The following is a 72,089-nucleotide window of genomic DNA, read 5'->3' as shown; positions in this document are numbered from 1 at the left end:
CAGGACGTTCTTGGATCATCAGGGCCAGGATGTCAAACGAACTATCAAGTGATCTCAGCAGCGTCTTAACGACTTCGTGTTTGGTAATCTCAGTGGCGCCGAGGGCTTGAAGATCATTTGTGATGTCAGTGAGTCGGTCAAATGTGTGCTGGACATTCTCATTGTCATTTCGCTTGAAGCGGTTGAAGAGATTGCGCAGGACACTGATTCTTTGATCTCTCTGGGTTGAGATGCCTTCATTGACCTTGGAGAGCCAGTCCCAGACCAGCTTGGATGTCTTCAAAGCACTCACACAGCCATACTGTCCTTTGGTCAGATGACCACAGATGATGTTCTTGGCAGTAGAGTCCAGTTGAGCAAATTTCTTGACATCAGCAGCAGTGACACCTTCTCCAGCCTTGGGAACGCCGTTCTCGACGACATACCATAGGTCGACGTCAATGGCTTCAAGATGCATACGCATCTTATTCTTCCAGTAGGGATATTCAGTTCCATCAAAGACGGGGCACGCAGCGGAGACTTTAATTATCCCTGCAGTCGACATAGCTAAAACTCCAGGTGGTTAAACTGAATCACACAGAACAAGGGAGCACCTTGCTCTGATACCAATTGAAAGTGCGTTATATCGACTAGAGGGGGGGTGAATAGGCGATTTTTATGGAAGTCTTCAAAACGTGGAAGTTATGAAGACAAACAGTAGAGATATGCCTATTACTATGCAGCGGAAGTTATACTACACTAGGCAAGCCATGGTCAAGTATCAACAGAGTGAAAGCACAGTGACAAATAACTGTAGTGTAATTAGGATCAGGTAGGAAGATACTTATGAAGCCAAACAGATCATACACTCACGTTGTGAAGACAAAAGATAGAACAGACACGCAATGACTTCACAATGAGTGATCAGTAAGTAAAAGGAAGTGAAGATGAAACCAGTGACTCGTTGAAGACAATGATGTGTTGGACCAGTTCCAGTTGCTGTGACAACTGTACGTCTGGTTGGAGCGGCTAGGTATTTAAACCTTAGGACACACATCCCGGACACCCAGTCCTGAACACGCAGCTCAGGACACCAAGTCCTCACCGTATTCTCCTTGAGCTAAGGTCACATAGTCCTCGCCCAATCACTCTGGTAAGTCTTCAAGGTAGACTCCCAAACCTTCACAGACTTCGTTCACTGGCAATCCACAATGTCTCTTGGATGCTTTGAACGCGACGCCTAACCGTCTGGGGATGCACAGTCCTCAAGTGTAATAAGTCTTCAGATCACACAGACAAGAAGACTTAAGTGATGCTCAATGTTCTCTGGCTCTGGGTGGTTAGGGCTTTATCCTCGCAAGGAATTCTCTCTCAAAGGCTTCGAGGTGGGTTGCTCTCAAACGACAAAAGTCGTACTCTCAATCTGAGCAGCCAACCGTTTATGGTTGTAGGGGGTGGGCTATTTATAGCCACTTGGCAACCCGACCTGATTTGTCCGAAATGACCCTGGGTCACTAAGGAACTGACACGTGTCTCAACGGTCAGATTTCAAACTCTCATGGCAACTTTACTTGGGCTACAAGCAAAGCTGACTTGTCCGGCTCTGGACAAGATTCGCTCTCATTGTCTTCACTCGAAGACATAGGTTTTTGGTTTAGGCATCACTTCAGTCATTCTGACTGGTTCTCCTGGACCCCACTTAATAGTACGGTGGTTCCTATGACTCGACACAAAAGAAAAAGAACTACGAAAGATCTAAGTCTTCGAGCTCCATAGGCTTCATAACATGTCTTCTTTTGTCATAGTCTTCAATGTGAATATCTTCATATACCACCTTTGACTTCAATGTCTTCATACATTTTTAGGGGTCATCTCTGGTAGTAAAACCGAATCAATGAGGGACTTCTACCTGTGTTATCCTGCAATTCTCACAAACACATTAGTCCCTCAACTAGGTTTGTCGTCAATACTCCAAAACCAACTAGGGGTGGCACTAGATGCACTTACAGCATCCATCATATCAATAATTGCACCAATCGTTCTAAGGAAAGGTCTACCAAGATTAATAGGACATGAAGGATTGCAATCTATATCAAGAACAATAAAATCTACGGGCACATAATTCCTATTTGCAACAATAAGAACATCATTAATTCTTCCCATAGGTTACTTAATGGTGGAATCCGCAAGGTGCAAGTTTAAAGAGCAATAATAAAAATCACGGAAACCTAACAAATCACACAAAGTCTTTGGAATCGTGGAAACACTAGCACCCAAATCACACAAAGCATAGCATTCATGATCTTTAATTTTAATTTTAATAGTAGGTTCCCGCTCATCATAAAGTTTTCTAGGGATAGAAACTTCCAACTCAAGTTTTTCTTCATAAGATTGCATCAAAGCATCAACGATATGTTTAGTAAAAGCTTTATTTTGACTATAAGCATCTGGAGAATTTAGCACGGATTGTAACAAGGAAATACAATCTATCAAAGAGCAATTATCATAATTAAATTCCATGAAATCCAAAATAGTGGGTTCATTGATATTTAAAGTTTTGACCTCTTCAATCCCACTTAACAATTTTAGCATCAAGATCTAAAGACTCCAAATTTTTGGAACGCCTTCTAGGTAAAGGTGGATCATATTCAGTCCCATCATTATCAAGATTCATATTGCAAAACAAATATTTAATAGGGGACACATCAATAACTTTTAGATCTTCATCTTTATTTTCCAAAAAAAATCTGGCTTAGCGGCCATCTTATTAACTAAGGTGGCATGCTTATCTGAAACTTTAGCTATTGACTTCTCAAGATGAGCAATCTGAGATTTCAAACCATCAAATTCTTTAGACATATCATCGAGCTCTTTATTCATATAACCCATAAAGTTTTTTTGTTCCTTAAGCTTGTTTCTAAAGAAATTATTATGCTCAAATTGTAAGACCATAAAACTCCTGACGCTGCTTTCGATCTCTTCTATCCTTTTAAGGTGAATATCACCAAATCTAGGTAGAGCCATCGTGACAGGCAAGCAATCCAACACAGAAGCAAACAAGAAACGGGCAAAAAGAGGCAAATAGGGAAAGAGAAGGAGGACGGAGAGAGAGAGGGGGCAAATAAAACGGCAAGGGTGAAGTGGGGGAGAGGAAAACGAGAGGCAAATGGCAAATAATGTAGTGTTGGAGATAAGGGTTTGTGATGGCTACTTGGTATTTTGACTTTTGCGTAGACTCCCCGGCAACGGCGCCAGAAATCCTTCTTGCTACCTCTTGAGCACTGCGTTGGTTTTCCCTTGAAGAGGAAAGGGTGATGCAGCAAAGTAGCGTAAGTATTTCCCTCAGTTTTTGAGAACCAAGGTATCAATCCAGTAGGACACCACACACGAGTCCCTCGCACCTACACAAACAAATAAAATCCTCGCACCCAACACAATAAAGGGGTTGTCAATCCCTTCACGGTCACTTACGAAAGTGAGATCTGATAGGTATGATAAGATAATATTTTTGGTACTTTTATGATAAAGTAAATAAAGCGAAATAAAAACGGTGCAAGAAATAGCTTGTTGATGAAAGATTAATATGATAGAAAATAGACCCGGGGGCCATAGGTTTCACTAGTAGCTTCTCTCGAGAGCATAAGTATTACGATGGGTAAACAAATTGTTGGGGAACGTAGCATAAATTCAAAATTTTCCTACGTGTCACCAAGATCTATCTATGGATTCATCTAGCAATGAGGGAGGAGTGGATCTACATACCCTTGTAGATCGCGCGCGGAAGCATTCAAGAGAACGGGGTTGATGGAGTCGTACTCGTCGTGATTCAAATCACCGATGATCCTAGCGCCGAACGGACGGCACCTCCGCGTTCAACACACGTACGGAGCAGCGATGTATCCTCCTTCTTGATACAGCAAGGGGGGAGGAGAGGTTGATGGAGATCCAGCAGCACGACGGCGTGGTGGTGGAAGTAGCGGGATTCCAACAGGGCTTCGCTAAGCGCTGCGGGAGGAGGGAGATGTGTCATGGGAGGGAGAGGGAGGCGCCAGGGCTCTGGTGTTGCTGCCCTCCCTTCCCCCACTATATATAGGGCCAAGGGAGAGGGGGGGCGCAGCCTTGGCCCTTCCTCCAAGGAAGGGTGCGGCCAAGGAGGAGTCTCTCCTCCCCAAGGCACCTCAGAGGTGCCTTCTCCCTTTAGGACTCTTCCTTTTCCTCTTCTCTTGGCGCATGTGCCTCTTGGGGCTGGTGCCCTTGGCCCATATAGGCCAAGGCACACCCCCTACAGCCCATGTGGCCCCCCGGGGCAGGTGGCCCCACCCGGTGGACCCCCAGGACCCTTCCGGTGGTCTCGGTACAATACCGGTGACCCCGAAACTTGTCCCGATGGCCGAAATAGCACTTCCTATATATAATTCTTTACCTCTGGACCATTCCGGAACTCCTCGTGACGTCCGGGATCTCATCCGGGACTCCGAACAACTTTCGGGTTACCGCATACTAATATCTCTATAACCCTAGCGTCACTGAACCTTAAGTGTGTAGACCCTACGGGTTCGGGAGACATGCAGACATGACCGAGATGACTCTCCGGTCAATAACCAACAGCGGGATCTGGATACCCATGTTGGCTCCCACATGTTCCACGATGATCTCATTGGATGAACCACGATGTCAAGGACTTAATCAATCCCGTATACAATTCCCTTTGTCTAGCGGTACGATACTTGCCCGAGATTCGATCGTCGGTATCCCGATACCTTGTTCAATCTCGTTACCGGCAAGTCTCTTTACTCGTTTCGTAACACATCATCCCGTGATCAACTCCTTGATCACATTGTGCACATTATGATGATGTCCTACCGAGTGGGCCCAGAGATACCTCTCCGTTTACACGGAGTGACAAATCCCAGTCTCGATTCGTGCCAACCCAACAGACACTTTCGGAGATACCCGTAGTGTACCTTTATAGCCACCCAGTTACGTTGTGATGTTTGGCACACCCAAAGCACTCCTACGGTATCCGGGAGTTGCACAATCTCATGGTCTAAGGAAATGATACTTGACATTAGAAAAGCTTTAGCATACGAACTACATGATCTTGTGCTAGGCTTAGGATTGGGTCTTTGTCCATCACATCATTCTCCTAATGATGTGATCCCGTTATCAATGACATCCAATGTCCATGGTCAGGAAACCGTAACCATCTATTGATCAACGAGCTAGTCAACTAGAGGCTTACTGGGGACATGGTGTTGTCTATGTATCCACACATGTATCTGAGTTTCCTATCAATACAATTCTAGCATGGATAATAAACGATTATCATGAACAAGGAAATATAATAATAACTAATTTATTATTGCCTCTAGGGCATATTTCCAACAGTCTCCCACTTGCACTAGAGTCAATAATCCAGTTCACATCGATATGTGATTAACACTCAAGGTCACATCCCCAAGTGACTAACACCCAAAGAGTTTACTAGAGTCAATAATCCAGTTCACATTACCATGTGATTAACACTCGATGAGTTCTGGGTTTGAACATGTTATGCTTGTGAGAGATGTTATAGTCAACGGGTCTGAATCTTTCAGATCCGTATGTACTTCGCAAATCTCTATGTCATCTTGTAGATGCAGCTACTACGCTATATTTGGAGCCATTTCAAATAACTATTCTACTTGGAGCTATTCTAAATTGTTGCTCCATTATACGTATCCGGTATCTCTACTCAGAGCTATCCGGATAGGTGTTAAGCTTGCATCGACGTAACTCTTTACGTTGAACTCTTTATCACCTCCATAACCGAGAAACATATCCTTATTCCTCTAAGGATAATTTAGACCGCTATCTGGTGATCTACTCCTAGATTACCTTTGTACCCTCTTGCCAGATATGTGGCAAGGCACACATCAGGTGCGGTACTCAGCATGGCATACCGTATAGAGCCTATGACAAAAGCATAGGGGACGACCTTCGTCCTTCCTCTTTCTTCTGTCGTGGTCAAGCTTTAAGTCTTAACTTCATACCTTACAACTCAGGCAAGAACTCCTTCTTTGACTGATCCATCTTGAACACCTTTAAGATCATGTCAAGGTATGTGCTCATTTGAAAGTACCATTAAGCGTTTTGATCTATCCTTATAGATCTTGATGCTCAATGTTCAAGTAGCTTAATCCAGGCTTTCCATTGAAAAATACTTTCCAAATAACCCTATATGCTTTCCAGAAATTCTACGTCATTTCCGATCAACAATATGTCAACAACATATATTCATCAGAAATTCTATAGTGCTCCCACTCACTTCTTTGGAAATACAAGTTTCTCATAAACTTTGTATAAACCCAAAATCTTTGATCATCATCAAAGCATACATTCCAACTCCGAGATGCTTACTCCAGTCCCTAGAAGGATTGCTGGAGCTTTGCATACTTATTAGCATCTTTCAGGATTGACAAAACCTTCCGGTGTGTATCACATACAACCTTTCCTAAAAAACGTCGAGGAAACAATGTTTTGACATCCTATCTGCAAGATTTCATAAATAATGCAGTAATCGCTAATATAATTCCAACAGACTCTTAGCATCGCTATGAGTGAGAAAGTCTCATCGTAGTCAACTCCTTGAACTTGTCAGAAAACATTTTAACGACAAGTCGAGCTTTCTTAATGGTGACATTTACCATCATTGTCCGTCTTCCTTTTAAAATCCATCTGCACTCAACAGCCTTACGACCATCGAGTTATTCTGCCAAAGTCTACACTTTGTTTTCATACATGGATCCTTTCTCAGATTTTATGGCCTCGAGCCATTTATCGGAATCCGGGCCCACCATCGCTTCTCCATAGCTCGTAGGTTCATTGTTGTCTAGCAACATGACTTCCAAGACAGGATTACGTACCACTCTGAAGTAGTACGCATCCTTGTCATCCTACGAGGTTTGGTAGTGACTTGATCTGAAGTTTCATGATCACTATCATAAGCTTCCACTTCAATTGGTGTAGGTGCCACAGGAACAACTTCCTGTGCCCTGCCACACACTAGTTGAAGAGACGGTTCAATAACCTCATCAAGTCTCCACCGTCCTTTCTTTCGAGAGAAACTTTTCCTCGAGAAAGGACCCGATTCTAGAAACAATCCCTTATTGCTTTCGAATCTGAGACAGGAGGTATACCCAACTGTTTTGGGTGTCCTATGAAGATGCATTTATCCGCTTTGGGTTCGAGCTTATCAGCCTGAAACCTTTTCACATAAGCGTCGCAGCCCCAAACTTTTAAGAAATGACAGCTTAGGTTTCTCTAAACCATACTTCATACGGTGTCATCTCATCGGAATTACGTGGTGCCCTATTTAAAGTGAATGTGGTTGTCTTTAATGCCTAACCCATAAACTATTGTGGTAATTCGATAAGAGACATCATGGTATGCATCATATCCAATAGGGTGCAGTTATGATGTTCGGACACACCATCACACTATGGTGTTCCAGGCTGTATTAGTTGTGAAACAATTTCCACAATGTCTTAATTCTGTGCCAAACTCGTAATTCAGATATTCATCTCTATGATCATATCATAGATCTTTTATCCTCTTGTCACGATGATCTTTCAACTTCACCCTGAAATTACTTGAACCTTTCAATAATTCAGACTCGTGATTTATCAAGTAAATATACTCAACATCTACTCAAATCATCTGTGAAGTAAGAACATAACGATATCCACTACATGCCTCAGCACTCATTGGATTGCACACATAAAAATGTATTACTTCCAACAAGTTGCTTTCTAGTTCCATTTTACTGAAAACGAGGCTTTCAGTCATCTTGCCCATGTGGTATGATTTGCATGTCTCAAGTGATTCAAAATCAAGTGAGTCCAAACGGTCCATTTGCATGGAGTTTCTTCATGCATATACACCAATAGACATGGTTCGCATGTCTCAAACCTTTCAAAACAAGTGAGCCCAAAGATCCATCAACATGGAGCTTCTTCATGCGTTTTATACCGATATGACTTACGTGGCAGTGCCACAAGTAGGTGGTACTATCATTACTATCTTTTGGCATGAACATGTGTATCACTACGATTGAGATTCAATAAACCATTCATTTCAGGTGTAAGACCATTGAAGGTATTATTCAAATAAACAGAGTAACCATTATTCTCTTTAAATGAATAACCATATTGCGATAGACATAATCCAATCATGTCTATGCTCAACGCAAACACCAATCTCGATGGTAGAGGGAGCGTGCGATGCTTGATCATATCAACATTGGAAACACTTCCAACACATATCGTCAGCTCACCTTTAGCTAGTCTCCATTTATTCCGTAGCTTTTATTTCGAGTTACTAACACTTAGCAACCGAACCGGTATCTAATACCCTGGTGCTACTAGGAGTACTAGTAAAGTACACATTAACACAATGTATATCCAATATACTCCTATCGACCTTGCCAGCCTTCTCATCTACCAAGTATCTAGGGTAATTCTACTCAAGTGGCTGTTCCCCTTATTACAGAAGCACTTAGTCTCGGGTTTGGGTTCAACCTTGGGTTTCTTCACTAGAGCAGCAGCTGATTTGTCGTTTCATGAAGGATCCCTTCTTGCCCTTGCCCTTCTTGAAACTAGTGGTTTCACGAACCATCAACAATTGATGCTCCTTCTTGATTTCTACTTTTGTGGTGTCAAACATCGCGAATATCTCAAGGATCATCATATATGTCCCTGATATATTATAGTTCATCACGAAGCTCTAGCAGCTTGGTGGTAATGACTTCGGAGAAACATCACTATCTCATCCGGAAGATCAACTCCCACTCGATTCAAATGATTGTTGTACTCAGACAATCTGAGCACAAGCTCAACAATTGAGCTTTTCTCCCTTAGTTTGTGGGCAAAGAAAATCATTGGAGGTCTTATACCTCTTGACGTGGGAACGAGCCTGAAATCCCAATTTCAGCCCTCGAAACATCTCATATGTTTCGCGACGTTTCAAAAACGTTTTCGGTGCCTCAATTCTAAACCGTTTAACTGAACTATCACGTAGTTATCAAAATGTGTATGTCAGATGTTCGCAACATCCATAGACAACGTTCGAGGTTCAGCACACTGAGCGGTGCATTAAGGACATAAGCCTTCTATGAAGCAATGAGGACAAACCTCAGTTTACGGACCTAGTCCGCATAATTACTACTATCAACTTTCAACTAAATTTTCTCTAGGAACATATCTAAACAGTAGAACTGAAGCGCGAGCTACGACATAATTTGCGAAGACCTTTTGACTATGTTCAGGATAATTAAGTTCATCTTATGAACTCCCACTCAGATAGACATCCCTCTAGTCATCTAAGTGATTACATGATCCGAATCAACTAGGCCGTGTCCGATCATCACGTGAGATGGACTAGTCATCATCGGTGAACATCTTCATGTTGATCGTATCTACCATACGACTCATGCTCGACCTTTCGGTCTCTTGTGTTCCGAGGCCATGTCTGTACATGCTAGGCTCGTCAAGTCAACCTAAGTGTTTCGCGTGTGTAAATCTGTCTTACACCCGTTGTATGTGAACGTTAGAATCTATCACACCCGATCATCACGTGGTGCTTCGAAACAACGAACTGTCGCAACGGTGCACAGTTAGGGGGGACACTTTCTTGAAATTATTATGAGGGATCATCTTATTTACTACCATCGTTCTAAGTAAACAAGATGCAAAAACATGATAAACATCACATGCAATCAAATAGTGACATGATATGGCCATCATCACTTTGCTCCTCTTGATCTCCATCTTCGGGGCTCCATGATCATCATCGTCACCGGCATGACACCATGATCTCCATCATCATGATCTCCGTCATCGTGTCTCCATGAAGTTGCCTCGCCAACTATTACTTCTACTACTACAACTAACGGTTAGCAATAAAGTAAAGTAATTACATGACGTTTATGTTGACACGCAGGTCATAAATAAATTAAGACAACTCCTATGGCTCCTGCCGGTTGTCATACTCATCGACATGCAAGTCGTGATTCCTATTACAAGAACATGATCAATCTCATACATCACATATATCATTCATCACATCCTTTTGGCCATATCACATCACATAGCATACCCTGCAAAAACAAGTTAGACGTCCTCTAATTGTTGTTTGCATGTTTTACGTGGCTGCTATGGGTTTCTAGCAAGAACGTTTCTTACCTACGCAAAAACCACAACGTTATATGCCAATTGCTATTTACCCTTCATAAGGACCCTTTTCATCGAATCCGATCCGACTAAAGTGGGAGAGACAGACACCCGCTAGCCACCTTATGCAACTAGTGCATGTCAGTCGGTGGAACCAGTCTCACGTAAGAGTACGTGTAAGGTCGGTCTGGGCCGCTTCATCCCACAATGCCACCGAATCAAGATTGGACTAGTAACGGTAAGCATATTGAACAAAATCAACGCCCACAACTACTTTGTGTTCTACTCGTGCATAGAAACTACGCATAGACCTAGCTCATGATGCCACTGTTGGGGAACGTAGCATAAATTCAAAATTTTCCTACGTGTCACCAAGATCTATCTATGGAGTCATCTAGCAACGAGGGAGGAGTGGATCTACATACCCTTGTAGATCGCGCGCGGAAGCGTTCAAGAGAACGGGGTTGATGGAGTCGTACTCGTCGTGATTCAAATCACCGATGATCCTAGCGCCGAACGGACGGCACCTTCGCGTTCAACACACGTACGGAGCAGCGACGTCTCCTCCTTCTTGATCCAGCAAGGGGGGAGGAGAGGTTGATGGAGATCCAGCAGCACGACGGCGTGGTGGTGGAAGTAGCGGGATTCCAACAGGGCTTCACTAAGCGCTGCGGGAGGAGGGAGATGTGTCATGGGAGGGAGAGGGAGGCGCCAGGGCTCTGGTGTTGCTGCCCTCCCTTCCCCCACTATATATAGGGCCAAGGGAGAGGGGGGGCGCAGCCTTGGCCCTTCCTCCAAGGAAGGGTGCGGCCAAGGAGGAGTCTCTCCTCCCCAAGGCACCTCAGAGGTGCCTTCCCCCTTTAGGACTCTTCCTTTTCCTCTTCTCTTGGCGCATGGGCCTCTTGAGGCTGGTGCCCTTGGCCCATATAGGCCAAGGCGCACCCCCTACAGCCCATGTGGCCCCCCGGGGCAGGTGGCCCCACCCGGTGGACCCCCGGGACCTTTCCGGTGGTCCCGGTACAGTACCGGTGACCCCGAAACTTGTCCCGATGGCCGAAATAGCACTTCCTATATATAATTCTTTACCTCCGGACCATTATGGAACTCCTCGTGATGTCCGGGATCTCATCCGGGACTCCGAACAACTTTCGGGTTACCGCATACTAATATCTCTATAACCCTAGCGTCACCGAACCTTAAGTGTGTAGACCCTACGGGTTCGGGAGACATGCAGACATGACTGAGATGACTCTCCGGTCAATAACCAACAGCGGGATCTAGATACCCATGTTGGCTCCCACATGTTCCACGATGATCTCATCGGATGAACCACGATGTCAAGGACTTAATCAATCCCGTATACAATTCCCTTTGTCTAGCGGTACGATACTTGCCCGAGATTCGATCGTCGGTATCCCGATACCTTGTTCAATCTTGTTACCGGGAAGTCTCTTTACTCATTTCGTAACACATCATCCCGTGATCAACTCCTTGATCACATTGTGCACATTATGATGATGTCCTACCGAGTGGACCCAGAGATACCTCTCCGTTTACAGGGAGTGACAAATCCCAGTCTCGATTCGTGCCAACCCAACAGACACTTTCGGAGATACCCGTAGTGTACCTTTATAGCCACCCAGTTACGTTGTGACGTTTGGCACACCCAAAGCACTCCTACGGTATCCGGGAGTTGCACAATCTCATGGTCTAAGGAAATGATACTTGACATTAGAAAAGCTTTAGCATACGAACTACATGATCTTGTGCTAGGCTTAGGATTGGGTCTTTGTCCATCACATCATTCTCCTAATGATGTGATCCCATTATCAATGACATCCAATGTCCATGGTCAGTAAACCGTAACCATCTATTGATCAATGAGCTAGTCAACTAGAGGCTTACTAGGGACATGGTGTTGTCTATGTATCCACACATGTATCTGAGTTTCCTATCAATACAATTCTAGCATGGATAATAAACGATTATCATGAACAAGGAAATATAATAATAACTAATTTATTATTGCCTCTAGGGCATATTTCCAACACAAATTACTGTTGAGCAATTGACAAATTTGAGCGTAGTTATGAGAATATCTAGGTATGATCATGTATATAGGCATCATGTCCGAGACAAGTAGACTGACTCCTGCCTGCATCTACTACTATTACTCCACACATCGACCGCTATCCAGCATGCATCTAGAGTATTATGTTCAAAAGAACAGAGTAACGCTTTAAGCAAGATGACATGATGTAGAGGGATAAACTCATGCAATATGATATAAACCCCATCTTGTTATCCTCGATGGCAACAATACATACGTGCCTTGCTACCCCTACTGTCACTGGAAAAGGACAGCGCAAGGTTGAACCCAAATATAAGCACTTCTCCCATTGCAAGAAAGATCAATCTAGTAGGCCAAACCAAACTGATAATTCGAAGAGACTTGCAAAGATAACCAATCATACATAAAAGAATTCAAAGAAGATTCAAAGATTGTTCATAGATAAACTTGATCATAAACCCACAATTCATCGGTCTCAACAAACACACCGCAAAAAGAAGATTACATCGAATAGATCTCCACAAGAGAGGGGGAGAACATTGTATTGAGATCCAAAAAGAGAGAAGAAGCCATCTAGCTAATAACTATGGACCCGAAGGTCTGAGGTAAACTACTCACACATCATCGGAGAGGCTATGGTGTTGATGTAGAAGCCCTTCATGATCGATGCCCCCTCCGGCGGAGCTCCGGAAAAGGCCCCAAGATGGGATCTCACGGGTACAGAAGGTTGCGGCGGATGAAGGGTTTTGGCTCCATATGTGATAGTTTGGGGGTACGTAGGTATATATAGGAGGAAGAAGTACGTCGGTGGAGCAACATGGGCCCCACGAGGGTGGAGGGCGCGCCGGGATCGGGGGTAGGCGCGCCCCCCTACCTCGTGCCTTCCTGGTTGCTTTCTTGACATAGGGTCCAAGTCCTCTGGATCACGTTCGTTCCAAAAATCACGTTCCCGAAGGTTTCATTCCGTTTGGACTCCGTTTGATGTTCTTTTTCTGCGAAACTCTGAAATAGGCAAAAAAACAGCAATTCTGGGTTGGGCCTCCGGTGAATAGGTTAGTTCCAAAAATAATATAAAAGTGTATAATAAAGCCCAATAATGTCGAAAACAGAATATAATATAGCATGGAACAATCAAAAATTATAGATACGTTGGAGACGTATCAAGCATCCCCAAACTTAATTCCTGGTCGTCCTCGAGTAGGTATTTTTGATGTGGAATGCTACTTGGCATAATTTCAATGTAATTCTCTTAATTGTGGTATGAATATTCAGATCCGAAAGATTGAAGACGAAAGTTTAATATTGACATAGAAGTAATAATACTTCAAGCATACTAACTAAGTAATTATGTCTTCTCAAAATAACATGGCCAAAGAAAGTTATCCCTACAAAATCATATAGTCTGGCTATGCTCCATCTTCACCACATAAAGTATTTAAATCATGCACAACCCCGATGACAAGCCAAGCAATTGTTTCATACTTTTGGTGTTCTCAAACTTTTTCAATCTTCACGTAATACATGAGCGTGAGCCATGGACATAGCACTATATGTGGAATAGAATGGTGGTTGTGGAGAAGGCAAAAAGGGAGAAGATAGTCTCACATCAACTAGGCATATCAACGGGCTATGGAGATGCCCATTAATAGATATCAATGTGAGTGAGTAGGGATTGCCATGCAACGAATGCACTAGATCTATGAGTATATGAAAGCTCAACAAAAGGAACTAAGTGGGTGTGCATCCAACTCGCTTGCTCACGAAGACCTAGGGCATTTTAAGGAAGCCCATCATTGGAATATACAAGCCAAGTTCTATAATGGAAAATTCTCACTAGTATATGAAAGTGATATCATAGGAGACTCTCTATCATGAAGATCATGGAGCTACTTTGAAGCACAAGTGTGGTAATAGGATAGTAGCATTGTCCCTTCTCTCTTTTTCTCTTATTTTTTTATTTGGGCATTTTCTCCTTTTTTTATGGCCTCTTTTTTATTATTATTCTGGAGTCTCATCCCGATTTGTGGGGGAATCATAGTCTCCATCATCCTTTCCTCACTTGGGACAATGCTCTAAAAATGATGATGATCACACTTTTATTTACTTACAACTCAACAATTACAACTCAATACTTAGAACAAAATATGACTCTATGTGAATCTCACGGGTACAGAAGGTTGCGGCGATGGAATTAGGGTTTTGGCTCCGTATCTGGTAGATTGGGGGTACGTAGGTATATATAGGAGGAAGAATTACGTCGGTGGAGCAACGTGGGCCCCACGAGGGTGGAGGGCGTGCCCTGGGGGGTAGGTGCGCCCCTACCTCGTGCCTTCCTGGTTGCTTTCTTGACGTAGGGTCAAGTCCTCTGGATCACGTTCGTTCCAAAAATCACGTTCCCGAAGGTTTCATTCCATTTGGACTCCGTTTGATATTCTTTTTCTGCGAAACTCTGAAATAGGCAAAAAAACAACAATTCTGGGCTGGGCCTCCGGTTAATAGGTTAGCACCAAAAATAATATAAAAGTGTATAATAAAGCCCAATAATGTCCAAAACAGAATATAATATAGCATAAAACAATAAAAAATTATAGACACGTTGGAGACGTATCAATATGGGACGGCCCGGGCACGCCCAGGCGCGTCCACCTAACAGGCCCGACCCACCACTGACCCATAGTTGTCCCATAAAATTCTTAATTCGGCTTCCAGCTACGAACCCTAGCTCACTCCACTCGCTCTGTCCTATCCTCTCCCCTCCCACATTCCGATCCAATCTGGTGCAATGTTGAGCTCCGGCAACAACTCCGGGTCCGACGAGGAGCTGGCCCTCCGCATTGCCTTGGAGCGGTCCAAGGTGGAGAACAGGGCCAGCTTCGGATCTACAGTGTCGCCGCAGTTCCCGCGCCAGCGCAGCGCGGACACCGGAGCTGGACCCTCCTGGCGCCCGCTCAGCTCGGATAGGACAGCGCAGTCTGCACTGTCCCCGCGGTGTCCCCTTCCCCCGCCGGCCACTCCTCTGCGAGGGCAGCGGTGGGTGCTAGTCCCCGCGCCGTCGGACCGTACGCACACTCTGGAATCGGAGACGTGCACTGCTCGCCGCGAGAGGCAGCGGGCAAGGAAGAGGGAAGTGCCGTTGCCGCGGGGTGTTGGCGGAGCCCAATGAGGATGAGCGGCTCCTCGCATGGGTCTGCTGTCATACGCTCACGGCGCCGGAGACGGACGCTCGCCGCCTCCGGCGAAAGAATGCGAAGGCGCTCCGGCTAGCCATAGAGCAGTCGGAGCGCGAGGCGAAGGAGGCAGTGGCGGAGGCGGCTCGGCCCGCCAAGCTGAAGCGGCAGCAGGACAAGGCCGTGCGCCGGATGAAAGGGCTGATCGTCCTGTCCTCCTCCGACTCCGATGACGGCGATGACGACAGCCCCACCTCCGACGACGACGACCAAGATCCTCGAGCAGCCGCGGACGCGTACAGCGGCGCCGGCGACCGGAAGGGCAAAGGCCTGGCGCGGAAGTGGTGATCCGGTCCTCCTCATGTTTATAATATTTTTTTTAATTCTTGATGTTTAAGAACTTGTCCGACCACGAACTCAGATGATCTTTTGGATGACGGCAAGCTCGTTTAATGTGCGTTTGCAGGCGATTTTATTGTTCGCTTGCAGCCGATTTTGTTGCCCGTTGTTTGATCACGTAGAGTAGCTCACGTTGCATGTGTAGTATGGATGCTGGATAAAAAATACGCGGATGGGAAAAACGAAATATGAGGTGTGTCCAGTCAGTGCTCGCGGACGCGTCTGCGGGCGTTTGAGGGGCCGAATTAGCCCATGCGGCTGTAGATGCTTTAAGGTGGTGTTTGGTTCTCTAGTCCTAGGAATTTTTCTAGTCCCTAGGACTTTTTGAAAAAGACTCTTAAGAAGGTGTTTCTAAGGATTTTTAGCAAAAAGTTCTAAAAAAATCTCACCCTGTTTGGGTTGCTAGGGACTTTTTCTAGTCCCAACACAAAAAAAGTCCTGAAACCAAACACCCCCTAAGGTGACACTGGTTTGTGATTTGTGCTACTGAAACTGTGACTTGTGATATTGACATCAAAAAATTCTTCATGCTTTATCATTTGTGATACTAAAAATTATGATCCGTTGTATTGAAATTGTAGATTGTGGTACTGAAATCGTGAACTGCGACATTGAAAATTACGATTTATGACACTGAAAATTCTGATATTAAAATTTGTGATCCGTGGTGTTGAAAATGTTTATGTGTGATACTAAAACTATGACTTGCGGCGGACCTGTTTTTTTTTTCCGATGAGCGGAACAGTTTTTGTAGGCGAACACGAGATGCCTCTCTCTGGACCAGTTTCTCCTCTTCCTCTTGAGAGACCGATGCTGGTCCGCGTGACTCATTTTCAAGACCTCATGGCCCAAACTTTTCCGTGCAAGCATGCACCAGCAGTCTACGTACGACGGCGCGGCCCCTTGTTCCCGTAGGAAGCATCAACTGCGTGCAGGGAAAGTCACAAACCTGTACGCCCCCGCTCGATAAATACGGCAACGTAAACAGATCTAATACGTTCCTGTTCCAACGCGTGTGTGTCTTTCTCACACATCCCAAACTCCCGCAGCCAACATACCTCGCGGTCTCGGCGCACGATCCACCAGCATCTTCGCTAAAAAGCACCGATCGGTCGATCAATCGTCCATGGCGTCGCCTCCTGCTTGGTCCGAGCTCCGAGGGGAGCTCCTGGGGCTCGTCATCGCCGGCCTCCCGTTCCCCAACGACCGCGCTCGCTTCCGGGCGGTGTGCCGCTCGTGGCGCTCGGCGCTGCGCCACCACGGCCACCATGCACGGCAGCTAATTGTTCGACCACAAGGCAGCTTCATGACTCCGTCCGACGGCCGCTCATATCCCCTGCCTTCCTTCCCAGACAACACAATCTGCATCGGCTCCACCGACGAATGGATTGCCCTTCGCCACCTCGACAACCCTGACGGATGCAACTTCCTCTTACACAATCCTTTCACGAACACAAGCGTTCCGCTTGAACTTGACGCCGTCATCGCCAAGGCTACCAAAGTCCGCAAGGTGCTCGTGCAGTCTACCGCGGCTGGTGACCTGACCGTGGCCATCCTCACGAACAATACAAGACGTTCGTTCATCTTAAGTCATGGAGGGAAGGGCGTCTGGTTGCCCGGGTCGTGGGACCTTCTTTATAACTTCATCGTCGACATCGCCTTCGTGGGAGACAAACTCTATGCGATCACCCAAGACGAGAACCTCTTTCCGATTGATATAGGCATGGATGATGACGGTAAGCGCAAGGTTGCCGATGGCAGGCGCGTCGTGAGGCAACCAATAAGTCATTATGGCTATAATGCATGGAGCGAGTCCGAGCCCGAGTTCGAGGAGGAGGAGGAGGCAGCAGGAGCATCAGACGAGGAGGCAACTGAGACATTCAATGTTGGGGTAGCTGGAACTTCAGACGAGGAGGCGGTGCGAGCATCAAAGGAGAAGACAGCGGGGGCATTCGATGAGTGTGATGGTGAAACACTAGATGAAGAGGCATCAGGGACATCAGACAAAGATGCAATCGTGCCATTAGATGAGTTCGATAATCAGGAGGTAGTCGAAACATCAGACGAGGAGGCAACAAAGACATCAAATGAGGATGAAAAGGTGGTAGGGGGGACATCAAATGTGGAGCTAACATGGCCATTAAACGATGATCTTGACGAAGAATGGGACGTGACATCATCAGAAACCATGAATGTCGCATACGAGGAGGAGGGTGAGGAGGATATCAAACCATGGGTAAGGGATGAGAATTCTTTAAACGATGGTTTTGCCTATGCGTACGATGATGCGCCCTCCAAGGCTCTTACCAGCATTTTCCGCTACCTTGTGGAGTCTTGCGGAAAGTTGCTCATGGTGAAACACTATATGCAATTAACCGCACCTAATGGTTTGCCAACACGTTTCACTTGCTAAGTAGAGGTTTTCAAGGCGAGTGCAGGCGCATGGGTTCCGATGACCGGTGGACTCGGTGGTGACCAGGCGCTCTTTGTCAGCATGTGTTTCTCGAAGTCGGTTCCCGCATCTTGTGGTGATGTCGAGAAGGATAGCATTTATTCTGTCAACACCGGCGAAGTGTTCAATATGAAGTCCAACACTTGTAGCCCGGTAAGATGGAAAGCCAGTATTACATTTGAAACCTAGGTCTTTCCTCCAAAGTTGGTGGTTTAACATGTAGGCTTGTACACGACAACAAAGACCTTTTATTGTAATAGGGATGCACATTGAGCTAGTTGAATTTTTCTTTCGGGATGACATTGAGCTAATTGATGAATACACCTCACTTTTTTTTTTGTTATTGAGTTACTTTGAGGCACTCTATTTATTTTCATTTCATAATATGGTTATTTTCGTAATCACGGGAATTAAACACATGTATTGGTTTATTATGTGCCAAAATTTTCTTTCTTTTGACGGGAATTGGCGTGAATCAGAGCGTACGTCATGCGGCCACGGACGGTGAACAGCAGGAGGCGTATTTCCGGAACGAAAACGTAAACCTTGGAATACGTATTACGGAAGAGTAGACGTCTTCGGCCGTCCAGGAGGTGGACCTCCTCAGCCTTCTTCCGCACCCTTTCTTCCCTTCTTCCGCTCGCAACCCCACGCGACCTTCCTTCCTCTCCGATCATTCCTTCCCAGTCGCCGCCGCCGCCGCCGCCGTCCTCCCCGTCCGTGGCCGCCGCTGGTCGGGGGACAGCATGGCTCTCTCCGCCGGCGACGTGCCGACCATGTACGCGGTCCTCGCCAACTCGCTCAGCGCCGACGAGGCGACGCGGCACCCCGCCGAGTCGGCCCTCGCGCAGTGCGAGCCCCGCCCCGGCTTCTGCTCCTGCCTCCTGGTAAGCCGCCCCATTCCCGCGCCTCCCGCCCCTCCGCTCATTCGCCTCGCGGGGGGACGGGCCCTAGGGCTTTTCCTCCTCCGGGGCGCGCCCCGATCTGCGGGCGATTGGGGAGCGGTGCCATGGGGTCCGAGCGTGCTGACTTGCTGATCTGGTGCTTCTGCAGGAGATCATCTCCGCCAGGGGCTCGTCCTGCCGCGAGGACGTGCGCCTGCTCGCCACGGTTTATTTCAAGAACAGCATCAACCGCTACTGGCGGACTCGCCGGGATTCCTAGTGAGCCTCTCTGTTCAGCTCCGCTGGTTAATTATGATTCATTCAGTGTTTTCTCCAAGTGTTTTTGCTGACAGTAGTGACAATGTGCGCTAGAATCTCATCATGCTGTGAATTTAGGCTCTCTGCCTAAGCTTCCTACTGTCAACACGGCGGTGCTAGAATACTTGTATATATACTTGGTGTTGCTTTAATGTTTGATGCTGTTTTCTTTGAGTCGTCGTCTCGTTGATAGTTCTGACATAATACTCTGGAGCAAAATAGCTGATGGTTTCCAGCAGGAAGGAACAATAGCTGATCCACTGTAAATCAAATGTGTTCTAGATAACCTCTCTATGGAGTAAATTTGTTAAGAGTAGCATCAGGCCATCAACCACTATGGTGGGCCTGCCGGGATTCCTAGTGAGCCTATGTTTAGTTCCATTGGTTAATTGTGAATCCTTGAGTGTTTTTGCTGCCAGAAATGGCAATGTGTGTCAGAGCATCATACTGTGATCGAGACCCTGTGGCTCTGCCTATGCTTCTTATTGTCTATACGGCGGTGTTAGAATAATTGTATTGCTTTATTGTCAAATGTCCTTGTCTTAGTCTGATAATCCTGAGTCCTAACTTAAACCATCGAATTGTGGCTGATGGTGTCCAACAGGAAAGAGCAGTAGCTGATCCACTACCATATTAATTTTGTTATAGATCACCTCTCCATGGAGTAATACAACTGGAGATTTTTTGTATAAGCCTAACTCTGCACATCCGAAGTAGAATTTATGCTGTTACTTTTATTTCGATAACACTTGGTACCTTGTTAACGAACTCTGACATGTCACTACCAATTTGCATTATCTGTTGTAGTGGAATTAGCAATGAGGAGAAGGACCACCTTCGTAAAAATCTTTTGCTAAACATACGAGAGGAGAATAACCAGGTGCAGACTAGATAACATGTATTATACGTGATCTTATGATATCAAACGGACATCATGTTTATTAATGCGAGTATGTTATCTTAATGTTGTAATGTAGATTGCACTTCAGCTAGCTGTACTAATCTCGAAGATTGCACGCTTGGATTACCCAAGAGAATGGTAAGCGTTTTTAGCACAATTCTTGTCAACTATCTTCCACATGAATTGAGGTGTTGCTCACGGTCATATCATTCAGGCGGGACCTTTTCTCTATATTGGCACAACAACTGCAATCTGCTGATGTTCTTGCTTCACATCGTGTGTTTATGGTCTTATTTCGAACTTTAAAGGAGCTGTCAACTAAACGGCTTGCTGTTGATCAGAGGAATTATGCTGAGGTATTTGATTTTGCAAAAATCACATATCCATCTATAAGTAGTATCACTCTTGATTTTCCGGGTTTCAAATTATTAGTTTGGCATAGTACCAGCTAGTTGGCCCGTAATGTCCATCGTCGCACACAGGCACACAACATTAGCAGATGTGTATTAGCTCCACTATTTCTTTTGAATTCAAGCATGCTAAGTCATCTTAAGTGCTAAGACAGAGGATTATTATAAGTTGAACCTTTCTTTGCTATCAAATACTCCTTCCGCCCCAAAATAAGTGACTCAACTTTACACTAACTTCAAAGTTAGTCTAAAGTTGAGTCACTTATTTTGGGACGGAGGGAGTAGTTCCTGAATTGATCAAGAGACATGCTATCCACATCATCTATGTTACTGTTTTCTCAAAGCATGGCAAGAGACATGCCATCCATAGCATTTGTGTTACTGTTTTCTCAAAGCATGAATTCATGCAGCTTGCTTTTGATTTTTTTTTTTTTTGCAAATTTTGTTGAGCATAAAACAGTAATGACCTAAAATTCTGACCATGATGTCGGTCTTATGTTCTAATTCATATTTTTTTCGTATGCAGATTACTAGCCACTTGTTCGAGTATACCTGGAACCTTTGGAAGAGTGACGTGCAGACTATATTGCAAAATCTTTCTATGCTCTCTCAGAGGAATGACTTAGATTCCATTTTGGAGCAATCAAACGATCTAATCTTGATATGCGACCGTTGGTTGCTTTGTTTAAAGATCATCCGGCAACTAATTTTTTCAGGTTATGCAAGTGATTCAACAACAGCGCAGGTAGTCATATTTGCTGTTATTTTGTTGCTCATACTTAGACGGACTGTTATATGATCTTCATCAGCTGGTTGAGGAAACAAAAGTCGTAAATAGTTATTTTAATTTGCAGGAAGTCTGGCAGGTCAGGGAAGTATGTCCAACAGTTTTGAGTGCCATTCAATCCCTTCTTCCTTATTGTAAGTTATGTTTTTCTCTTGTAATTTTAAGTGAATTATTCTCTCTTCTTTTGTAGTCTTGATCTAATAGACAGAAACTGCTCTGGCTTCACCAAATAATAATCCATCATAATCTATATCTAGCATTTCAAGTATTAACTGTTACGGTTCTAGTATCTTGTTGTCATGCATTTTTATTTGACCTGGTCATTAAATCTCACAGCAAGAAACTGATACTTTTTTTGAGAACATTCAAGAAACGAAAACTGTTTTTTGTTTGCGGAACATGCAAGAAACTGAATCTGTGATTGAATCATTCCTTTTGCTCTCCAGAAAACTTGAAGAACATAACAGTCTTATTTATATAAATGGCCCTTGTTTATATCTGCTCATGAAGTTAAACCTTTGTTTGGACGTTCCTCTCCGATGTTAGTTTGTCTGACATGTCAAGTGTGGCGTGCTGATTGATTTCAGTTCAGTTCTCACGAGTAAATTGTTCCTTATTGTATTTTACTTGACAGACTCGTCCTTTAAAGATAAGCAAGCTAAACTATGGGAATTTGCAAAAAGGGCATGCACTAAGTTGATGAAAGTCCTTGTCACCTTACAAGGCAGACATCCATATTCTTTCGTACACCAAACTGTGCTTCCTGCTACAGTTGACTTCTGTTTGAATATAATCACAAATCCCGAACAGGCTGGCGCATCCTTTGAGGAGTTTCTTATACAATGCATGGTTTTGGTTAAAACCATATCAGAATGCAAAGAGTACAAACCAAGTGCCACAGGTCGCGTCATCAATGAAAGTGCACAACCTTTAAGCCTGGAGCAAAAGAAAAAAAACTTTGCAGCAGTGGCTAGTGACATGCTGAAGGTTGTTTTGCCTGGTGATCGAGTTGTGTTGCTTTGCAACATTTTAATAAGGAGGTAATGTTCTGAGTAAAAATAGCATGTTTATATTATTTTTTATGGGAAGATTATTGCAATACTACTAGTTTGCATGTTTTTTTATCTTTGGCAAGCATCAACATAAACAGCTCAAGTTTGTGTAAGTTAGTATATGACTAGACCTCCTTTTAACTAAACAGATGCATTAATGCTGGACGAGGACATCTTTTAGCCTGCCATTTTATATTCCACAGAAGAAAATAATTCAAAATCCTTATGAACCTTAAAAAAAAGGGCAGCCCGGTGCATGTAGCTCCCGCTTTTGCAGGGTCCGGGGAAGGGTCCGATCACTTTGGGTCTTTTTGTACACAACCACCAACCATTTTGTATTCCGCAGAAGAAAATAGTAAAAATCCTTATGATGAACCTTAAAAAAAAGGGCAGCCCGGTGCACTTAGCTCGGTCCGACCACTTTGGGTCTTTGTACGCACCCTTTCCCTGCATTTCTGCAAGAGGCTGTTTCTAGGACTCGAACCCATGACCACCTCATGGTCACAAGGCAACAGCTTTACCGCTGCGTCAAGGCTCCCCTTCCTTATGATGAACCTTGAATGGAAGAATTGCAAAAATAGATTAGCCAGGAGCTGTTGGTCTTTTGTGATGCATTAATGCTGGACGAGGACATCCTTTGGCCAACCGTGTTATATTCTGCAGGAGTGAAATGATTTAAAGTCCTTATGATGAAACCTTGAATTTAAGAATTGCAAAAATAGATTAGCTAGGAGCTGTTGCTCTTTTGTGATTATTAAAGCATATTAAGCTATGACCTGCTGAAGTAAACTTCCTTATGACAGTTCCATATATGGCAAATAACATGTAAGTGCATTTTTTATGCTAGTTAGTCTTTAGAAATGCTATAAACATTAAAACATATAATGGTACACAAAAACGCTGCTGTGAGCTACAGAGCACACTTTATTTCTGCACCAAAAGCATATAATGTAACATTCTTGATGAATCGCCTTAAGGATTGTGGACTACTGCAGTATATAAAACAATAGAATATATTATTATTGGTTTTTTTGTAAATTTTTTTGCATGCACGCTACATGTATACACAAATTTCTGAGATTAGGGGATTGTTTTCTAGTATTTGTGCCTTCACGTTTTTGCTTGGGATTTTGACAGCCTTCTTGGATTCAGGAACTTACCAATTCTTGTGCAGATACTTTATTTATACAGCAAAAGATCTGGAGGAATGGTCAGAGAATCCTGAATCCTTTCATCATGAGCAGAATTTGGTCCAGTGGACTGAGAAACAACGGCCATGTGCTGAAGCCCTCTTCATTGTCATCTTTGAGAACTACCGAGAGGCATGCACATTATAACATTCTTTTTAACTGTCCTGCGAGTCTGCTGAATGTTGCGATGCTTACATAATCATTTGTTTCCAGCTACTAGCTCCAGTTGTTGTTTCAATTCTTCAAGAAGCCATGTCTGTTTCTCCACCACTAGAAACAGATGTTACATCTGGAATGCTTCTGAAGGATGCTGCTTATACAGCTGCCGGGCATGTGTATTATGAACTTTCAAATTACCTCAGTTTTAATGAATGGTAAGTTAAATAGCAACAATGTATCTGTATTTACTTGCAAAAAGGTTGGATGTATGGTGCTCATTTAATCCATGCTGATCTTTGTAATTGTTTAAATTATTTAGTAAAATTTGATCAGGCTTTATACAGCTGTTTGCATATGCTTCTGGATGTTGCATTTGTATGTTCATATGCATTAAGGACTATGCATTGATTTCCTTTTGATGGGACAGCTAAGTTTGTTGCAAGATCAATAGCTAGAGCGAATCCTGCTTCACTGCCTTTCCTTAGTTTTTATTTTATTTTATTTCTACAGGTTCCATGGATCTCTATCCATAGAAATTTCAAATGGTCATCCCAATATGCGTATCATTCGTCGAAAAGTTGCATTGCTACTTGGGCAATGGATTTCTGAGGTTCACTCTTCTATCATTGTATTAGAAAAGCTAAACATTACTAATGTCAGAGTTTTAGTTGACGGTCTGTAGGTTCCTCGCATCTTCAGCTTCTGATAATTGTAGTTTTGCAGATCAAGGGTGACACACGGAAATTGGTCTACCGTGCTTTGGTTGCATTGCTGCAGGATAATGACATAGCTGTCAGGGTATGCTTTGCGTTTACGATTCCTTGAATACGAGTCATTTCCATATATTCATCTACTTTGTTTAATAACTTGGTTCACGCTGTTCTACTTTCAGCTAGCAGCATGCTCTTCTCTGTGTTATCTTTTCCAAGAATCTAGCTTTTCAGAACTTGATTTGTTTGAATGTCTTCCAACATGTTGGACAATGTGTTTCAAGTTGACAGAAGATGTCCAAGAATTTGATTCTAAGGTTTGGATTCCCATAGTACATCTTTTGTTTCCTTCACCTGTCGTTTATGCAAGGGTTCTAAGTGGATCATTGACCCACTGTACCATTTTGAACGTCATCTTTATGTTACTTGTCAACCCATGCCTGGCAAACATTATCTTACCTAAATATTTTCCTTTTATTTTTATGTAGGTGCAAGTGTTGAATTTCATCTCAGTTCTTCTTGAACATGTTGGAGACAAGGTTATTCCATTTGCAAGTCAGTTATCACAATTTTTCCAGAAGGTATAGCTCAGGCATTTTGTTCTGAATATGTGCTAGAAAGACAATTATCATTTTGGCTGTACTCTATTCATGGACTGATGACAAAGCATACTTATTTTGAGCTCAGCTGTTTATGCATTTTATGATTCAAATTGTACCATTTGTTGAATTCGGAAATTCAGAAGAGAGAAGAGAGAAATTAGCCTTTTCAAGCAATGAGATTTCTTCAGTTTACCTTCACAATTTCAACTGGCTATCAACTTTTAAAAGTAATAGTATCAGCTTTTAACTAACTTATTGAAAGAGTTTATCAGTTGTTAAATGACAATGCAGATTTTGTTCCTGCTGTACGAATTAATTAGTTATTCTAATTTGAGTGTGTTTTTCCAGATCTGGGATGAATCTGCTGGTGAAAGCTTGTTACAGATTCAACTGCTAACAGCACTTCGAACTTTTGTTTCTTCTCTTGGATACCAGTCGCCTCTTTCTTATCACATGCTTATGCCTATACTGCAAAGTGGTGTAAATGTTGATAGCCCTGATGCTCTTAATCTTCTCGAGGACAGTGTTCTGGTAAGTAGTTCTTAACCAAGTCCATACCGATGAGCTTGCATGCACTTGCGCAAATTATCTAACATTGAGATTAATAATGCAGTTGTGGGAAGCAACCCTTTCGAATGCCCCATCTATTGTACCTCAACTGATGGATTTATTCCCTTATCTTGTGGGCATTGTGAATAGAAGCTTCGACCATCTGGAGGTTAGAATACACACCTGCCCACCCCAAAAAACAGAAGAGGCAAACATCCTTGGTCACATAAAATTTTAGGCACTGATGCACTCCGAAACATACATGTTCAAAACATGCAGAATATTAATACTACTCCCTCCGTCCCAAAATTCTTGTCTTAGATTAGTCTAGATACGGATGTATCCAATACTAAAACGTGACTTGATACATCTGTATTTAGACAAATCTAAGACAAGAATTTTGGGACGGAGGGAGTATTATGGAAATATTCTGAGACAAAACTACTGTATTTCAATATAATTATATAGTTATTTCATAATGAATTCATTGTTCAAAATATTGGTCAATAAATTAGTTAACCGGATGGTTAATCCCTACTCCGTGGGTCACTGAGTAGCCGATTATCTGATTTATAGGACGGTTAACTGATTTATCGGCCGATTAACTGATTTATCAGCCGATTAACTGATTTATCAGACGGTTAACTGATTTATCGGCTGATTAAATCAGCCGATTATTCCCTTATCGCCAGCTAACCGAGCAGTTACCAGCTAAAGATTTCCTGAACATTAATAATACTTGCTACTTAAAGCTGAAATAGTTTGGCCTTCTAGGATGGCACTTACTTTTTTACTGGAAAAATTTGTTCGTAAGTACAGTTTGATTTTTGTCATAGGTAGCAGTACAGTCTGAAATCTTATGGGTTTCAGCTCTAGCCTACCCCAACTTGTTTGGGACTAAAGGCTTAGTTGTTGTTGTAGCAGCACAAAGTAAACCTACTCCGTGTCATTTGGATTGTTTCCTTATATTGCATGCCACGATTAATGATTTGGAGGGTTTTGTTTTCTTGACCTTTTGAATGATGCAGGTCGCGGTCAACATAATTGAGGATTACACAATTTTTGGTGGATCAGAATTTTTAAAAAGCCACGGTACAAGTTTGGCGAATGTTCTTGATACTATTGTTGGAAATGTAAATGACAAGGGACTTCTCACCACACTTCCAGTCATTGATCTTCTTATTCAGGTTATTATTTATTTTCCATTTTGAAGCAACCTGACTTTCTGCAGAACTTTACCTATCTATGATTCATTTAATGCTGAGTCAAGGATAGCAAACAACATGAGCTAGGTCTAAGAAAAGGAAAACCTGTCAAACGTATAGCTTCTCTTCATGGGACCCATTAGATAGATAAAGAAGCTCAAATTTTGTCTACTTTAACTGGGATATGAAAGAGCAATGATATGTGAGAGAGCACAGTGTGCTGGAAGGAAAGATTATTTCAATCCCTGGACTCGGCTGTAGTTCAGGATTCAACAACTCCAAGGAAACTCTCTTAGCATCGGAATGATGCAACAGCTGAGCTTGGGTCTAAGGCTGTTCTTAGCACCAAGTTTTTTGAAACATTACACATGGTCTTATAGCAATCTTGACCATCATCTTAGCAGAATGCCGGCGAACCTAAGTTTCTTACTACCATGAACACTGTTCTCCCTGTTTGCATCAGGGTTAAGGAATAAATGCTCTGGGAACTAATTAATGGCCATTTTATTTGTGGAAGTTAGGTCGTAATACCATGTGATGAAACTGCAGGTGCCTGTTTCTTTTTACGTCAACACATTACAATTAGGAGTTATCTTCCTTTTTTCCTCACTTTTTTTGTATCTATCTAATTGGAGCTTTTGGGTGCAGCTCTTTCCTCAGGAAGCTCCACCTTTGATATCCAGTGCTCTTCAGGTACTTATGTGGTTGGTTACTTGGTCTCAAGTCTGGAATGTTCAAATGATACTTCATCATTCTGACTTGTTTATTCATGCCAACCTCTTAGAAACTTATCTTCATATCTTTGAGTCGAGATGATGAGCATAACCCTTCTAGGACAACTGTACGTGCATCCTCTGGAGCAATTCTTGCTAGGCTTTTGGTGATGAATACAAACTTTTCGGCACAGCTATTATCAGAGCCTACCCTTTTGGCAAACATTCAACAGTCAGGGATATCTCTAAAGGATAATCTGCTACTCTCTTTGGTTGATATGTGGATTGATAAGGTACATGTTGCAGCATTTCCCTGTTTATTGGACTGAGATTGATGTGTCAATTAATGCTTTCTCTCCAAGTGGGTAATGAAGCAGGTTCTTTTACTGCCACCATTTGATTTACGCATGTGTTTACGAAAATATTATGTGTATGATCAAACTCGCTAAACCAGTAAATATGTTCGTTGCTTCAGTGCTAAACCTTACCAGGTGATACTGACTTGGACATGTTTTTTTACAAAAATATGCTGTGCATATGATCAAACTCATGAAATCAGTAAATCTGTTGGTCCAATGCTTAAACATTGGCAAGCAGATATTGTCAACATGCTTGCATTGTCAACGAAACGTTGCGTCTACTGTTCAGATAATGTGCGCAGTTTGTGTTTACTGACAGGATTAGCATGTCCAATTAGATAAGTCTTAATATGTCTTTGTGTTTACTGACAGGATTAGCATGTCCAATTAGATAAGTCTTAATATGTTTTAGACGTTGGAATGCACTTTTAAATTCTTGAAGTCCCACTTGTTTATGCGTTGCTGTTTAACAAGCGCTATATCATTGGACAGGTGGACAATGCATCTGCTATACAGCAGAAGGAATACGCAATGGCTCTCTCTGTAGTTTTGACCTTGCAGATACCTCAAGTCATCGACAAACTTGATGATATATTAAGGTAGGACATTTCTGGTGATCATAATTGAAATTAAGACTCTGTTGTTGGCTGGTAGTTTGTTGCTCATAAGTTATATGATTTTATGCAGTGTTTGCACGACTGTTATTATTGGGGGCCGTGAAGTAAAGACCGAGGATGATTCTAGGTGTAGTATTGTACTGATATATTACTATGACTTTAGCTTGTCTATTTCAATTATAAATATTTAAGGCCTCTCTCAATTCTATGCGTAATTAATTATTGGTACAATATTTGCAGTGGCGATATTACAAGCTCTTCTTGGCTTGGAAATGATAATTCAGGTTACTCCAGCAAATTCTTGAAAAAGCGACAAGTGAGCTGTGTTTCTTTGAACATCTCTTTTCTGAATAATTAGATTATTAGGCACATATTCTGACAATTCCCTTGATCAGGCAAAGGATTTAGATCCGATCAAACAAGCTTCGCTAGAGAACATACTAAGGGAGAACTTGAAGGCATGTGCAGCTCACCACGGGGATTCGACTTTCAATGCTGCCATCAGCAGGATCCATCCATCATCATTTGCTCAGTTGCAGCAGGCCCTGAATAGTGCATGAGATGCGCATACTTCCTAACTGATTCTTTGATGTTCTTTTGAATACATTGAAGAACATCCGGCGCATCACGAGCCACCATTTCTTGGAGCGCATGGTGATCCCCATGCACCATGTAACTCACCATATCACCCGACACTCGTTCAATAAGCTGTAAGCTTCAATGGATTTAACGCTCCCTTTTCTTTTCAGGTGCTGCCATTTGATGCGCTGCCTTTTTCGGTCCTGTGATGTACTGTCGAAGATGAGGGCAGTTCATCGTGTAGGTGTAGAGTGCCGACTAACGTGTGAATAGCGAGAGTTGTGATCGAGCAGCTTTTTCATCCCCCACCCTGGGTTATTGGTTGACGGTCATATTCTTCTACGTGTTAGGTCTTTCGTGTGGGTTTGACCACTCTAAAGAGGCGGTTGGAGTTTTCATGGACATTATTGCGGGCTATTTTTCTGCAAATCTTTTTGTTATCTGCTGGGGGTTGATTGGGCTAGTCTTCTGGTTGGCAGAGGTTTTACTTCCCAGGCGGCTGACTTTACATGAGAAGAGGTTGTCAGAGTTGGTGAATGTAATTGTTTGTGCGAGAACAATATTATTGTGATAATGAGTTGTTCCGAGACTCGTTTTTCATCAGGGCACTGGTAGGCGCATTTTGGGCCGGTCGCCGTGCATCCGTCAGATTGGAGCCCTTTGCACCGTTGATTCCCCCTGATTCCATCTTCCTCGCCCTTTGCTGGGTAGCATCTTTTCCTTCCCTTCACGCTTAGCCGGTGGGTAGTCACCTCGCGCTGCCGCGTTAGTTGTCCCTGTCGGTGGGTTGCAGCATCGGCGGCGGAGCATGTCGCTCTTAGCCGGTTGCTGCATGCACCATCTCTGATTGCAGCTTCTTTTTTTGCGTCGCCGGTGGTAGCTCGCCATGCGTCTGTCCCATTACCTCCGAAACCTGGTTCGAGCAAAATTAATCGCCGCTTCCAGCAAAACTCACTGCCCGTTGCAGCAAAAAAGACCATCGTCCCAGCAAAAAATCAAGGCAAATTTTGCTAGGACGGTGGGCCATACATGGGGGGTTCGTCTATGAGAAGGTGTTGCTATCGTTGTGCCATTGTGTTTTGCGCGAGGGGTGTTTTGTGGACGCTGGGGCCATCATGGTGCGCAAGCCGGCCGAAAGTTCGGCTGGTCATTCGGCTCGAAACTTTTACCTTTTTGTTTTGCTTCTCATTTACGCACAACACCTCATGATTGGTATCTTCGATGCTTATCATTTGATCACCTAGTTCTTTTTTTTTGTGGGGATTTGATCACCTAGTTCAACGGTACTATTACCATTCACTTAAAGACTAAAAGTAGAGGACTATGCGTAGCATCTTTTCCTTCCCTTCACGCTTAGGCAGCGAGGGCAAAGTTCTCCACTCCAAGCTCCATCAGCCAGCCTATGGATTCACCTTCACTCTGCTCGCAGCTCCAGTGGCGAATGGTGGTGAGGTGTGGAATCTTGGTGCCTTTACTTGGCTAATTGTTTAGATTAGGGGGTTTTAGTGTAGGGGCGACACTTGGGTGGATGGTGACGCTTCATCTTTGAATTGGTCTTTTGAGTTTTAATCCTTCTCGAATTTGTCCACCGGGATGGAGCCAACGGTGCTCTAGCGTAGATTCTTGTTGTCTCCTTGAAGAGGCGAGGTTAGTGTTTTTGCCGTACATGCTCGATGAGAAGATGTGATACTGGGAACTTCATATCGATTCAAAGGTTCAATGGCCACAAGTGCGGCTCTAGGAGGCTCCTTATGGTAAGTGCACAAAGACCTCTCGGTTGTTATCGACAAGGCTAGGTTGGCTCTAATAGGTGAGCGCGACAGCCATGAGTCGATAGTTCGTTCTAGTAGCGATAGTGATCGTTTGTTGGTCTGTAAGTCTTGATGCAATATTTGTTACTCCCTCCGTTCCGAAATAATTGTCGCTGGGGGGTCTTTTCCGACCAGGTGAAAAGTAGTGAAATTACAAAACTGCCCCCGATTTGAAATCGCGCTCAGGTCGTCGTCTTTCTCCGTCGCTCCTTCCCTCCGCCAGGACTCCTTCGCTCCTCCCCTTCGCTAGGCGGAGGAGGACTCCGTCCCTCCTCCCCTTCGCCAGGCTCCTCCGTCGTCCGCATCTCCGGCGTCCTTCCCCGCCGTCTGTCTGCGCCGCTCCAATCGAGAGCCAGATCCCCTCTTTGGTCGCCCTTCCCCGCCGTGATCGGAAGCTCCCTCGCCGCGGTCCAGAGCTCCCTCGCCAACGCTCCACCCCAGAGCTCCAGGCGCCACAGCTCCACCTCCATCCAGACCAACGCAGGCGCCCAGGCGCTCCTCCTCTCCACGCCCAGGGACTCATCTCAATCTCCAGGGACTCCTCCTCTCCAAGTCCGCCCAGGTTGAGGTGAGCTGGAGGCTGGAGCTGGGCTCGGCTGCTGCCCAGGCTCTCCTCATCCCAGGCTGTCCTCACCCCAGACACAGGTTCATCTCCTCTCCCCAGGCTCCACTGCTGTCGCTGGAAACAGCTTGATGATCATACTGCAAACACAAACACACATTTCTCTGTTGAGGATATCATCTCCAGGAGTACATAGATATGTTGTCATTAGAACCATACTATCTTGATTACTGCAAACATACTGTCATCAGAAACACACTGGGGACAGTATTTGAGTCCCTAGTATACTGAAGATCTACTCCTGACGATAGATATGTTAAAGTAGTCATCAGGACTAGGAGTGATTTTTTTGATATGCTCAAGTTGATCAAGATATGCAGACAAAGAGAGTACTGCAAGAGAATAGTGCCTAATTCTCAAATACTCTTGGAGATCAGATTGTCTAGAAATAATTAAATGATCATTTGAGTACTGACAAAGATATGCTATACCACTGACTTGGAGTACACTGAAGATGATTGAAATAATTAAATGTACTGAAATTCTAATTCTCAAATACTCTTGGAGATCAGATTGTCTAGAAATAATTAAATGATCATTTGGGTACTGACAAAGATATGCTGTACCACTGACTTGGAGTACACTGAAGATGACTGAAATAATTAAATGTACTGAAATTGCAGTACCATTTTGCTTTTTTACTCCAACAATTTGCATCATGCTGATATGTATATCTACGAGTGGAGTAATGGAGTACTTACTCTGCTTAAGAGGAAAGCAGACCCATGTCTTGTTTAGACTCGTGTGTATTTGGCCACCTGAAAATCAGACTCGTGTGTATCATTAAGCAGTTCTACCCTGCATCGACTGTTCACTGCAAAAAGCCAAAAACAGCAGCATTAATAATCTGCATCCATACATCATGTTAGTTCATCAGTAACTGATCTAAGCCATCATGTTAGTTCCTTCCCTCCTCTTTGCCAAAAACGCAAATCTCCCCTGCTACTGTTGCGTCACAAAAGCAGTGTGTTAGTTTCCGCCGAAGGAGCATGACAAACTTGTGTAAATTCTACCATTATGCTTCAGGATGTAACTTGTGCAATTCTTCAGGATGTAACTTGTGCAATTCTACTCTTCTTCTAAACAAAACAGAGCAGCTTTCTTGCAATAAGGTGATCTTATGCTCCGAAGAAATTGAACATAGTTGACGCTTCTTGACAATTTTTTAAAACTGAACATAAACTGATTACAGTTAATATAGAGCAAAACAGTAGCACCGATAAACAGAAGAAGAAGAAGAAATAGTGCAATGAAAATTAACTACTTTCAAAACTCTCCAATATATATCTACTCAAGTAAGGGGCCAACTGACTAACTTTTTGAACTGAGATACAAGTATACATACAGGGACTTTTGTTAGAATCATAGATGCCTATCCTCAAAAATTAATACCTAGCGAAGGGAATACATGGCCGGAGGTCACAAACATGATATTTAATCTGAAAACATCAAGCTCGGTAGACAGATGGAACAACAGACTAACCATATTGGTCTCCACTGAAGTCAAATCAACTGTGAACTGTTGGATTTTCTTCAGTCCATCTGAACATTTGGACAAAGAAAACCAAATTCAGGGTTATATTGATGCCGCTAAGGGCCTGTAAATAGGATGGAGAAGATAGATCAATATGAAACCTGCTAAAACTTTGGCCTTCCGATGGTCATCGGCAAGCTTGCCTAAGGTGTAGCGAACACCGACTTCAGCAGCAGCACAAAGGACTCCTACCTGCCTCATTCCACCACCCAGTGTCTTCCTAAGACAAATTGTGAAAGATGTTCATCTAAAGCTCCTTTGAGATATCTGTAACAATATAAGGATGACATTTATACAATGATGTTCAATTATTTCTTTAATATAGTCATGTACGGTTTACATTTCGGCGCAAGTTAACTAACTCAAGATAGATTACCTTGTGCTTCTACTTGTACTTCTACTTCATCTTACATATTCATATCTTCAGGAGAAAATGGATCTCCCAGACCTCAACTTCACTCCACCTGCAGAAGATGCGGATGAAATGGATGAAGATGCAGAAAATGAAATGGAAGGACATGTAGGAGAAGAAATGGAAGGAGATACAGAAGAGGGGATGGAAGGAGATGAAATAGTTCAAAATCCAGGTACAGTTACAGGTTATCATTCCATCGCTTCATCACTTGATCATTTCATTTAATCATTTCTCTATTGTATGTCTTGGTACAGGTGTTGGTCAAGTTGCTAGGAAATATAAAACCCTCAATAACCAGAAAAAAAATTGCTGCTTATGTAGCAATGCATACACTGTGTATGAGTAGAGGAGGCACTTTTTTGGAAACTGATAAGCAAGACATTGCACATTTTTTTTGGAGTGGGTGTTTGGAATATACAAAGAATTTGGAGGAAAGCAATGAAGCAAATTAGCGAAGGTAAAGAGGTGGATGTTTCTAATAAAAAAAAGGAAATTCTAGAAGAAAGCCTAAGGACATTAACCTAGAAAAAATCCTAAGGATCCCATTAAACAAAAGGTCTACCATTAGGTCACTTGCCTGGCAACTGGGATGTAGCCCTACCACACTTCATAGAAAGTTCATGTTAAACTTGATAAGGAGGCATACAAACTGTGTGAAGCCAGCTCTAAAGGACCAGAATAAGAAGGATAGGATGAAATTTTGTTTGTCGATGCTTGATGAGGCAACAACAACAACTGCAAGGCCTAAGTTCAAGACTATGCATAATGTTGTCCATATCGACGAAAAGTGGTTTAACATGACAAAGAAGAATAAAACATATTATCTGCTGGATGGGGAGGAAGAGCCTACGAGGCCTATACATGGCAACTGTATTGGCAAGGTGATGTTCTTGACGGCCGTTGCTAGGCCGAGGTGGGACAGTGAAGGAAACATGACCTTCTCTAGGAAAATCGGTATCTGGCCATTCGTGAAGGAAGTTCCTGCTCAAAGGAGAAGCGACAACATGCACAAAGGTACAATAGAGACATAATCAATAAAGGTCGACAAAAAAGTGATGAGGGAGTTCCTGATAGAGAAGGTTTTGCCATCAATACAAGCTGTTTGGCCTGAAGGTGATGCTGGACAGACCATCTACATTCAACAGGATAATGCTAAGCCCCATATCTCGCCAGATGACTCAGAATTTCTAGAAGTTGTCGCAAAAACTGGACTTGACATCAGAATAATACAACAACCTCCCAACAGTCCTGATTTGAATGTGATTGACCTTGGGTTTTTCAACTCGCTTCAATCCCTGAAAGATTGTCTGAGTCCTAAAACACTACAAGACCTTATTAAGGGTGTTTTGGAGGAATTTGAAGGCTATGACGTTTACAAGCTCAACAGAATTTTCCTAACTCTGCAGACGTGCATGGTTGAGATCCTAAACCATGGACGGGGCAATGGGTATAAAATACCCCATGTAAACAAGGAAAGGCTTGAGGGGCTTGGGCAACTACCTCCAAGATTATCATGCCCTCCAAAGGTGTATGCAAATGCCCTGCACAACTTAGGGCTAATGGAGAGGGTTCATTAATGGAATATGAGCTTGTGATGATGCTTGCAGTGAGGTTGTGATGCTAGTGATGATGCTTGTGATGCTAGTGATGATGCTTGCAATGAAGCTTTGATGCTAGTGATGAGGCTGTGATGCTTGTGATGCTATTGATGAGGTTGTGGTGCTAGTGATGATGCTTGTGATGCTTGCGATGAGGCTCTGATGCTACTGATGATGCTTGTTATGCTTGCGATGGGGCTGTGATGCTAGTGATGATGCTTGTGATGCTTACGATGAGGCTGTGATGCTAGTGATGATGCTTGTGATGCTTGCGATGATGCTTGTGATGCTAGTGATGAGGCTAGTGATGCTTGCGATGAGGCTGTGATGCTAGTGATGATGCTTGTGATGCTTGCGATGAGGCTCTGATGCTAGTGATGAGGCTAGTTGCTGGCGATGAGGCTGTGATGCTAGTGATGCTTGTCATGTCTGTAATAATCCATATTTGAGTATGTTGGAGTACGCTGTTTGTGTGGAGTATGTTGGAGTATGTCTAACTCCACTTGTAGGTGTAACTCCATTTAAAATTTTACTCCATTTGATTTTGCACTTTTACTCCAAGTATTTTTACTCCATGTATTTTTTTACTCCATACTCCATTTGTATGTGTATATTTCTACTACTCCATTTGTATGATCATTCTCTGATAGGAGAGTAGTGAATTAGAGAAGAGTATGTGTCATAATCCATAGTCCTTTAGTTTTAATTAATTAAAGAAAAGGACTTGTTGTTGTTGCTGCTATTAAAGAGAGGAATATGAGAGGAAAGGAGTGGAATAGAAGAGAGAGGAGTGGAGTGGAATAGGAGAGGAGAGGAAAAAGGTTAATTTAATTTTAACACAAAAGGTTTAATTTAGTAACAGAAAAGGTTGAATTTAAGTTTAATTAATAGAAAGGTTGAATTTGAGTTTAATTAACTAAAAATGTTTAATTTAGATTTAACTAAAAGAAAAGGTTTAATTTCCAATTAATTAAAATTATCTAAGAAGAGGAGAGGATAAGATAAGAGAAGAGAGGAGAGACAAGAAGAGATAAGAAGAGAGAAGAGAGCAAGAAGATGCTCCTACAGAAGAGGAGTAGAAAGTTTCAGTTAATTAACTAAAACTACTCCTACAGAGAAGATACTGAGATTTTCAGAACACATTGGTAACAACCTGAACATTGCTAACACTGATTTTCATTGACAGAAGCAAAGAATGGTCATGTAGACATTCAGAAGTTAGGAAATTCGACCCCACGGTGTATACAAACAACAAGGAAGTGTTCATATGGCACATTCAGGTGGAAAGATTATTGTTCAGACAAGAGCAAGCAGGAGTACACTTGCTACACTTGATATTGATGCTGCTGTGCAAAAGTAACTGCTACTGTAAATACAGATGTTAACAAATGGAGTAATTCGGTTAACAAGCAAGAGTAGTGTTAACAAACGTGCTCACTAAATGGAGCATAAAATCTTTGAAAGCAGCCATTAACTAAATGTGCTCACTAAACTGTCTTCTTCTTCTTTCACATCATAATTTTTGTGCATTTCAATTAAACCAAATGGGCGTACTCCAAACTGTTGTTGTCACAGTGTCATCCTGACTGGTTGTTGTCAGTAGACAAGATAAGAGAAGAGAGCAAGAAGAGAAAAGAAAATGCACAGTTCTTTGATTTTACCAGTAGTTCAACTACACAGTAGTTTTACCAACAGTTCTTTGAATTTGATTTCACTGGAAGTACTGTTGGAAATATGCCTTAGAGGCAATAATAAAATGGTTATTATTGTATTTCCTGGTTCATGATAATTGTCTATTATTCATGCTATAATTGTATTATCCGGAAACCGTAATACATGTGTGAATACATAGACCACAACATGTCCCTAGTAAGCCTCTAGTTGACTAGCTCGTTGATCAATAGATGGTCATGGTTTCCTGACCATGGACATTGGATGTCATTGATAACGGGATCACATCATTAGGAGAATGATGTGATGGACAAGACCCAATCCTAAGCATAGCGCAAGATTGTGTAGTTCGTCTGCTAAAGATTTTCTAATGTCAAGTATCATTTCCTTAGACCATGAGATTGTGCAACTCCCGGATACCGTAGGAATGCTTTGGGTGTACCAAACGTCACAAAGTAACTGGGTGGCTATAAAGGTGCACTGCGGGTATCTCCGAAAGTGTTTGTTGAGTTGGCACGAATCGAGACTGGGATTTGTCACTCCGTGTGACAGAGAGGTATCTCTGGGCCCACTCGGTAGGACATCATCATAATGAGCTCAATGTGACCAAAGAGTTGATCACGGGATGATGTGTTTACGGAACGAGTAAAAGTGACTTGCCGGGAGGTATCTCTGGGCCCACTCGGTAGGACATCATCATAATGAGCTTAATGTGACCAAAGATTGAACGAGGTATTGAAATACCGACGATCGAATCTTGGGCAAGTAACGTACCGATTGACAAAGGGAATTGTATACGGGATATATTGAATCCCCGACATCGTGGTTCATCCGATGAGATCATCGTGGAACATGTGGGAGCCAACATGGGTATCTAGATCGCGCTGTTGGTTATTGGCCGGAGAGTTGTCTTGGTCATGTCTGCATGGTTCCCGAGCCCGTAGGGTCTACACACTTAAGGTTCGATGACGCTAGGGTTATAGGGAAAGTATGTACGCGGCTACTGAATGTTGTTCAGAGTCCCGGATGAGATCCCGGACGTCACGAGGAGTTCCAGAATGGTCCAAAGGTAAAGATTTATATATGGGAAGTCCTGTTTTGGTGACCGAAAAGGTTTCGGGTGCTATCGATAACATACCGGGACCACTAGGAGGGTCCCGGGGGTCCATCAGGTGGGGCCACCAGCCCCAGAAGGCTGCGTGGGCCAAGTGTGGGAGGGGACCAGCCCCAGGTAGGCTGGTGCGCCCCCCACCAAGGCCCAAGGCGTGTGGAGAGTGGGAAGGGGGCAAACCCTAGGTCCAGATGGGCCTTAAGGCCCACCCTAGGGCGCCCCCCTCTCTTCCCCCCGTGGCCGCACCCTAGATGGGTTTTGGGGGCTGCCGCCACCCCTAGGGATGGAACCCTAGATGGAGGCACAGCCCCTCCCCTTCCCCTATATATATTGGGGTTTTTTGGGGTTGCCAGACATAGGGGATCATCTCCCTCTTGGCGCAGCCCTACCTCTCTCCCTTCTCGTCTCTCGTAGTGCTTGGCGAAGCCCTGCTAGAGTCCCACGCTCCTCCACCACCACCACGCCGTCGTGCTGCTGCTGGACGGAGTCTTCCCCAACCTCTCCCTCTCTCCTTGCTGGATCAAGGCATGGGAGACGTCATCGGGCTGCACGTGTGTTGAACGCGGAGGCGCCGTTGTTCGGCGCTTAGATCGGAATCGACCGCGATCTGAATCGCCACGAGTACGACTACCTCATCCGCGTTCTTGCAACGCTTCCGTTTAGCGATCTACAAGGGTATGTAGATGCACTCCCCTTCCCCTCGTTGCTAGATTACTCCATAGATTGATCTTGGTGATGCGTAGAAAATTTTAAATTTCTGCTACGATCCCCAACAAGTACTCCATGAGTACAAAACTTGCCATGCTTGATTTAGAAAATGGAGTTTACCAGTACAAACTCTTACTCTCGATCTCTGTAACCGGGCCGCAGCGAGCGGGGCCGGAGTAGATTTTGATTTGCGTAATGCTCAACTATGTTTTGATCTACATTTTCGATCTCTGAAATACGCAAGGCCGCAGCGAGAACGTAGCTCACTTCAACTAAACTAAACTAAACTTATTTAGCTACTGAAGAAATAAGCAGCGACTGAAGCAACTGAACTGCACTTATTTAACTACTCAAAATACCCCAGACACGTCGAAGTAATAAGGAGTAGTAGCAAGCAGTGACTGAAACTGCAGATACGTCGAGGTTAACATTGACAAACTACTTGTACAGTATTGCAAGAATATGAGCTTCTGTATTTGAATGTGCAAATACTGAATCAAAGAACTACTCCTACTCGTTGTTCAATGGCTACTCCACATAGGAAAATCTGCTTTCTCACAAGTCCATAGCAGAGCACCAATGGGTGCAACTTGATAAGTAAACATACCACAGTCGCAATGTAACAGAAACAAAATAGACGCCCTGGCTAAATCAAACAAGTACTCCATGCCAACGGATTTTGGGGAAACAAGGAAGGACTTGTTGCCTGATTAGTCCCACCTCGCTCACGATTTTGATTTGTTTCTGAATCCGACTATTGCAAGAACTACTCTACTGAATCAGAGTTGCAGACTGAGTGACGGGCTCACCGAGGTACTCCTGCCACAACGGTTGTAGGCGCTCTCCTGCTGCAGTTGTCGTAGGAGTCGCCGTTGAGCTCGGTGTCGCCCTCCTACTCCAGCTGCTTGCCCCGCCACCGGCTCCAGCTGCTCATCCCGCGAACAACTGCTCCAGCTGCTCGTCCCATCGCCGCCGCCAGCTAGCTGGTCCTCCACCGCATCCGTACCTGTCGACTGGGTCGAGAGGGAACTCCATCTCCCACCGCTGCTCTGGCCCCGCTCCAGGCCTGCCGCTCCGCTGCTCCGGCGCCTCTCCAGATCCGCCGCTCGGCCGCGGCTCCACGTCCACGCCTCCGTTGCCCAAATCCCGCTCTGGCGCCGCTACACATCCACACGTCCGTCGCCTAGAAGCTTGTCGCCGGCACAAAAAGATTCACTTTTTTGTTGCCCTTCGGGGTATGAGTGGAGGCGGGGTGGTGGGGAGAAAGGGGTGATGGAACAAGCCGGCGACGGGGAGAGGGAGAGGCCGGCGTCGAGGAGAGGAAGGGGGCGGCGACGAGGAGAGGGAGAGGCCGGCGACAGAGGGAAGAGGGATTGGGAGAGCAGCGACGGGGAGGATTGGGAAAGCGGCGAGCGAGCTAGTGCGAGCGAGTGGGAGGGCAAAATAGGAAAGTGAAAAAAAATATAACGTGACGGAATTTGCACTGGGGTTGCCCAACGACAATTATTTCGGAACAGAGGGAGTATACTTAAGGTGCTTTGTACTTTTGATAATGTCTTTTGGGAAATGATTGAGATCACCCAACGGATGATCACCCGTGCGTCCGCCGTCTTCGTGACCGTTGGATCAAATTTTAATCAGATGGCTAGAAGCAACATATTATCTAGACTAGTTTTCGCAACTGAATCGTTGTTGCAATCTCTCCCACCACGACAACTGGTATGTTGCGGGATCTGGATCTGGACCCCCACAAGAGCAGCCATGACTCGTGCTCCTCCCAAGTTCCCCGGCAAACCAACTCCTTCTCGCACTACTTCGACAGCGGCCACCGGCAGCACGCCGACAAGGTCGCGGGCGTGGGCGCCGCCGCTGCAGCCCACCTTCACCATGAGCGTCGGCCGCCGCGGTGTGCCTAAACTCATGCTGCACCCCGCCGTCTCGGGGGAGCACCGGCATCCGTGTTCACCGCGAGGAGCTGCATACACCGTCGCCCACCATCCCGAGGGAGCACCGGCCTTTATTTCGGTCGACGTGGTCGTTGCTCAGCGAGTTTCTGCAACAAGGTCCCTGTCGCAAAAAAACTGTAATAGACCCCTGCTGCAAAAAATTACAACAAGACCTTAGTTGCAATTTTTTTAATTGCAACAAGACCTCTATTACAAAAAAACCACAACAAAACATCCGTTACAAGAATAATTTGCAACTTCACATATGTTACAAAAAATTCGGCAACATAACCCATGTTACAGAAAATTTTCGCAACGCGACATGTGTAGCAATGGTGAAAGGTGACCCCGGGCTGCTCAATCACCAGATCAACGACTCGCTAGGCGACAGATCTTTTAAAAAGATCCGCCATATAAAAAATGGTACAAAACTTTGTAGGGGTGCCGGATCCGCGCGCGCCTGGCTACAAAAAGAAGGGGTCCTTTTTCTTGTAAACCACTGGTCGGACCAAGTGACTAAGAGGCTGGGTTTGCTTCCTTACTCTATTTAATCTAGATATTTCTGGAAGCAATAATTTAAAGTAAAAGCATACTGTAATATTTTTCTCCGGAACACTGGTACACATGAAACAAGTAATACACTATATATATACGTAAACAAGTACAGTACTCGAGTAAACGCGTAACAATTTTGTCCCAACATGCAAGAGCCAAAAACTATTGCGACGAGTGCATCTATCCACAGATGGAACTACAGAAACCTAGCAAACGCCTTCCCAGGGCCGGGGGGCTCGCGTCCTCTTCCTCTTTGGCGGACCGCTGCTTGATGGCGGTGACCTTGCACCGGACGGCGAAGCAGTCGTCCTTGAGGAACCTGGAGCCCTCGAGGTCCTCCTTGCTGATGAACTGCGGGATGCCCCACATGTGGCTGGAGGAAAAGGCCGAGGCGCTCAAGCGTTGGTAGTGCGACGGCCACTTCACCAGCGTCCCTTGGTGGTGCACCAGTGCGAACTCGCACTCGGCGTGGACGACGCTCTCAGCGGCGCCGGCATCGGCGGGGTCGCGCCTGAGGAACAGCGAGACGAAGCCGGCGTCCTCCGGGCGCTCCCCGTCGAGGTAGCAACGGATCCTCCAGGTGTGGCCCGCTGCCTTGAACGCGTTGGACTCCACGTAGCTGCCGTTGCCGCCGTGCATGGTCTCGAGTCGCGAGTAGCCCTGGATCCTGAGCGTGTGGTGCCCGGTGCCGACCGCCGTGGCGACGACGGTGGACACGGAGGACTCCTCAGGTTCATCAGAGGACATGGGCGCGTAGTAGGGCGGACACGACGTCATCTCTCCGGCTAGATTGATGATGGAGACGCACTCGACGGCGGCGAATGTATCTTCTGTGCGATCGGTGCGAGGAGGCTCTGGGTTTGGAAGATTTATATATGCGCTGAGACTTCTGGGGTATGATCGACCCAGCCTCTAGGTAGAATCGGAACCGGGTTGTATGTATGGCTCCGCCTCTGGGTAGAATCGGCTCCACCTCCGTCGTCGGCCATGTCATTGTCGTTGTCATCGGAGTGGTCCCAGCCGCTGCAAGACGCTCATGGAGGAGCCGCTTTGCTACGTCTTGCACCGTGCGGAGGGCTGCCTCGGCCAACACCAACTCTGGCCAGGGAGCCATGCCATTGCCCCTGCCGGTGTCAGCAGAGGTGTCGTTGAGCGACAACTCCTTCGATCCCGGCGAGCTCTCTGTCCAGGCGGCACTGTCGCCGCGGAGACGGCTCCGTGGTGGTCCTGATTAATCGTGGACCCAGGCCTCCGTGAGGACCGAGGCCAGCATGACAACGGACTTCGTGAATGCTGCTCGGTGCACCACTCCCTACACGCTACCTCCCTGGCTGCTTTCTCCTCCACAGATCGCCATGGGCACCTAGTCCTTCTACCTTGCCACGCTAGATGCGGCGCAGTGGCGACACCAACTCCTCCACGCGGCGTCCGATAAAACAGTTGCATGGAGGAAACATTGGCTTCAAATAGTTTTTTCAAAGTTTCTCACACATCCAAAATTTATTTTTTTTGGCATGAGCTTCTCAGATGTCCAAACACCATAAAAATTTGCATGAACCTTGCGTACATGAGCATCTTGGATGCCTAAAGTTTTCATTTTCTTTTTTACAATTTACTGTTCATGTCCTAGTGTAAATGAGGTCATCTTAGTATGGAATATTCTGAAAGTAAATGATTTTTTTAATTGCATTCATATCTCACTAGCTAGTTGTATATCCCACTCCACTCTTAGACTAAAATTACAAGATTATGTAGGGGTGCTGGATACGCGCCCCGCTGATGAGTCGACTGCTGCCACTCCCAATGACCGGTAGACCGTGAATGACAGAGGGTACATGATCCCTGGCACCATTGGTGGGGGGACTGTCACCACCGTGGCGAAGACGCTAACGGCAGCGGCCGCACTAGGGTTTCCGGTTCGGTCCCCCCTTGGTGTCACCTGGGAGGAGCAACGAGCGGGGTTGTTAACGTCTGTCCCTTTTGTAGATGTATGAGGTTATTTCCTTACCATATTTAATGTAGACATTTCAGTAAAAAAACAAGAAGAGCTAGTAAACACATAATATTTTAATATTTTTCTCTGAAGAGGAGCAAAAAGCATTGTAAGAAACACCGGTAAACATGAAACAAGAAGAATTAGTAACGCATTGCGATCAAACACAATAACATGCGTGATATGGCCGTCTTCTCGTGCTAGCCACGTTGGCTTAGGAATAGTTTATCCGGCTCGAGTTGCGGTTGGTCCTTTGGCTGTTGTGTAGTGCGTGTTTAGATTGGTTGTTCCGATTCGTTGTCGCTACATCCACGCCAGAGAAGGAAACAATTCGTTGCTGTCCAGATAACACCTCCCCTGCCTTCCCTTCCACACGAAGCAAACCTCATCTCTTCCTATTTCGCCTCTATCATGCAACCATCGCCGCTTCCGCATACGCATCGATGTCTCGCGTTTCTGCGCCGCCGCCTCTGCCTCCGCTACTTTTTCAGCATATTCTCCTGCTCGTTCCCCTCTCCTAGCCGAGCTCCAACCCTGCATCGTCCACTCTTCTTCTCCTCCTCTGAAGGAGCACGTGGCTTGCAGCTGCCACTGGAAGGAAGTTGGGTGGAGGAGATTCGGTGCCAACGGGGCACACATGCCATGATTATAAGTGTATAACCCTAGCGCCCATTCCCATTTTGGGTGGAACAGATGTACTAAGAGCCGCCAGAGTCACCGTCACCGTCTAGGGACGGGTCGGCGGGGGATGCTGGTGTTGGGTCAACACGGGGAAGGCGCCGCTGATGAGGATGTGGTGGAGGACGAGGTCGAGCCAGGTCGGTGAAGGGTGCGGTGGCTGGCTCGCTGGCCAAGCGGCCACCTCTCTCGTTCTCGTCTTTGATGCCGTGAAGAAGATGGATGCTGAAATGGACACATGCTGTATGAGCAGCAGAGGTGTCGTCACTCAATCCGTTTGTGTGTGCCCTGGGTCGCATGCACGCCTCATGTACAACTCGCCGCTCGTCTCTCCTCTCTGTCATGGATCCAACATGAAGATAAATTGTTGGGGAAGTAGATAATGACAGGATTTTTTTATTGTTGTTGCTTCTGTTTACCTTCCTGATCATGGTTGTTGGTGTATGGCATTCACTCTTTGTCAGCTATAGACAGGATATTTTAGGATATTGCGAGGCAGAGCACTTATAAAGTGACATGCGATTTTGTTGATGCCGCGGTAAAAGGAGTGTCATCAATAGGCCTCCAATCAATCCAATTGATCCAGAATGTATTCATTTCTGAGTGAAACTCAAATCTCACACTGTTTGCGAAAGAGACAAGTATACTCTTTGTCCCTCAACTCTGGACGAAATTTAGATTTAGTCCCTCAGTTACGTAACCGGATAACTTGCACCCCTAATTTTTTAAACCGGGCAAGTTTTGTCCCTAATCTTGATTTTGACCCTTTTTGATGATGACTCACCCCGGTTTTGACCTGTCCATGCCAACCTGGCAAAGAAGACCCCAAAATTGACCTGTCCCGGTTCCTGTCTCTCTCTCTACTCCACCGCTCTCTCACGCGGCGTCTGCGGGCAGGGAGCGCAGCGAGGAGCAAGCTATCGGTGGTGGTGATCTCAACAGATTGAGCGCGGCGCCAGGAGATGGGAGATCTCCGCTGCTCGACCTGCTCGTAACCGGGATGGACCACGTTGCCTTTGTGATCAGTTTGCCGGCCTGGGGCACCTCGTGGCATGGGCGGTCTGTGGCGGCACGCGAGCTGCGGCGAGACCACGGTAGCGTTAAGGTGGTAGGCTCGGCGCGCCGGTGTTCAGGGGAGCAGCCAACGGCATGGTGGCCAGCAGATGGCGTTTGCTTGCAGATTGGCCATGGCGGGGCTACACAAGCGTGCGACGTACGGTGAGCATGGCGTGAGCGAGCATGGCACGGTCATCAACGACGGGTGCTGGTGCTCACCAACCAGGCTCGGTCGCGCGTTGCTCTGGATGATTGCTCACCTCTAGCTGATTGATTCACCCATCCGCCATAGACACGCACGTACATGACCTTTATCGCTCGATCCATTCTGGCCAGAACACACGAGTAGCACACGTACGCATGTCACCAGTTGCACGAGTTGATGCATGCCCGCAAAAACGTGTCGTCCATGTTCATGTTGAAGGGAGTGGCGATTGAGCCGTGCGCCATGTTGGAACTGCAGCCCTCTAGCTACCTCTCCTCTCACTCGAATGGAGGTGGAAGAAGGAAAACAATGGACACGAGAGATTTTCCGGCCGGCGCACGAACGCCGCCACGGGCGCTCAAACATCCTAATCTTTTCTTCTTTACAATGGCTACATGGCTTACACTCGGCTCATCCTACAAAAGTACCCAGGCAGGGGATTTATATACGGTGCGCGCACACACACCCCAAAAGCCACACACGCACGCACAACCCAGCCACACCGCAAGTCACGCACTAGCTAAGATACTACATGCATGCATCCATGACTCGGCCACTAACAACTTATCCATGCATGCGTGTGACTCAATCCTTCCCTACTAACTAGGCAGTCAACCAACAAACTTGCATCAAGATTATGGCTAACAATTCCCCTCCTAATCTTGACACGCCTTGCCATCGACCATCGTCTTGAACGCCTTCGCTCAACGTCATCACGCGCCTCCGCGCCTGCTGCGACGTGTCGTGAGCCCGTCGTCGACGGAGTTGATGTAGCTCACTTCGTTGTCGTCGTCATGACCGTGACCCAGCCCGCGGATCCGACCTGGCGCAACGACGCCGGTCGCACCGCCACAGACCTGACTTGGCGCACCGACGTCGGTTGCACCGTGCGCCGTCACGACCCCGGCGACATACACCGAGCTCCTTCTCCGCCGGCGACACATGCCTGGCGTCCCTCTGCGTCCCGCACGTCCCGTGCGCACCCGACGCGCCCGACCGCACCAGTGCGTCCCGCACGTCCCGCGCGCATCCAACGCGCCCGACGAGCCCGACTGCACCAAACGCTCACCGCGTGCCGCCTCCGCGTCCGCCATGGCAGCCGACAGCGACAAACGCCGGAAGGATGCTGCCGAACTCGAGCACAGACTCGAGCACAACGGCGACATACACCTCCTCCCAACGTCAACCGCACGCTAGTACGCGCGACCGTGGTCCCGACGCGCCCGGCTCGTCGCCGCGGTCTCCATGCAGCCATGCAGTGCCTCCACGCCGCCACGCCGTGCTGCGCCACCGCGCCACCACGTAGCGCCTCCGCGGCCTCCTCACCGTGCCGCCGCAGCCACCGCGGCCTCCTCGCCACGCCGCGCACCTCCATAGATCGACACATGGCCCGGAGCTTCACCGCGCAGCCGCCGGCGAACGCCACCACCGCCGGCACGCCTCCGGCAAGGGGACGACACCCAAGATGAACCAGCTCATGATACCAATTATTGGAACCGCAGCCCTCTAGCTACCTCTCCTCTCACTCGAACGGAGGTGGAAGAAGAAGAACAGTGGACACGAGAGATTTTCCGGCCGGCGCACGAACGCCGCCACGGGCGCTCAAACACCCCAATCTTTTCTTTTTTACAATGGCTACATGGCTTACACTCGGCTCAGCCTACAAGAGTATCCATGCGGGGATTTATACACGGTGCGCACACACACACCCCAAAAGCCACACACGCACGCACAACCCAGCCACACCGCAAATCACGCACTAGCTAAGGTACTACATGCATGCATCCATGACTCGGCCACTACATGCGTGTGACTCAATCCTTCCCTACTAACTAGGCAGTCAACCAACAAACTTGCATTAAGATTATGGCTAACACGCCAGTAGCGCTCGACGCGCGGCGGTGCAGCCTACAGACGGTGGCGAAAGCAGCATGGTCACGGTCATTGTCGCCGACGTTTCGTGCAATGTACTCGAGTACATAACGCAGGACCGTGAGTCTGCCGGCGCGTTTGCTGAAGTAAGAGAAGGCCCCACGACTATGTGCGGACCAGCGGCAAGAGGGCGACTAGCAGCGGCGAGACCGTGTCCAGATGGAGCACCGAGAGCGGCAACGGTTATGCTGGTGATGTGGATTTCGAAGCATAGCATGGTTCCGGGTAGCAGTATAAGAGCCAAACGAGACCACCGACGGCCTTGAGCATGGGAGCAGGGGCGCGCCAAATGTTCGATGGAATGCCCGGGTAGTAAGGAGGAAGAAGAGCAACATAGGAGAGAAAAATAGTGCCATGTGGATGAAGACAGGTGAAAAACACGCTGAGTCAGCACCTATACCGGGACAGCAGAAAACAAGGGACGAAACTTGTCTGGTTTTAAGAGTTGGGGGTGCAAGTTGTCCAGTTCTGTAGTTGAGGGACCAAATCTAGACTTCACCAAAAGTTGAGGGACGAAAAATATACTTTTCTCTTTTCGAAATAACTCCCACATGAGTTTACTGATTTTAAGTCAGATGCTTGATATCATGGCATAATGTGGTATTGAAGGAATAAGGGTGGCATGTCTGTGACAAGGGTATATGTGTGTATAGTAACAATGCTTCTTAATTATGATTGGAGAATCTGAAGCTCTCGGCACTTTCTTTGAACTTTGAAGTTAGCCAATAACAATCATGAGATCCTTGTTGTGTCAAGGTTTTCTGTCCCCTCCCTCGCAAAAAGGGTTGCTATCTCCTCAACTAATTCATGCTCCAGTCATTCCCTCCAATCGATGCCAGACCAAAAGAGATCCCAACTCAGTTTCTTTAGATACAGGTTTATCTCGTGTATCATGAAGAAGCTTCAACAGTAAAGAGAACAGAGCTATTATCTCAACAACAGAAGCTAGAGAATTTAAACCATTAGCATTTTCATGCATATAATTTAATCTATTTTTTAGCTGCGCTAATTTAGTAATAGTACAATTTATATTACTGATTCGGAGATATATGCGATACTTCTTTTAGCAATCAAAACAATTCACCAACATGTATATTGTATGCATTAATTGGATTAATAAATGAGAAATGCAGGATTTATTGAAGTCAAGTTCCTAAATATTCATGATGATATCTTATTCCCTGAACTTCTTATCCAGCATCAACTGAGAGTCGAATACTTAAGTGGTTGAGGAAAGCTTCAAATACAATTCTGGCAAACATCTCCATTGATGCTACAAAGCATCTCGATGATTTTGAAGTGAGTTTGCATGTTAATTACATTACACTTTGTATCATGCCATATTGATCTAAACATCACTTAGTTTTCTGAATTTGATGGAAACTATGATTTCCTGCTGTGTTTCTTCCTTCTTCTTTGTGCTGTTGCTGGATGGATATCCTGCTTTGCTCGGGTAGTTGGCCCGACCGCAGCGCCAGACCGGATCCTAGTTCTCTTTCAACTGGCTGGGGCACATACATCGATACTCAAAGCCACAAGGCTGGTGCAGGCGTGTTGGATGCATATGTGTGTTCTTGTGTTTTCGACGCGAGAGTGAAGAAAAAGGAGAGCAGTGTGGCTGTTAGAATTAATCCGAGATACGTAGTCGATCCACCGAAGAACAAGCAATAACAGGACAATGACGGACCGAGATTTGTTAACGAGGTTCGGCGAACTCGCCTACTCCCCAGGGCAATGACTACGAGCGCTCCTCCCCAAGATACCGCAACACCGGCACAAGACGCCGGCACCCCCTTGCGAGCCTGACGCTATCTAGCTGTCATGGGTTACAACGTGGGGTGCCTCCTCATATATAAGAGGCCAAGGGTACAACGTGTCCGACTCTGTACTACAAGTATTCTACCCACACTACAACACCAAGTCCAAACCGTAACCCAACTAGTACAAAATATTCGACACAAATACAACAAAGTCCACCTTGGCGAATATTCTTCACCACCTTGAATTTGTCCATGAGTCAAACTTCCATGTACTCCGGACTTGTGTTGTCTTCTTCGTAGCTTACTGAGAGCTACTCGACGAGTCTGCCCCAGACCCGCCGCCGCCGTGAGACCCCGCTGCTACTCCCGCAACTCCAGTCTCCGTGACTCCACCTGCAATAGTGCTCCCTTGCAACCTGTAAAGATGCGAAGCTGTCCTCCCTCCAATCATCATGGTCACCTCATCTTTCATGATTCTCACGGTCTTCTTATCCCGATCACAATGGAATACCATACCACCATCATGAAGAACACCAAGCGAAATTAGATTCCTCCTTAGCACTGGCACATGCCTGACTCCCCGAAGCATCCGCTCAACTCCGTCAAACATCTTGATTTTGATGTCACCTACTCCAGCAACACGATAACCCATGTCATCGCCCACATAGGCTAAACCAAACTCACCAGACTTGTACGAAGAGAAGCACTCCCTGCTGGGTGTCGCATGAAAAGAGCAAGATGAATCCAACATCCACGCTTCACTTTTGGTTGACTGCCTGTATGATACTATGAGGACATCACTACTGCTGTTTAAGTCATCACCATGAGTTGCCTTATTAGCACTTGCCCACCATTGAATTCTGGACAGTCCTTTCTCATATGTCCCCACTGCTTACACTTGTGATACTGTATATTCTTTTCTTTTTCTTGTTCTTCCCAGCCTCATATCCCTTCCTCACCCTTGACTAGCAAACCTTCACCATGAGATACTTCCACCGCGTTCTTCTTTCTCATATCATAAGATAGCAATGCCGAAGTAATATCCTCATTCTTGATGATCTCCTTGCCATGCGTCAAAGTAGTGATCAAATGGTCATAGGATGATGGCAATGAACAAAGAAGCAAAATTTCCCTATCCTCGTCGTCAACCGTCGCACCCAAGCGTGCTAGATCCGTCACGACTTGATTAAAGGCGTTCATATACTCCACAAGATCTAACCCCTCCTGCATCCTCATCCCATACAACTTTTGCTTCAGATACACCTTGGTCGTCGCAGTCTTGGACATAAACTGACTTTTCAGCTTCTCCTAGATCTTCTTCGGCAAATTCTCATCCATCACATGATAAATAACTTGGTCCGACAAACACAACCGTATAGTCCTGGCTACTTTCAACTGTAACTCCTCCCAGTTATCCGCCTCCATCTTAGCTAGCTTGGCTTCCTGCAACAAGTCAAGATGAGAAAAAGCACGAGGAAGATGACAAAGTCAAGATTAGGGGGAGATTGTTAGCATAATCTTTATTATAGCTTAATTAGTTGGTGCTAGTTAGATGCTACTTTGCTGGTTGCCGTGTAGTAGTACGTATTGGAGTCAACCTTGACGTACGTGGGGGTTGTGTACTAGATCGTGTCCGGCTTGTAATTAGCTTGCATGCCGAGTCGTCATAGTTCTTGGCCCGTGTGAGCGCTTGGAGTCTAGTCCGGTTAGGATTGTTGTCATCGTGATTTGATGTGATCTATCCTGAAAGGCGAATCCCAACAGTGGCGACAATTATACCGTGGTTGAAGTTTATTACCTGCTTAGGTCTGATTGCAGATGCTTGTGTTGCAGGAGTCTTGTCGCAACGTTTAGGGATGATGACACAAAGCTTCGGAGATCTTCGTGTTTTACTCGTTGTTTTAGGGTGCTCTTTGTTATTCGGTTATTTATGCATGGGTTGTGTGCTTGTATGGATCAAGAACTTTGTATTAATTTATGACTTGAATACAAGCATACTTCCTAAAAAAAAGATACGGGTACACATGAAACGAGAAGAAGAAATAGTAAACGTATAACAAGTTTCTCCGAACACGCAAGAGCCAAAAATATTGCGAGAAGCGCATCTATCCACGGATGGAACTACATAGAAACCTAGCAAACGCCTTCCCAGGGCCAAGGGGCCTCGCGTCCTCTTCCTTGATGGCCAACTCCTGGAGGACGGTGACCTTGCACCGGACGGCGAAGCAGTCGTGCTTGAGGAACCTGGAGCCCTCCAGGTCCTCCTTGCTGATGAACCGCCGGAAGCCCCACATCTTGCTCGAGCAAAAGGCGGAGGCGCTCCCGCGCACGCTGCGCGACGGCCACTTTATCAGCGTGCCTCGGTGGTGCACCAGGGCGAACTCATACTCGGCGTGGACGACGCTCTCAGCGGCGGCGGCGGGGGCGGGGGCGTTGTCGGTGGAGGCATCGGGGGCGGGGACGTTGCCGGTGGTGGCATTGGCGGCGGGGGCGTTGTCGGTGGAGGCAAGCTTGAGGAACAGCGAGACGAAGCCGGCGTCCTCCGGGCGCTCCCCGTCGAGGTAGCAACAGATCCTCCAGGTGTGGCCTGCTGCCTTGAACGCGCTGGACTCCACGTAGGTGCCGTTGCCGCCGTGCATGGTCTTGAGTCGCGAGTAGCCCTGGACCTTGAGCATGTGGTGCCCGGCGCCGACCGCCGTGGCGACGACGGTGGACACGGAGGACTCCTCAGGTTCATCAGAGGACACGGGCGCGTAGTAGGGCGGACACGACGACATCTCTCCGGCTAGATTGATGATGGAGACGCACTCGACGGCGGCCAACGTATCTTCTGTGCGATCGGTGCGAGGAGGCTCTGGGTTTGGAAGATTTATATATGCGCTGAGACTTCTGGGGTATGATCGACCCTGCCTCTAGGTAGAATCGGAACCGGGTTGTATGTATGGCTCCGCCTCTGGGTAGAATTGGATATATAGACTCCAATTGCTACATCGTGGGTCGCGGCCCCTACTCAGTCACGGCCCCAAAACGGACATAATAATATTTGTCTGCTGACACGTCCGGCTATTCAACACTTCTGCTCTTTTTGTTGTCGAGACATTTCAACACTTCTGCTGACACGTCCGGCTATTCAACACTTAAAGTAAACATCCATCTAAAATAAAAATATATTCAAACATAATTCATGCAAACGTAACGAAGGTCTGATATATTTCACATAAATCGGACTAATAGAGGCTAAATTAACTTGTAGCGGACGGTGGCCTTGTACATCTGGCTGGGATGGCCGGTGGCACCTCCGTCGTTGGTCGTGTGGTCGTCGTTGTCATCGGAGTGGTCCCAGCCGCTGCGAGACGCTCGTGGAGGAGCCGCTTTGCTACATTTTGCACCGTGCGGAGGGCTGCCTCGGCCAACGCCGACTCTGGCCAGGGAGCCATGCCCTTGCCCTTGTCGGTGGCAGCAGAGGTATCGTTGAGCGACAACTCCTTCAATCCTAGCGAGCTCTCCGTCGAGGTGGCACTGTCACCGCGGAGACGTCTCCGTGGTGGTCACCGATTAATCGTGGACCTAGGCCTCCGTGAGGACCGAGGCCAGCACGACAACGGACTTCCTGAATGCTGCTCGGTGCGCCACTCCCTACACGCTACCTCCTTGGCTGCTTTCTCCTCCACAGATCGCCGGGGGCACCTAGTCCTTCAATACCTTGCCGCGCTAGATGCTGCGCGGTGGCGGCACCAGCTCCTCCTCCATGCGGCGTCCGATACACAGTTGCGCGGAGGAAATATCGGCTTCAAATAGTTTTTTCAAAGTTTCTCACACACCCAAAATTTGTTTTTTTGGCATGAGCTTCTCAGATGTCCAAACACCACAAAAATTTGCATGAACCTTGCGCACATGAGCATCTTGGATGCCTAAAGTTTTCATTTTCTTTTTTATAATTTGCTGTTCATGCCCGAGTGTAAATGAGGTCATCTTGGTATGGAATATTCTGAAAGTAAATGACTTTTTAATTGCATTTGTATCTCACTAGCTAGTTGTATATCCCACTCCACTCTTAGACTAATGTTACAAGATTATGTAGGGGTGCTGGATATGCGCCCCGCTGATGAGTCGACTGCTGCCACTCCCAATGACCGGTCGATCGTGAATGACAGAGGGAACATGATCCCTGGCACCATTGGTGGGGGGACTATCACCACCGTGGCGAAGACGCTAACGGCAGCGGCCGCACTAGGGTTTCCGGTTTGGTTTCCCTTTGGTGTCACCTGGGAGGAGCAACGAGAGGGGCTTGTTAACGTCTGTCCCTTTTGTAGATGTATGAGGTTATTTCCTTACCATATTTAATGTAGACATTTCAGTAAAAAAACAAGAAGAGCTAGTAAACACATACTATTTTTCTCTGAAGAGGAGCAAAACGCATTGTAAGAAACACCGGTAAACATGAAACAAGAAGAATTAGTAACGCATTGCAATCAAACACAATAAGATGCGTGATATGGTCGTCTTCTCGTGCTAGACACGTTGGCTTAGGAACAATTTATCCGGCTCGAGTTGCAATTGGTCCTTTGGCTGTTGTGTAGTGCGTGTTTTGATTGGTTGTTCTGATTCGTTGTCGCTACATCCACGCCAGAGGAGGAAAAAAATTCGTTGGTGTCCAGATAACACCTCCCCTGCTTTCCCTTCCACAAGAAGCAAACCTCATCTCTTCCTATTTCGCCTCTATCATGCAACCATCGCCACGTCCGCATCCGCATCCGCATCCGCATTGATCTCTCGCATTTCTGCGCCGCCGCCTCTGCCTCCGCTACTTCTCCGGCACATTCTCCTACCCGTTCCCCTCTCCTAGCCGAGCTCAAACCCTGCATCGTCCACTCTTCTTCTCCTCCTCTGAAGAAGGAGCATGTGGCTTGCAGCTGCCACCAGAAGGAAGTTCGATGGAGGAGATCCGGTGCCAACGGGGCATGCATGCCATGATTATAAGTGTATAACCCTAGCGCCCATTCCCATTTTGGGTGGAACAGATGTACTAAGAGCCGCCGGAGTCACCGTCGCCGTCTAGGGACGGGTCGGCGGGGGATGCTGGTGTTGGGTCAGGGAGGGGAAGGCGCTGCTGATGAGGATGTGGTGGAAGACGAGGTCGAGCCAGGTCGGTGAAGGGTGCGGGGGCTGGCTCGCTGGCCAAGCGGCCACCTCTCTCGTTCTCGTCTTTGATGCCGTGAAGAAGATGGATGCTGCAATGGACACATGCCGCATGAGCAGCAGAGGTGTCGCCAGTTGATCCATTTGTGTGTGCCCTTGGTCGCATGCACGCCTCATGTACAACTCGACGCTCGTCTCTCCTCTCTGTTATGGATCCAACATGAAGTTAAATTGTTGGGGCAGTAGGTAATGTCAGGATTTTTGATTGTTGTTGCTTCTGTTTACCTTCCTGATCATGGTTGTTGGTGTATGGCATTCACTCTTTGTCAGCTATAGACGGGATATTTTAGGATATTGCGAGGCAGAGCACTTATAAAGTGATATGCGATTTTGTTGATGCCGCGGTAAAAGGAGCAGTCGGTGTCATCAATAGGCCTCCAATCAATCCAGAATGTTTTCATCTCTAAGTAAAACTCAAATCTCACACTGTTTGCGAAATAACTCCCACATGAGTTTACTGATTTTAAGTCAGATGCTTGATATCATGGCATAATGTGGTATTGAAGGAATAAGGGTGGCATGTCTGTGACAAGGGTATATGTGTGTATAGTAACAATGCTTCTTAATTATGATTGGAGAATCTGAAGCTCTCGGCACTTTCTTTGAACTTTGAAGTTAGCCAATAACAATCATGAGATCCTTGTTGTGTCAAGGTTTTCTGTCCCCTCCCTCGCAAAAAGGGTTGCTATCTCCTCAACTAATTCATGCTCCAGTCATTCCCTCCAATCGATGCCAGACCAAAAGAGATCCCAACTCAGTTTCTTTAGATACATGTTTATCTCGTGTATCATGAAGAAGCTTCAACAGTAAAGAGAACAGAGCTATTATCTCAACAACAGAAGCTAGAGAATTTAAACCATTAGCATTTTCATGCATATAATTTAATCTATTTTTTAGCTGCGCTAATTTAGTAATAGTACAATTTATATTACTGATTCGGAGATATATGCGATACTTCTTTTAGCAATCAAAACAATTCACCAACATGTATATTGTATGCATTAATTGGATTAATAAATGAGAAATGCAGGATTTATTGAAGTCAAGTTACTAAATATTCATCATGATATCTTATTCCCTGAACTTCTTATCCAGCATCAACTGAGAGTCGAATACTTAAGTGGTTGAGGAAAGCTTCAAATACAATTGTGGCAAACATCTCCATTGATGCTACAAAGCATCTCGATGATTTTGAAGTGAGTTTGCATGTTAATTACATTACATTTTGTATCATGCCATATTGATCTAAACGTCACTTAGTTTTCTGAATTTGATGGAAACTATGATTTCCTGCTGTGTTTCTTCCTTCTTCTTTGTGCTGTTGCTGGATGGATATCCTGCTTTGCTTGGGTAGTTGGCCCGACCGCAGCGCCAGACCGGATCCTAGTTCTCTTCCAACTGGTTGGGGCACATACATCGATACTCAAAGCCACAAGGCTGGTGCAGGCGTGTTGGATGCATATGTGTGTTCTTGTGTTTTCGACGCGAGAGTGAAGAGAAAGGAGAGCAGTGTGGCTGTTAGAATTAATCCGAGATACGTAGTCGATCCACCGAAGAACAAGCAATAACAGGACAATGACGGACCGAGATTTGTTAACGAGGTTCGGCGAACTCGCCTACTCCCCAGGGCAATGACTACGAGCGCTCCTCCCCAAGATATCGCAACACCGGCACAAGACGCCGGCACCCCCTTGCGAGCCTGTCGCTATCTAGCTGTCATGGGTTACAACGTGGGGTGCCTCCTCATATATAAGAGGCCAAGGGTACAACGTGTCCGACTCCGCACTACAAGTATTCTACCCACACTACAACACCAAGTCCAAACGTAACCCAACTAGTACAAAATATTCGACACAAACACAACAAAGTCCACCTTGGCGAATATTCTTCACCACCTTGAATTTGTCCATGCGTCAAACTTCCATGTACTCCGGACTTGTGTTGTCTTCTTCGTAGCTTACTGAGAGCTACTCGACGAGTCTGCCCCAGACCCGCCGCCGCCGTGAGACCCCGCTGCTACTCCCGCAACTCCAGTCTCCGTGACTCCACCTGCAATAGTGCTCCCTTGCAACTTGTAAAGATGCGAAGCTGTCCTCCCTCCAATCATCATGGTCACCTCATCTTTCATGATTCTCACGGTCTTCTTATCCCGATCACAATGGAATACCATACCACCATCATGAAGAACACCAAGCGAAATTAGATTCCTCCTTAGCACTGGCACATGCCTGACTCCCCGAAGCATCCGCTCAACTCCGTCAAACATCTTGATTTTGATGTCACCTACTCCAGCAACACGATAACCCATGTCATCGCCCACATAGGCTAAACCAAACTCACCAGACTTGTACGAAGAGAAGCACTCCCTGCTGGGTGTCGCATGAAAAGAGCAAGATGAATCCAACCTCCACGCTTCACTTTTGGTTGACTGCCTGTATGATACTATGAGGACATCACTACTGCTGTTTAAGTCATCACCATGAGTTGCCTTATTAGCACTTGCCCACCATTGAGTTCTGGACAGTCCTTTCTCATATGTCCCCACTGCTTACACTTGTGATACTGTATATTCTTTTCTTTTTCTTGTTCTTCCCAGCCTCATATCCCTTCCTCACCCACGACTAGCAAACCTTCACCATGAGATACTTCCACCGCGTTCTTCTTTCTCATATCATAAGATAGTAATGCCGCAGTAATATCCTCATTCTTGATGATCTCCTTGCCATGCGTCAAAGTAGTGATCAAATGGTCATAGGATGATGGCAATGAACAAAGAAGCAAAATTTCCCTATCCTCGTCGTCAACCGTCACACCCAAGCGTGCTAGATCCGTCACGACTTGATTAAAGGCGTTCATATACTCCACAAGATCTAACCCCTCCTGCATCCTCATCCCATACAACTTTTGCTTCAGATACACCTTGGTCGTCGCAGTCTTGGACATAAACCGACTTTTCAGCTTCTCCTAGATCTTCTTCGGCAAATTCTCATCCATCACATGATAAATAACTTGGTCCGACAAACACAACCGTATAGTCCTGGCTGCTTTCAACTGTAACTCCTCCCAGTTATCCGCCTCCATCTTAGCTAGCTTGGCTTCCTGCAACAAGTCAAGATGAGAAAAAGCACGAGGAAGATGACAAAGTCAAGATTAGGGAGAGATTGTTAGCATAATCTTTATTATAGCTTAATTAGTTAGTGCTAGTTAGATGCTACTTTGCTGGTTGCCGTGTAGTAGTACGTATTGGAGTCAACCTTGACGTACGTGGGGGTTGTGTACTAGATCGTGTCCGGCTTGTAATTAGCTTGCATGCCGAGTCGTCATAGTACTTGGCCCGTGTGAGCGCTTGGAGTCTAGTCCGGTTAGGATTGTTGTCATCGTGATTTGATGTGATCGATCCTGGAGGGCGAATCCCAACAGTGGCGACAATTATACCGTGGTTGAAGTTTATTACCTGCTTAGGTCTGATTGCAGATGCTTGTGTTGCAGGAGTCTTGTCGCAACGTTTAGGGATGATGACACAAAGCTTCAGAGATCTTCGTGTTTTACTCGTTGTTTTAGGGTGCTCTTTGTTATTCGGTTATTTATGCATGGGTTGTGTGCTTGTATGGATCAAGAACTTTGTATTAATTTATGACTTGAATACAAGCATACTTCCTAAAAAAAAAGATACGGGTACACATGAAACGAGAAGAAGAAATAGTAAACGTATAACAAGTTTCTCCGAACACGCAAGAGCCAAAAATATTGCGAGAAGCGCATCTATCTACGGATGGAACTACATAGAAACCTAGCAAACGCCTTCCCAGGGCCAAGGGGCCTCGCGTCCTCTTCCTTGATGGCCAACTCCTGGAGGACGGTGACCTTGCACCGGACGGCGAAGCAGTCGTGCTTGAGGAACCTGGAGCCCTCCAGGTCCTCCTTGCTGATGAACCGCCGGAAGCCCCACATCTTGCTCGAGCAAAAGGCGGAGGCGCTCCCGCGCACGCTGCGCGACGGCCACTTTATCAGCGTGCCTCGGTGGTGCACCAGGGCGAACTCATACTCGGCGTGGACGACGCTCTCAGCGGCGGCGGCGGGGGCGGGGGCGTTGTCGGTGGAGGCATCGGGGGCGGGGACGTTGCCGGTGGTGGCATCGGCGGCGGGGGCGTTGTCGGTGGAGGCAAGCTTGAGGAACAGCGAGACGAAGCCGGCGTCCTCCGGGCGCTCCCCGTCGAGGTAGCAACAGATCCTCCAGGTGTGGCCTGCTGCCTTGAACGCGCTGGACTCCACGTAGGTGCCGTTGCCGCCGTGCATGGTCTTGAGTCGCGAGTAGCCCTGGACCTTGAGCACGTGGTGCCCGGCGCCGACCGCCGTGGCGACGACGGTGGACACGGAGGACTCCTCAGGTTCATCAGAGGACACGGGCGCGTAGTAGGGCGGACACGACGACATCTCTCCGGCTAGATTGATGATGGAGACGCACTCGACGGCGGCCAACGTATCTTATGATGGATGCGACGAGACTCTACCTGGGTTTGGAAGATTTATATATGCATGCACTGAAACTTCTGGGGTATGACCCTGCCTCTACGTAGAATCGGAACCGGCTTGTATAATATACGTATGACTCTGCCTCTACCTAGGTAGAATTCGAGTAGGTCGAACTTAATTCATGCAAAGCCGGCGAAAGTTTGATATATATTTATCTGCTGACACATCCGGCTATTCAATACTTACAGTAAACCTCCACCCACAATAAAAATATATTCAAACATAATTCATGCAAAGGAGACAAAAGTTTGATATATTTCACATAAATCAGCCGATATTTTGTGCTTTCAATTATAAAACCTAATAAAAGAGTCTAAATTAACTTGTAGCGGACGGTGACCTTGTACGTCTGACCATGATGGCCCATGGCTGATGGCACCTCCATCGTAGGCCGTGTCATCATCGTCGTCGGAGTGGTCCTTCCAGCGGCGGAATGTCGCATGGGCATGGCAGCCTACCCGGCCGCCGCCAAATGCTTGCAGAGGAGCCGTTTTGCTACGTCTTGCGCCGTGCGGAGGGCTGCCTCGGCCAACACTGACCCTGGCCGGGGAGAGCCATGCCCTTGCCCCCGCCGGTGGCAGCAGGGGTATCGTTGAGTGACCACTCCTCCCGATTCCGAAAAGATTTCCGTTGAGGTGGCACTGTCGCCACTTAGATGTCTCCGCGGTGGTCAACGATTGATCGCGGCCCTAGGCCTCCGTGAGGACTGAGGCCGTCACGACGTCAGACTTCGTCAATGCTGCTCGGTGCGCCGCATTGCTCTGCTTCCTACGCGCCACCTTCCTGACTGCCTTCTTCAACACCGAGATGATGCTCCGCGACAAGGGGCCGCCATCGCTGATACCACCGAGTAGAGGAGGCGCCCGCATGACTTCACGATCGCCGAGGGCACTTAGTCCTTCACTGCCTTGCCGCGCCAGACATGGCATGATGGCGATGCCGGCTCCTCCTTCACGTGGCATCTGATTTGGACGCCGTGGTTGCGCGAAGGGAACATCGGCTTCAATTTTTTTTCAAAGTTTCTCACACGCCTAAATTTTTTTTTTAGCATGAGCTTCTTAGATGTCCAAACACCACGAATATTTGCACGAACCTTGCGCACACGAGCATCTTGGATGCCTAAAAATTTCAATTTTTTAATTTACTATTCATGTCCGAGTTTCACTACCTGACTCGCGGACTATGCCTACGGCCCAGGGCCGTCGGCATAGGTCCTATGCCGTCGGCATAGATCTATGCCTACGGCTGCCGTCGGCATAGACCCGTCGGCGTAGATCACGTCAGCGTAGTCTTGTTAGACCGTCGGCGTAGTATAGCCGTTGGCATAGGCGCCTATGCCGACGGCCCGGCGTCAGCCGTCGGCACTGTTTTCTGTCTGACGGCAACGGACGACGCCGTCAAAAGCGCGGGCGAATCGTGGAATGGCACGTGGCACCCGTTGGTGCCTCCTGGTGGCAGGTCTATGCCTACGGCAAAGCCGTCGGCATAGTTCTGCCACGTGTCGGCCCCTGGTTTCTCCTGGCGGCAGAGATATGCCTACGGCAAAGCCGTCGGCATAGACCGAAAACTATGCCGACAGCTTTGCCGTCGGCATATCTCTGCCACTTGGTGCGTCCTGGTATCTCCTGGGCTTATATATGCCGACGGCTTTGCCGTAGGCATAGTTTTTTTATTTTTTTATTTTCTCTGTTTTCTCTTTTTCAATTCATTTGACAGTATTTCAAAGCAGAATAATATAGAATTATGCAGAAATATGAAAGTTTATCATCTAAACATACTCAAGTTCATTATCATCATCTAAACATACTCAAATTCATCATCATCATCTAAAGATCATCACCGGCGAAAGTTCATGAACATAAAACTAGTGCAAGACATGGAACATAATAAAAGTAGCAACATGAAAGGCATGGCACGACGGCCACATGCACGGAATCATCATGACATCAAACAATACCACCTCCGCCAAAACCACGACCACCAAGACCACCTCCGCCAAAAGCACCACCACCAAGACCACCTCCGCCAAAACCGCCACCGCGACCACCATCACTCTGGAAGATCGGAGTGACTGGGGTCGACGGAGCAGGAGTCGAGCCACCGGTCCCCTACATGTTTGAGAGAAGATTCTAACGCTAAATATGATATGATAGTGTTGAATGGACGAGAACTAGTTTGTCAGTAGTTAGGAAAATGTACTAACCGGACTATCACTTCCTAGTGCCACCCATTCATCGAACGTGGGCACGTGTGGGGGTTCTCCCGCAGGTGGTGGTGGGGGTCCCATTTGTGGTGGATCCGTGCGGTTACTCCAAGATGCCAACATAGCCTGGATGTTAGTTAAACAAGCAAACTAGAAGGTCAGAAGGAATGAAAGTGCAAAAATTTAGCTTGGTTTTAAGAGGGCAAAACTAACCGCCATCATCTGACGGTTGTAATCATCATTTGCCTTCACTCGTTGCAAGTACTCTCGCACCTCGAGATTCCTATGCTCGACAAAGGCCTTATATGCCTACATAATTTAGGTTGTTTCTAAGTGAGCAATGCTGAAAATGAACTGAGAATGCTAGAGAGAAAAAGATAAAGGGAAGTACTTACAGCATGCTGGCGGGCTAAGGGAGTCTGTGAACGCCCCATACTCTCTAACTGGCTCGGGTTGGTAGACCGAAGCCATGTGTACGGGATCGAAGGGGTTATCAAGCCATCGAAACACGGATACCGACCATGTGACTTTCCCTGGATGGCCACCACCGCTGTGTTGTCGATCTGAGACTGGGCGACCTTAGGAACAGGAACATCCGGATGCAACTTCTGATAGTACTGAGTGTAAGACTCTAGGTGCTCCTCGGTCTTGCCGTAGTACTGGCTCTCGCCCTCCTTGGGATGACTCCGCTTGCGGGCCAGCTTCCACGACTCAATGTCTGAGAGCGGCCTCTTCAACTTGTCCTCCTGCAACGTCAAACAGAAGTTAGCCATACATAAGAACATGACGGTAAAGAAGAACAAAAATGCATCATGCATATAGATATACCTTCATGGCCTTGAAGCCCCAGTGGTTCCTGTTTCCTTGGCCGTGTGTCCCATCTTTTCCACGGTTAGCCCGGGCCTTGATGCTCTTGGCAGATAACTCTGCATCGTCGCCGAGCCACCTATCCACCAAACTCGCCCATCCGTCACGCCTTCCATAGCACCAACAAGGAACAACCTATGCAAATTTTGGAAGCATGACATGTCAGCACGAAACATATAGTTGACTGCTTGAAACAATGATAAGTTAGTAATAGTTACCATCATGAACTGCTCCCTGTTCAAGGTAAGTCGTTGCCTCTGCGCTTGAGTTTTGGTCATATTTTGTTGCAGGTAGATGTGGTAGTACTGCGAGACGGCAACCCAGCGCACCTCGTACTGCAACTGACGAGCTTTCTTCTTTGCAGCCGCAAGCAAGACTACGTCGGCTCTGGCCTTGTGCTCGTCAAGAACTCTATAGAGTTGCTGCAATCATGCATAAACCAGAAGCAAACAAGGCATGAGTTGAGTGATTCAATGATAAACTATGAACGAAACTGAAGACAAGTGATTCAGAAGAGAACTTACCCAAAATTTGGTGACCACGGCCTTAGCGGCCGTCCCGTACTCCGCGTTGCTGCAAGCCTCGTAGTGGGCCCAGCTCGTGGCCAAAACCCGCAGCTGTGGGTCCCTGTCTGGCCGCGGGCAGAATAGGCCAGACCAAAACTCCTTCAACAAGATAGTGATAAGGCCGTTCAGTTTACGGCCCTTTCCGCGAAGGATCCAGTTTCTGCAAAAGAATCAAAGGATTGCCATGTGTACAATAAGAAAATGTTGTCATGTGTTGAAAATATGATTGAGAGGCACTTACTCTGTCCCCGCAGGTTCAATGAGCCAATTGTGTGCCTCGATAGAAGGTGGTGTAGGTAGTCCGGCATTACCACGCAGCCACCCCTGCGGAGCACCAGGTGGCAAGTCACCCCACAACTCGGGATCAACCTCCCCTCCACCACCCTCCTCGCCCTCCTCCTCACCCTCCTCCTCGACCTCCTCCTCCTCGCCCTCCTCCTCCTCACCATCAGGAACATACTCCTCCTCCTCAGACTCAGAAGGTGCCGCTGTATAGGAGGGCATCGAAGAAGACCCTCCTATTTCGGACACGGCCCGGAGTTTTTTGCTCCGGTTGCCTATCCCCCCACTACCTCCTCCTCTAGGGGATCTCCCCCCACCGCCTCCTCCTCTAGGGTCTCCTCCCCCGACCCCTCCACCTCCCTGTGAGGTGTCATCCTCGCGTAGTCGAGAGGGAACCTTGTGGGCTCGTCCACTCCGAGTAAGTCCTTTGAATTTACTGAGGAAACTGGCGCCGCTGGACTTGCCCATGATTAGCAAACCTGCATTGAGAAGAGAATAAAGAATTAGTAAGGATATCAAATAAACAAGCATACAGGAAAAACATTAATAACAGAAGAGCACATTAAGCATACTATTGTAATGATCATTAAAAGAACTTACATTTTCTAGAACCCATATGAATCATCACTATTGTAATCTATTTGTGAACCGGTCTCATCATCACTATCACGCATATCTTCTTCGTTGTCTGGCGGAGGTGGAGGCTCTTCCTCATCGTCAGTGTCTTCATTTAACTTTTCAAGCATAATTATGTCTCTTTGATTCACAACTGCCTCACGATCAATCCGTGTGTCGTCGTCGTTTGGGTCCAGGTCAACATAACCCAAGTCATCATCCTCGTTGTTTTCGACCACGTCATCATGTTCCTCTTGATAGAACACTCCCTCGTATGTCATGGGGTTTATGTTGTAGTAATCATCATCGTTCGGGTCCGGTAGCTTACCATGTGGCGACACCTTGAACACAACTTCCCAACCCTTTAGGTACTCTTTCTGACATGGGTAAGGCAGATAATATACTTGTGTGGCCTGGGTAGCGGCGATAAAGATATCAGCTCCGGCATAGATGGTTGATGGTTTAACTTCAACTAAACCAATAGAAGGCGTATGTCTCGGACCCTTTTTGGGGTCGAACCATCGGCATTTGAACACAGTGAGACTTAGGTGTTCGCGGCCACGTTTGAATGTAAGCTCGTATGTTTTTCCTACCCTTCCGTACTAATCTACTTTATTATCTCCTTCAGTGAAGACTCCGGTATTTATGGTTTTGGGATCAGGCCGACTGTTCTGGTGCTCCTCTGTATGGAAGCGATACCCATTCACATCATACTTTTGGCATGTCATGACGGCAGGGTCAAAACCCATGGAAACCCATCTCAATTCTTCATCCATTGATTCGGTCGGATCATTTCCCTACAAGTTTAATTGAAATTATAGGGTGCATGACTTTAATTGAAATTATAGGGTGCATGAGTTTAATTTAAATAGGTAATAGTGAAGTGTGAAAAATTACTTTCTCCATGAACCACACAATGAAATTTTTCCTTCCATCAGCACCCTTTCGGAGAAGAGCAAGTGCCTCCGCTTCAGTCGGAGGCAGCATTCCCGTCCACTCTTCTTCAATGAATCGACTATAATAATAAAAGCGGTATAAGAACTAGGCAAAGTGAACATAACAAATTCACTAAAAGAATGGTGCAAAGGTATTACCTCATCCACTCATCCTCAACTTCCTTGATGTTGTGCAAGATATAGAACATGACATCCTCCCACTCATCTCGTGGCATGAGATAAGGTGTCGAGCATCCAGCCCTGCCACCTTGCTCAATGAATAGAGGCAACTTGGGTTTATACTTGGGTTCTTCTGTATTGTATCGAGACACCTTATTGTGCAACGTGGGAACATGATCCAGATAGTAGGTTGTCCTGAGGTCTGCCACCTCCTCTAGGATAATCGCCTCAGCTATGGAAGCTTCAATCTTAGCATTGTTTCCACATTTTATCTCAGATGCTTGTTCTGTCTCTCAGGGCCGTACTGCCAACGATTCTGCACAGGGCCCCCCAACAATACCTCGTTCGCGAGGTGCAAAATGAGATGTGTCATCGGAGTAAAGAAGCCTGGCGGGAAGATCTTCTCTAGTTTGCATATCAACTCCGGCGCATTCTTATGCATTTCTTTTATCTTCTTAGGACATACTTCTTTAGCACAAAGCATGCGGAAGAAATGGCTTAACTCCGCAAGCACACGCCAGACACGCTCGGGAACATAGCCCCGAACCATCACCGGCATAATCCGCTCAATTCATACATGATAGTCATGACTCTTGAGCCCGGTCACTCTGCCCGTTGAAAGATTGACCCCCTTACTTATATTCGACGCATAACCATCAGTGAACTTCACGACGTATTTCAGCCACTTGAATGCCTCCATCTTATGATCCTTTTTAAGTACGAAGTCAGCATCTGGCTTGAACCAAGATTTTCGACTGCCTGTGGGAGGCTGCATGTGTAGACGTGGTCTATCACAAATATTCTGTTGATCGACTCTAGCATTAACATTATCCTTTGTCTTATCAGGAATGTTGAGGATCATGTGAAAAAGGGACTCCGCGACATTCTTTTCGGTGTGCATCACATCGATGTTGTATGGAAGTTTGAGGTCCTTAAAATAGGGAAGCTGCGTGAAGGGGGTAATGTGAGTCCAGTTGTGTGTCTCACCATATCCTTCAAAACATTTTTTTCCCTTTACCTTTTCCTTTGCCCTCGCCCTCATCTTCGCATGTGGCTTTGCCTTTGCCTTTCCCTTCACCGGCAGGCTTAAGAGCTTTCAGCTAAGCAAGCACATCCGCACCACAAAAGTTGGAATCTCGTTTACTTCATGGACAACTTTGCCTTTTGTGAAGTTCTTCTTGTCTTCCCTATCAAGATGGTCTGGAGGGAGGAACTGTTGATGTAGGTCAAAGGCAACATACTTTCCACCCTTCTTCAGCCAAATGAAAATCAAGGTCTGCATGCACACTGGGCAAGACATCTTTCCACTTGTACACCATCCGCAGAACAGGGCATAGCCGGGAAAGTCATGCATGCAATATTGTAGCCAAACTTTCATCAAGAAATTTTTCTGCAGATGCCGGTCGTATGTCAACCTCGGGAAGTACCAAGAATGGTGCAAATCATCCACCAACGGCTGCATAAACACACTCAAATTCTTCCACGGATATTCAGGCCCCGGAATTATAAGCGACAGGAACATGGTCTTGCGTTGCATTATGGCGCCGGGAGGGAGATTGAGTGGAATAACAAATACGGGCCAGCAGCTGTATGGATTAGACGACATACCATATCGATTGAATCCATCACCTGTTATAGCAATTCTGACATTCCCAGCCTCGGCTGCTTCCTCCGGTTACCCTATATCGAATGACTTTCATGCTTCACCTTCTGATGGATGTACAATTTTTTTTGGATTGTACCTTTTCCCTTCCTTGTGCCACTTCATCATTTTGGCAGACTCCTCGGTGACGAAAAGGCGCTGCAGTATTTTTATAAAATCAAGATACCGAAGAAACTTCACAGGGATTTTTAGCTGCTGCTTCTGACCATGCTTATCGACCACCTCAATATACCGAGAGGAACCGCACTTCCTACGGTACTTGTCATCCGCATACTCATGCCTAAACAAAAGGCAATTCTTTGGAAAAACATGTATTTTCTCATAGTCCATGGAGAGCGCCTTCATGATTTTCTTCGTAGCATACACGGTTTTCGGCAGTTCATGGCCCTCAGGCAGGCTGTTAGCCCATACTCCCAGAAAGCTTCGAAGCAACCTCGGCTATAGCCGTACTTAGCCTTGACTGCCATCAGTTGCGAGATGGCATCTAGCACAGACAGCTTGGCACCCTCATAGAGAGGTTTCTTTGACGAGGCCAAGATTTCCAGGAAGGCCTTTGCGGTTTCCTCCGGCTCCTCCGGTTCATTGGCTGGATGTGACGGAGGTGTCGGCTGTGCAGCAAAGACATCATCTAGCATGTCTCTAACCCCATCGTCCTCATAACCAGCGACGCGTTCTCGTATCACATCCTCTCTACCATGGTCCCGCTGGGCAAAGTTTATCGGCATATTAAAGTTGGGCATAAATCCATGTGTGCGAAGGTGCTTAGTCATCTCACTCTTATCTCTGTGGATACGTCTCTTACATTTGGCACATGGGCATTCTGGCACCACCCTCATTGGACTGCGGAATATCTCTTTCAAAAACACATCAGTTTTCTCGACCCACTCTGTTGTTACTTGATTCCGACGAAAAAACCCACTATACATCCACTGATTATCTGCCATATCTGCTTTATTGGAAGCCACACAACAAAATTAAGGATTCATTTAAATTACTCACATCAATATTTTATTTTTTGCAAGCTTGACAAGAAACGACATTTAATCCACCTACATCTCTAATAGGTAAAGATGGGTCCTAATCCCACCCGAGAATGTGTAGATTGAGTACGTTGTCCATGCTCTACCCCATTCCGAGACAAAATTTCGGCAGCACCTCCCCGCTATTCTCCAAATACACGTCTCAGCAAAATGCCGAGAGAATGTGCATCCGGAGAACAACAGGGAGGCGCCGCTGAAATCCTGTCTCCGAACGGGGTAGAGCATGAACAACGTACCCAATCTACACACACTAGTGCAGAACCGGGCAATAGCACCGGTTCGTAAGGCCCTTTAGTGCCAGTTCCATAACCGGCACTAAAGTGTGGTCACTAAAGGCCCCCCCCCCTAGTACCGGTTCAGCACGAACCGGTGCTAAAGGGCAACCACGTGGCACGAGCCAGCTCCGGGGGCCGGGAGCCCTTTAGTACCGGTTTGTAACACCAACCGGTACTAAAATGTTTGGGGTTTTTTTGGTTTTATGATTTCTTTTTCATTTAATTTTGTGTTTTCCATTTTAATTCTTTTTCGTTTGCTGGTATTTTACGATACTACACATTGCACATGTTATGCATATATATATAAATAGAATTTCTAGTAGAACCAATCATATATATATATATATCATCAATGTCTCACAAACCACCATATTAATTCACACATACACACATGTATAGCTATATACAATTTCTCCTACATATGCATGTTGCCTTCGGAGCCAGTGGCATTAGCCTAATTGGTGACTTCGGAGCACGATGACAATTGGAAGTGGTTCATGACCTGGTTGATGGGGGCGGTAGCAGGTAATAGTATTCTCCCTTCGGATTTATGACCTGGTCGAGCAAAAATCCTGCTATTTCCTCTTGAAGTGCTTCTACGTGCTCCGTTTCTAGGAGCTTGTCCCTCACCTCTTTGAACTGTTAAGAAGGAGATCAATATGCATGTGTATTAGTTGTGTGACTAGATATCGATAATGGTGTAAAAATTGTGAATAGTGTTTTGACAAGCGTACCCATTCCTGTCTCTGAGATCTGCTCCTTTCGGACGCCATCATGCGAATGTTCTCGCAAATGCAGAATGCATACAGATCAGTCCCCTGCGCCTGCTCCAGGGCCTTTATTACGAGAATGGAATTTAATTTGATCAGATAATAATTAATCAAGCATGATAATTAAAGAGATGGCAGCTAGCTAGCTAGCTAGTACTACTTAATTACTTACCTTGGATCGAAACCATTTCAGCTGTCGTTTCCATTCGCCTTCCGTGACGCTGATGAACCTTGCCCAAGCCCTGCCCGCCGAGAAAGAAAATGAATAAAGGGGTTATTAAATAGTTCATATCATGAAATGACGAACTAAATAGGCCGAGATATATAGTTAATAATGATTGAAATTACCTGTTGACTATCCCAAACAAGATGTTATAGTCACTATTTGCTTTGAGTAGTGAGTCCAGTATTTGAACTGTTCCAGCGTCAACTTTAATGATACACAAGATCCAGTGAAATCTGCATGCACACATGTTTGCATGTCTTAATTAAGCGGGCATATGTAAGCAAAAACATGTAGCTAGCTAGTAGGCAAAAACAGAGAATTTGTAGTACAAGAAAGTGTGACTCACTGGAAGTTGTAAGGAAGTAGTATATCTTCATTGTATTTGAGGCACTTCAAGAACTCTAGCATGCTGTCCTCTACCTGCTTTTCATGATGCTTGTTTATTTTCCATGTGTATTCATTAACGGTGTTTGGGTCAATGAACCCAATGCCATAGCGTCCACCTTTTCTCATTTCATACATCTTCATCCTGCATAATACCACAGAAAAGAATATAGTGAGGATAATTACAGGTAATGATTGATCAAAAGGATCACTACAGCTAGCTTGAGACTTAAATTATAGAAAGAAATCACTTACAGATAATAGCAACCGACGATAGATTTGTCGAGTGCGTCTTGATTGTATAACTGAAACAGTTCAGAATACTCAACGGTCACAGGTTTCTCATGGTAGTAATGATCCTTCTTGACTTGCACCATGAGGGACTCTCGATCGGATCTCTTGGTAATGTCCATGTACCATTGATGCAATTCATACATTCTCGTTGGGAGCTTCTTGACCTCTTTTGGCTTGACCAAAGGTTGGCCCCGAGCATATTTCCATTTTATTTCCTCCTCTATAAGCACAGGCATGTCCTCGATCTCGAGGAGTTGTCCAACAGTGATGTTGAGAGTTTCAGCCTGCATTATATGCTCCTAGGTTATTACCACATCGCCCACCTCGGGAACGTAAACTGTTTGCCCACAATAATATTGGGCACGCGTACTGTCACGTGTTGTTCGCGGCACAACAAGCGGGGGGATCAATTGCGCCGCCTGTTCTCCCAGCTGGGCAACGGCTTTCCCACATTTTTTGACAGCTGCTTGTTGTTTGCTCGAGCTCGAGCTCACCTCCTTCTGTAGACATTGTCGATGTAACTTCCAGATGTGGCGCTCATAGTCTGTGTCAACAGGCTTAGGAGCTGGTGGTTGAGCCATACGAATGAAGTGGTCAACTACTTCCATAGGCACTTTCTCCCTTGGCGGCAGTGGCGGTTTCGGTCCAAAATGGGCGTCGACTTCTGCCCGCACTATGGCATTGGTTTGCTCCTCGGTCCTGTCGTAAGCCCTCTCAGGAAGTGGAGTAGTGAGGTTTGGACCATATTTATATCGCTTGCCTCCGCCTGTACTTCCTGTACTATGACCTCGACTCGTACCGCTACGCACCATAGCTGCGGGGTGTCTCTTCTGCGATTGCTGAGGCGGCGGAGATGGCTGACGGGGCTGAGTTGGACGAGGAGGAGTGGCCTGAAGCTGTGCCGGACCTGCAGTGGCCTGAGGTTGTGCCGGACTTGGAGGAGGAGTGGACGTCTGACGCTGTGTCGGACTTGGAGGAGGAGTGGCCTGACACTTTGCCGGACTTGGAGGAGGAGGAGTGGCCTCACGCGTTGGTGGACTTGGAGGAGCGGGAGTCTGCTGACTCGATGGCAGACTTCGACGAGGAGTCGGGTGACGCGGTGTCGGTGGCCTTCGAAAGATGATGCAATCCTTTCTCCATAGGATGATACGATGTTTGGCATCTCCAAGTGTGTGCTCCTCGTCACCTCCAGGAATGTCAAACTCTAGCCCTGAATATTGGTCCACCACCTCATCAACCACGACACAAGCATAGCCTGCTGGAATTGGGTTGCAATGGAAGGTTGCATCGGGGGAATTTGTATAAGCAACGCCGTCCGCCACCTTCAAGGATATGTTCTTAATTTTGAAGTGTAGCTCGCAGTTAGTGTTCTCCGTGATGTCATCCACGGGGTATCTATCCAGCATTGCGTCAAACGGGGCGGAACCCACGCTGCTTCTCGGCATGGATGGGGCGGTGGTATCCAATGCTGGATCATCCGCTAGCTGCTGCAACTGCTGAGACCCCCTTTGCTGGCTAAGTGAGTCGATCTGCTCCTGCTGCCGCTGGAATTTGATTGCCAAGTCTGCGTGCGCTGATTCTAGGCCTTGAAGGCGTTCATAGTCGAGCTTCCTCTGCTCCTCCTTCATCTTCCTCTTCTTATCCTCCGCAATCTTCTTTCTCGCACGGGTTCTGTAGTCGGCGTTCCAGTCCGAAAACCCCTCATACCACGGAATAGCGCCCATGCCTCGTGTTCTTCCCAGGTGTTCAGGATTTCCCAGGGCACGCGTAAGCTCGTCGTTCTCTCTGTTGGGCTCGAACAACCCGGATCGAGCCTCTTCTATTGCAACAAGTAGCTTATCTTCGGCTCCGTCCAGACATGCCTTCTTGGAAACTTTGCCTGTCTTCGGGTCCAACTCCCCCCATGCGCATAGAACCAAGTCCTGCACCTGGGGGGCCAGCTCAATGTTTCTGGAGTGACACTTGCATCCAGCATCTCTTTCTCAGACTTATCCCACTTAGGCATTCCCACCGCATAGCCACCTGGCCCCAACTTATGGAACTTATCCTTTTTTGCGGCATTGGCCTTGTTTATTCTTGACCGTTCCTTAGATAATTCTGAATCCTTGAATTTCATGAAATCGTCCCAATGAGCACTTTGATTCTCTAGTGTTCCCTCGAATACTGGAGTCTTCCTTCATCCCTTGACGTACTTGTCCCATTCACGATTCTTGTGGTTCTTGAATGCAACCGCCATCTTCCTAAGAGCAGCGTCCTTGACTTTCTGCACATCTGCTTCTGTGGAATGATCTGGTAGGGTGAAATGTTCCATGAGAGTATCCCAAAGCAGACTTTTTTGTCTGTCGTCGACAAAAGTAAGATCTGGACGTGGCTTTGCTGGCTCTCTCCATTCTTGAAGGGAGATCGGGAGTTGGTCCTTCACAAGAACTCCGCACTGACGAACGAACTTGTCCGCAATCATACATGCATTCATACATATATACTAGTGAAAAAATTTCCATAATAATTAAACACTAATTATATCCATCTAACATGCATTCATACATATATACTAGTGAAAAAATAATAATCTAAAAAATCTAAACTAATTAAACATACAAAATATGTATATACTAATATATACATGCATTAATTCATACATATGTATGTGTGTGTGTGTGTGTTCATCATGCTTGTGTGTGTATGGGCTCGGGGAGGGGCGGCGCCCATGGTGGCCGCCGGGGGCGAGGGAGAGGGGTTAGAGGGGGAGAGCTCACAGCAGGGCGACGGCGACGGCGAGGCGAAGGCCGGGTGGGGCGACGGGCCGGGGCGTGACGCGGGGACGGGCCCGGGGCGGCGACGGAGACGAGGGCGGCGACGGGGACGGGGGCGGCGACGGCGACGGCGTCGATCGATCGGGGCGCGCGGGCGGTGCTTCAATGGGAAACAGAGGAAGAAACAGAGGGAGAATGAAATTTTTGTAAGTGTTGTATATATAGAAGGCACCTTTAGTACCGGTTGGAGCCACCAACCGGTACTAAAGGCCTGTTTTGGCCAGGCCAAGCGGCGGGAACCGCACCCCCTATAGTACCGGTTGGTGGCTCCAACCGGTACTAAAGGCCCCCCTTTAGTACCGGTTGGTGCCACGAACCGGTACTAAAGGGGGTGCGCT

At 46.3% G+C, this 72,089-nt stretch overlaps 1 protein-coding gene and 1 long non-coding RNA gene across 5 annotated transcripts; one reads left to right on the top strand and one right to left on the bottom strand.

Moving 5' to 3' along the window:
* The first annotated feature begins 18,925 nt into the window (after positions 1–18,925).
* LOC119353138 (importin-11-like) lies at positions 18,926–29,914 on the top strand. The gene is made up of 24 exons (XM_037619727.1): positions 18,926–19,163; positions 19,330–19,439; positions 20,286–20,358; positions 20,456–20,517; positions 20,594–20,735; positions 21,316–21,534; positions 21,644–21,710; positions 22,211–22,616; positions 23,803–23,950; positions 24,032–24,192; positions 24,488–24,587; positions 24,701–24,775; positions 24,870–25,004; positions 25,176–25,268; positions 25,638–25,820; positions 25,903–26,007; positions 26,867–27,025; positions 27,692–27,736; positions 27,828–28,049; positions 28,608–28,714; positions 28,803–28,859; positions 28,973–29,048; positions 29,128–29,404; positions 29,482–29,914. Exons 1-23 carry the CDS (start codon positions 19,023–19,025, stop codon positions 29,290–29,292), a joined length of 3,051 nt encoding a protein of 1,016 aa, XP_037475624.1. The 5' UTR covers positions 18,926–19,022; the 3' UTR covers positions 29,293–29,404; positions 29,482–29,914.
* Positions 29,915–30,998: 1,084 nt separating this feature from the next.
* On the bottom strand, positions 30,999–40,199 carry LOC119353139. 4 transcript variants are annotated; one of them, XR_005170330.1, is made up of 7 exons: positions 39,591–40,199; positions 33,655–33,742; positions 33,380–33,545; positions 33,228–33,286; positions 32,758–33,136; positions 32,446–32,689; positions 30,999–31,824 (listed from the first exon to the last, which is right to left on the bottom strand). It is a non-coding gene; the product is annotated as an uncharacterized LOC119353139 (long non-coding RNA). The 4 variants fall into 4 exon arrangements; XR_005170327.1 differs by having other exon boundaries at positions 32,446–33,136; XR_005170328.1 differs by having other exon boundaries at positions 32,446–32,915.
* Between the last annotated feature and the right edge of the window lie 31,890 nt (positions 40,200–72,089).

The sequence above is a fragment of the Triticum dicoccoides genome, chromosome 2A, assembly GCF_002162155.2.
Source record: "Triticum dicoccoides isolate Atlit2015 ecotype Zavitan chromosome 2A, WEW_v2.0, whole genome shotgun sequence".
Lineage (NCBI taxonomy): Eukaryota > Viridiplantae > Streptophyta > Magnoliopsida > Poales > Poaceae > Triticum > Triticum dicoccoides.
This window is presented reverse-complemented; position numbering and strand designations above follow the sequence as displayed.

What these genes read in the sequence shown, in the direction of transcription:
- LOC119353138 (XM_037619727.1), top strand. Translation starts at nt 19,023, where the DNA reads ATGGCTCTCTCCGCCGGCGACGTGCCGACCATGTACGCGGTCCTCGCC. An exon ending in TTGGGCAATGGATTTCTGAG is followed by an intron (nt 24,588 to 24,700) that starts GTTCACTCTTCT and finishes GTAGTTTTGCAG; the next exon opens with ATCAAGGGTGACACACGGAA. An exon ending in AAGACCGAGGATGATTCTAG is followed by an intron (nt 28,860 to 28,972) that starts GTGTAGTATTGT and finishes CAATATTTGCAG; the next exon opens with TGGCGATATTACAAGCTCTT.